Source organism: Microtus oregoni, unplaced genomic scaffold (genome assembly GCF_018167655.1).
Source record: "Microtus oregoni isolate MIOR12 unplaced genomic scaffold, Mior012 000005F_ref0000423, whole genome shotgun sequence".
In the NCBI taxonomy this organism is placed as follows: Eukaryota; Metazoa; Chordata; class Mammalia; order Rodentia; family Cricetidae; genus Microtus; species Microtus oregoni.
In genome coordinates, this window is record NW_024543064.1 from 9,861,390 (window position 1) to 9,932,526 (window position 71,137).

General features: G+C 44.2%; 4 protein-coding genes across 5 annotated transcripts in view; 1 reads left to right on the forward strand and 3 right to left on the reverse strand.

The window, feature by feature from the left end:
- Window positions 1-7,279, reverse strand: part of LOC121447991 (vomeronasal type-2 receptor 116-like) — a 25,168-nt gene extending 17,889 nt beyond the window's left edge. The window contains 2 exon segments of the mRNA XM_041651488.1: window positions 5,913-6,710; window positions 6,989-7,279. Of these exon segments, the coding sequence (XP_041507422.1) occupies window positions 5,913-6,710; window positions 6,989-7,210 (1,020 nt within the window). The 5' untranslated portion in view covers window positions 7,211-7,279.
- A 19,143-nt stretch (window positions 7,280-26,422) lies between these two features.
- Window positions 26,423-29,153, reverse strand: LOC121448480 (oogenesin-1-like). Its single transcript, XM_041652541.1, has 4 exons — window positions 28,867-29,153; window positions 28,080-28,209; window positions 27,631-27,776; window positions 26,423-27,062 (listed from the first exon to the last, which is right to left on the reverse strand). The coding sequence occupies exons 1-4, from the start codon at window positions 29,151-29,153 to the stop codon at window positions 26,423-26,425; spliced, it is 1,203 nt and encodes a 400-aa protein (XP_041508475.1).
- A 9,821-nt stretch (window positions 29,154-38,974) lies between these two features.
- LOC121448486 (oogenesin-1-like) lies at window positions 38,975-41,862 on the forward strand. The gene is made up of 4 exons (XM_041652546.1): window positions 38,975-38,984; window positions 39,101-39,413; window positions 40,076-40,654; window positions 41,223-41,862. Exons 1-4 carry the CDS (start codon window positions 38,975-38,977, stop codon window positions 41,860-41,862), a joined length of 1,542 nt encoding a protein of 513 aa, XP_041508480.1.
- A 9,318-nt stretch (window positions 41,863-51,180) lies between these two features.
- On the reverse strand, window positions 51,181-54,819 carry LOC121448653 (oogenesin-1-like). Of its 2 annotated transcripts, XM_041652818.1 has the most exons (3): window positions 54,533-54,819; window positions 53,306-53,893; window positions 51,181-52,182 (listed from the first exon to the last, which is right to left on the reverse strand). In XM_041652818.1, exons 1-3 carry the CDS (start codon window positions 54,817-54,819, stop codon window positions 51,615-51,617), a joined length of 1,443 nt encoding a protein of 480 aa, XP_041508752.1. In that variant the 3' UTR covers window positions 51,181-51,614. The 2 variants fall into 2 exon arrangements, with proteins under 2 accessions (XP_041508752.1, XP_041508753.1); XM_041652819.1 differs by lacking the exon at window positions 53,306-53,893.
- Window positions 54,820-71,137: the final 16,318 nt, after the last annotated feature.

The window sequence follows — 71,137 nt, forward strand, 5'->3', positions numbered from 1 at the left end:
TCCAATCAATAATTGATCAATCTCAGTGTTGCCTTGTGCTAGAGGACCAGGCAGACTTGTATGGGACCGGACATGTGATATGTACATCGGAAAAAGCCTGTTCCTGATTATGTCTTGTACCTGGATAAATAATGAAGTCAACTCTGTGTCATCTGGTATAAATTCAGCGGTTTCAATATGCAAGATAACTCTTTCTGCATATTGTGAATCTGTAACTATATTAAGAGGTTCTTTAAAATCCCTTAGCACCATAAGAATGGCATATAATTCTGCATTCCGGACAGAATTATAAGGGCTTTGTTCCACCTTACTCAATTCATCTGACTTGTAACCTGCTTTCCCTGATTTATTTGCATCAGTATAGAATGTATGGCCTCCAGTTATTGGAGCATCACATATAATTCTAGGAAGAATCCAAGAAGTTCTCTCTCTCTTCTTTTTTTTTTTTTTTTTTTTTTTTTTTTTTTTTTTTTTTTTTGGTTTTTCGAGACAGGGTTTCTCTGTGGCTTTGAAGCCTGTCCTGGAACAAGCTCTGTAGACCAGGCTGGTCTTGAACTCACAGAGATCTGCCTGCCACTGCCTCCCGAGTGCTGGGATTAAAGGCGTGCACCACCATCGCCTGGCTAAGAAGTTCTCTTTATGAGGTTAAGTCTACCACTTTTGGGATAGTTGCTATTAATTTCTCCCAAAAAATTAGCACAAGCTCGTTGCCATGATTCATTGTCTTCCCATAACTTTTTTATTTCTTTTTTTTATATTTATTTATTTATTTATTATATATACAATATTCTGTCTGTGTGTATGTCTGCAGGCCAGAAGAGGTCACCAGACCTCACTACAGATGGTTGTGAGCCACCATGTGGTTGCCGGGAATTGAACTCAGGACCTTTGGAAGAGCAGGCAGTGCTCTTAACCTCTGAGCCATCTCTCCAGCCCCCCAACTTTTTTATTTCTTTAGTAGTAAAAGGCACTATAATTTCTGCTGAGTCTATACCTGCTAGTTGACGAAGTCTCAGCTTACCTTTTATAATTAATTCAGAGACTTTTTCCACATAAGTTTTTAATTTTTTACTTGGCTTATTAGGTATAAATATCCACTCTAAAATAATATCTTCCCTCTGCATTAGAATCCCTGTAGGAGAAATTCTGGAAGGCAATATGACTAGGATGCAGCTAAGATTTGGGTTCACCCTATCCACATGTGCCTCCTGTAATTTTTCCTCAATCATTGTCAGTTCCTTTTCTGCTTTGGCTGTCAGTTTTCTTGGACTATTCAAATCTTTATCACCATCTAAGGTTTTATTTAAATGAACTATTAGATCAGGTGTTATCCTAATAGCTGGTTGTAAACTGGAAATGTCTCCTAACAATCTTTGGAAGTCATTAAGAGTCTTTAACCAGTCTCTTCTAATTTGTGCCTTTTGCGTTTTAATTTTCTCTAACCCTATTCTGAAACCTAGGTAATTAATAGAGTTTCCTCTTTGAATCTTTTCAGGGGCAATTTGTAATCCCCACCTAGGCAAGACTTTCTTTACTTCTTCAAACATCCTTTCTAAACTATCTTTATTTGAATCAGATAACAAGATGTCATCCATGTAATGATAAATGATGGACTTGGGGAATTGTTTATGAATTATTTCCAATGGCTTACTTACAAAATATTGGCACAATGTAGGACTATTGAGCATACCCTGTGGGAGGATAGTCCATTGATATTATTAGGCTGAGAATTATTATAAGTAGGCACTGTGAAGGCAATTTTTTCTCTATCATTTTCTTGTAACGGTATAGTGAAAAAACAATCTTTCAAATCAATAACTATAAGAGGCCATCCTTCTGGTAATAGAGAAGACAAAGGAATTCCAGATTGTAGTGGGCCCATAGGTTGAATTACCTTGTTGACAGCTCTTAAATCTGTCACCATTCTCCATTTACCAGATTTCTTTTTTACCACAAACACAGGAGAATTCCAAGGGCTGGTTGATTCTTCAATATGGTGAGCATCTAGTTGCTCTTGCACCAGCTGTTCCAATGCCTGTAATTTATCTTTAGCTAGAGGCCACTGTTTGATCCATATTGGCTTCTCAGTTAGCCATTTTAAAGGTAGGGCTGTTGGTACCTCTAAAGGTTTGGTATTTGCTGTATTTTCTTGTACAGCCTGAATGATTGGTGACCTTTTTTCATAATACCTCATCATATCTTTCCCAGAATTATGAGTTCCTGGAACTACAGGAATGTTAATCTGGGTATTCCATTGCTGTAGCAGGTCACGGCCCCATAAATTTATTGCAATATTGGCTATATATGGCCTTAGTTTTCCTATTTGCCCTTCAGGCCCTATGCATTCAACCCATCTTGTGCTTTGTTTTACACAAGATAGGGTTCCAATTCCCAGGAACTGAATGTCTACCTCTTGAAGAGGCCAATTCAGATGCCAAGATTCTGGAGTGATGATACTTACATCCACACCTGTGTCTAATAAGCCTTCAATAAAAGTGCCATTTATACAGCCTCTTAGCTTTGGACTTTGATCGTTAATAGAAGTCTGCCAAAATATACGTTTACTCTGTCCTACTGGGTTTTTTGTCTCATCCTCCACGTGTAGTTCATCATTTAGACCAGTATTACTTTTTACAGCAGAAATTGGAGCTTTTAATTTTCTTGGTGAGGCATATTCTCCACTGTGACTGGGAATGACTGGGCCACTGTTGGCTTTGGGGGCCTGCAAGTGGCCCCTCAAGGAGTTTCCTGACGATATCAGGTTGCCCTGTCTGTCTGTTGTTGACCTGCATTCGTTGGACCAATGCTGGCCTTCAAAGCATCTTCTACATATACTTGAAGGCCGAGGTCTCCTATTTTTGTCATTCCCAGTGGAGATATTATTCCTCGAAATTCTTTGCCTGCAATCCCTTTTCAGATGTCCTATTTTACCACAATTAAAACACCTGGCAGTTTGATGTCTCCTCATTGCTTTGGAAATCGCTTCTCTTACCCAAGATTCATCATTATAGCTAAACATCTCAACATTCATCATATGCTGAATCCATTCATCCATAGTTGCCGATCTAGACTTTAAAGGCCCAATTATCTTTTGCAATCTATGTTTGCATTCTCAAAAGCTAGAGATTCAAGGAGTATTCATCTAGCTTCTGGGTCTGTTACCCCTATGTCCAGAGCCTTAATTAATCTTTGCAAAAACTCAATAAAGGGTTCTCTCTGTCCCTGCCTAATCCTGATATATGATTCAACCCTTTTTGCTGGATCTTGTATCCTATTCCAAGCATTTAAAGCTGCTTGGTGACATAGACACAGTACTTCTTCATCATAAAGAGCTTGGACCTGTGGATCAGCATATTCTCCTGCACCAAGAATTTGATCTTGGGAAACCTCCACACCTTTTGCTCTTCCTTGCTGTTCCATATGTTTGGATTCTTCTCTGAAATAGATTCCAAACATCAAGGAACGTACATTTTCTAAAACTGCAGACACTAACTGATGTAAATCATGGGGGTTTAGCTCTAGCATTAGAAGCCCAAGTCCTTATCATTTCCCTAACATATGCAGAGTGCAAGCCAAAATTAACAATAGCTTGCTTAATTTCTTTCAAATCATTCATTGCTATTGGCGTCCATCTACCTTTTTTGACTCCCTTTGAGCCTTTAGAAGTTGACGCTTTGTCAGAATTAAGCATAGGGTATGTCGCTAAGACCCTGGATAAGCCAGTTCTAATAGCTGGTGGCGGCATTGTATCCTGTCCTTGTGCCTCCTTACTCTGTTCACCAGCTCCAACAATTTCTTCAATCTTTTAAAATCTTTTTATCATTGTCTCTCTTATATCCTGAATCTCCTGACCTGTATATGTTACTAGTGATTTCACTGAGGTATCAATTTTTTGGTCCCCATTCTGCACCTGTGATTCCAAAGCTTTAATTTTTTCCTTCAAAGATGACATGTCCTCCTTAAACTTTTCTTGTATATCATGTAGATTCCCATCTTGGAGGTACATTCTGTCTGTTACCTTATCAAAACTTTGTGATAACGTCTGAACGTCAAATTCAACAGCCTGAATCCTTTCAGGTAACTTTCTAGTACCCTTGGATATGGAGGCAATTTTGTCTATTATAGTATCCACTTGTTCAGCTAACCTCTGATTTTCAATAATTTTAATCCTGTCAATTAGTTGTTCATTATTAGTTTGTAAAGATTCTATCGTTCTTAGGAGTGCCATATTCTTCTGTTCATTATTAGTCTGTAAAGATTCTATCATTCTTAAGAGTACCATATTCTTCCTTAATGATAGAATATGCAAAAGAAAACTGAAACCTAGTAACAAGCAAATTATGTTATCCCCATAATCATATAAACCTTGTATGATGTAATCCGTTGTATTAGTAAACAAAGCAGTAAAATTTGCATTAGAAACAAAAACTGCCATATTACCTATTATCCAGCAGGTGGCGCTGTTGCCGAGTCACGACGAAAACGGGGTCCTGTTTCAGTGTCTGCCTTAGTTGATGTTAAAAACTAGAAAAATGCGAGTTTCTTAACAAAGTAAATGTAATTAAATCAATTCCATAGACGGAACCAGAAACCCAGAATCGAGGGGTAGAGAAGAGCAACCTGAAAGCCGCTTATGCCTCCACATGACAGAGTCGCCCCGAGGGGTTGCAGCTTTTGGCAACTGCTTGTGCTCTGGTTCGCGCCACTCAAGCGCTGCGCTTGCAAGGGAGATTTAACAACGACTCAGAAAAGAGCAAACTACACGGGCCTGTGGAGTTTAAATCCACGTGGAGAGGCAAACGATAGGGTACGTGGGGACTTGAAGTCAATCTGAGGTGTCTAAAGGGAAAATATAAAGAACTGCAGCAAGAAAAGACACTGCTTGATAATTTATGTTAAACTGCTGGCTCCACACACAAGGCACAGGCTGCAAGGCACAGGCCACGGCTGAGGGAGGGAGGGCTCACACCAAGCTGAGCTGGCGGCAGGCAGCTGAGAAGGGGAAGGAGGGGTCCTAAAACCAAACGTTGGGCGCCAGAGGAAGGTGAAGGCATAAGTCACAAACAATCCCACACCAGTTTGGAATTATGATTAATAGAATGGTTATTTATTTAAAGGGGAAAAAACTTACAGAACACCATCCCAGACAACAGCCCTCTGCGCAATCAGGAAGGGAGTCTAGTCACCAGAAGCGGAGCAGGAAGTAAGAGAGAGAAAGGAGGGACGTGGCCGCTTTTTTAAAGAGAAAGACCATGCCCCAATGGGCTGGTATCTCAGCGGCTATTGGCTGGAGGAGTGGAAGGACCTACCGCAACAGAGAGAGACACACAGAAACCCACCCATAGAGAAACACAAAACCAATTTATTCTCACTTATCAAGACAGGCTGATATGCAGATAGATATAAATACATATTTAACATCCAATCAACATACCCAGAAAGAACAGAGAAACCTACAATCATCCACCCATCCACTATAAGAAGCATCCATTCACATACACTTGAGTTTTCCAGAGCCCCGAGTTGGGACAGAATCAGTTTAGAACACCTGTGCAAATGATGCCCTACACTAATTACAACATATCTGACAATTAAAGAACAAAAGCTCATCTTTTTATCATGGACAGGATTAATGAAGAAGATTCCTATGCTTCCAGTATTACAACAGGGGTGAAGATAGTCAGGTGCTCTATAACAGAATCATTGATTTTCATTGAGAAATTGTGTCTCCCACCCCACAACGTTTGCATTTGAGATTTTCCAAACCTCTAAATTTACTTCCTCAAGAGGAAAAAATGTTCAAAAATCTTTCCAAATGGGGAAATATATCCTAACCCACTAGAATGGGACAGCTGAGACTGTAATAAAGACTGATATAGAAAACAATGAATACTATCAAATAGAAATATCACCTTCAGGCAGTTAGGCAAGTGTACTTCCTGATTGCCCATTGGCTGAAGTAGCATCTCATGGTAGACATGGGCCATAGTATACACAGCATTGTATATGTCATAGCTGTCATCACTAAAAGCCATGTCGAATGTCTGTGCAATCAGCCATTCCAGTGAACTGTTGGATGAGCAGTTCCTCAGTGTCTTACACATAGAAGCCGAGATCCCACAGTTAAAGTTCATCCACTCCAGCCCTGCCAGGTATTCATCTGAGTATTTGAGAGGGTTCACTGTCTGGATAAAATTTTTAAAACCAGAAATCTCAGCATGGTGGTGTGCAAATGCTAGAGTCCCATGGAACAATTCAGGCAAGGAGTCACTCTTACTTGTAGTGACATCAAACTGCGAGGTGGTGACCCAGATTCTCTGTAAACCTTGAGATGTCCATATTCTAAAGCTGACAGATAGAGTACTATCTGTTTCACCATAAATGATAACAACATTTGAGGATGACGTCAAGATTTGGTTATAATACACTTCAGCTCTTGACATGTACAAATGAATGTTGAGCGGAATCATGTTCACAAAGGCAAAGCAGAGTATATTTTTTTCCATCTCTTTTCTCAAATATGAGAAAAATTGGATACCCTGATCATTGTCTGAGATGGTCAGCCCAATCCAGTTCCAGCTGAAGTGAAGTATGAGGGAGACCATGGCCAGAGGTAGAGATGTGTCCTCAGGGGCCATTTGATACAGAAAAGGAAATTGTACATGATCACTCAGGATAGGATGGAAGGGTCCGTAGGTAAGCTGAAGGAACTAGGAAACAGAGTAGCATGAGGTAGCATGCACTGCTAAAGACTTGTTAAACACACTTTTCGGCAAAGAGTTCTAAAACACCCTCTTTCTGTTACATCTTCCCTCATCTAAATTATAAACTGTAAATACAGAAGTCCCCTAAAGTGTCTGAATAGTACCCAAGGACTAAACAGTTTGAAATAAGTGTAGGCCTCTCCTTCTCACATTTTTCTTAGCACCTGAGAATGGCAACAAGGGAGACAGGATTTCTTGCAAACTCACACCACACAAAAGCTTACCTGCTGAGGAAGGAAGCTGTCCATGACTTTCCCATCCATAGAAGATACTACCGAGTTTGGTCCTGTAATCATAACTATACAGGTCTTCAATTTCTTACAGTGATAATTAGGATACATATAATCAGTATCTTGAATATGGTGAGTATGATAATATTGAAGGCAACTGCGATACTGTTGTATAGTCTTACACCCCCTTGACAAAATTTCAAATTGTAAAGACATATTTGGTAAAAGATCAGGGTCCCTGTTGACTTCATCCACGGAAAAAATTAAAGCCAATACAAACTGATAATTTTCCTTTGGTGTTCTGTAAAACGATACAGTGTTTAATGGGACAAAGACCTACAGAAAATCATGTGCAAAGAATACAAGGACTATCTGTACTGAACGATATTCCCAACCACCCCCAATGTTTGAAATCAATCTTCTGTGTTGTGATGTTCAGATGACATAAGAAACTGGAAGCTTGAAAAACTTTAAAATTTTATGAGAATGCATCTCCAGTAAAGAAAATGTGCCATCGTCATCTTTCACAGAAAACCTTGTCCATCTCTGTTTTTTGAGTGCGTGCTCAAAAGGTAAAGATAAGGCCACAGACTTTGACCAAAGAGTAAACCTGGTCATGATTTAATATTTAAATTATTGAACAAGAAAGATGCACATGATGTGTGAACCATTGAATTTACTGTATTTTCTGTGAAATTAACTGAATTGGCTAAGGCAGTCAAAATGTCTGATGAGTGTAAAGTAGTATGAACAATATTTGGCTCTTCTGCTTACAATTAGTTATAATCAGTGGGCGATATACTTAACATATTCCATCCTACCCATCTTCATCTTTTTGTTTCTTGTTTATCTTTTTCAGAAATAAAATCTTTTTTAAGATATATTTTTAAATGTATTCAAATACCAGAGATGTATTTTGTAAAGATGTATGTCTGTATGCATCTGTGTATATGGACAGTATTAATGTACATTTAGGCCATAAATAATGAATGGATTCCATGGTTTTGAATGATGTTTTGTTGTAGACTAGACTCGCCTCAAAGGCATTGGGCTATACCTGCTCCAGATACTGAGTGAAGAAATTAAGGGCATGTACTTCTTTCCCAATATTGTTCACCTATTTTATGTTTACACCACTATGCCATATCCTCAGTCTGGGTGTATCTGACCAACATAAATATTCTTCTAGGAAATATCTTTCCAGATATCTTTCCAATTGTTATAAAAGGAGCAGCAGGTCGCTTCCAACCACTCAGCTCCCCACTAGCTTTACCAGAAATAATTACACGGAAATTGTATTCATTTAAAAATTGCCTGGCCCATTAATTTAACCTCTTACTGGCTAGCTCTTACATGTTGATTCAACCCATTTCTAATAATCTGTATCGCCACTTGACTATGGCTTACCAGTATGAGTATAGCCAGCGTTCTTCTCAGAGAGAAAATGCATGGCGTCTTCCACACTGCCTTCTTCCCAACATTCTGTTCTGCCTACTCTGCCCACCTAATTTTCTGCCCTATCAAAAGGCCAAGGCAGTCTTTTTATTCAACCAATGAAAGTAACACATAGACAGAAGACCCTCGTACATCATCCAATTACAATAACAATAGCATCCTACTGGGATTTATATATGCCAGCATTACATGTTTCCAAAATAGAAGACCTTAGTTGTAAAGTGTATGGAAATTATTTATGGAGTTTCATGTAATAACAATGGGTAAGTAGTCAGTTGGAAGAGATTGATACCAATTTGTGTTTCTGTATATAGGAAGAATAGTTGTTGTTTCTTCCTAACTCATTGTATATAATCTAACCATTAAATATCAAACATGCATTATCATTTTGAATAATTAATTCAAGTTAAATACAATCACTTTACCACTTAGAAATTGTAGCATTGTAGTGATTGTATGTATGAAAATAGGTATTTATCTATATTTTTATAAAATAATAAATTTAGAATATTCTTTATTACCTCACAGAAAATATAACATTGAAAATTTCGGTAACTTGCAACAGGAATCTGAGATTAGAACTTGTGAAACTCAAACACTAAGTCCTGTAAATAAGTATCAAAAAACATCTATGATTTGAGACAATAAAGTGACGTAGTGGATTAAAGTTCTGTGTTTGAAACCAGGACTGAACAATTGATAAAACTGAAATATGTATATTTCAAAAGTTGGTAAAATGGGCAGAAATAATTAATAAAGTGACTTGCAGAAAAACAAGAGAGGTCAATGCGATATGAGGGTTAGAGAATAAACAACTTAGACATGGAAGGGAAAGACACATGCCTCTTATATAAGGACAGAGGTGAACCTGGTAGGTACCTCCTCTATCCCTGTTATCAGGTAGTGACAACTATCAAATGCCACAGCTGTCACTAAAGCAAGTGACAGCATGAGTGAGCAGTCACCACTATTAGTGTCAGCTTCGCTTTTCAAAGAATGCAAACCTATCATTTACATTCTATACATTCCTTCTTTACGCTAATGTTTGAGTGAAGAAATGGACTTTGAAATTGAAGCCCAGTGGTTGTGCAGGTATATATGTGAACTATGGAGAAATAGGCTCTAAGGAAGTTCAGAGTGGACTGGTTTCCTACTTCTTGTCTTGATGCATTTTAAAAGTTTTAGTGTGACCACATGCAGAATATCTGAGAGAGCAACTGAAACTCTATGTGAAAGCTCGCCACAGCTAGCAGTACCACAAATGTTAGTTGTCCTAGCAATGAACATAGGACCCACACATTGATGGAATGTCCATCAGGTGAGTATGTGGCCATTACCTCTACCCACTTAGGATGACATTCATTGAAACAGAATGGGCTTTCTTTTGATGAGGCATCACCTGCTACTGTACTGTGGAACCTGCAAAGAGTCAGGCTATATGTGATGGAAAAGGTACAGAGTCCTTCTTCACACAGCACCCAGTCTGGTAATTTGGAGAGTGTCTGGGAGAAAAATAGAACATTCTCTGGAAACTTAAACGTAGAAAAATAACATGTAGTCTCTAAAAGAATGTGGTGTTTTTTTACTTGGGTGCAGGTTAGGAGAAGAAGGCAGCAGATTCAAGGCGTTGTTCAGATGTTCGTCCTTTTGGCCCCTTGGAATTTCCATGATGACATTTACATAGAAAATACAAAGGCACTTACTTTTCATGCAAATGTCCTTCCAAATACTCCACAGCATCTGTTCTATTTATCGGGTCAATAATGAAGGTATAATATGTCAATAAGTTGCCATCATACTCTTCATTCTGCTTCATTCTCCAGAAGCACCTGGAATGAATGAAACTGGGCTCCTGAGGTAAAATGTTCTGGAGCAAGAAGAACAAAACCAAAGTAAGCATGTTTGTCTGCTCTAAGCCTGGGCAGTTGAATTATGAACTTCCATGCAGATCAGCACATCCAGTCGGCACCTGGTTATCATCACCTGCTTTTATTTCTGTGGCCATATGAGAAGCTACTTATGCATTCACGAATCCTTTCTGTTTGTGTGAGTGCAGTTGTTTTCTTATCCATTGAGAAAACATTGGCACTCTTTTCCCTGAGGCTCTGCATCTGATTTCCAAAACACATGTGATGAAATTTGGTTTATAAAAAGATACAAGGACAGTTATGCTAGTTTCATGACATCACTCACTCATTTTTGTGGAAATTATGCCCCTGGGAAGATGCCAGTTTGAAAAAATTTGTTCCCGTGGCTACAATATCAACTTGTTTATGTTAACACCTTTAGAAATGATGTCAGTGGATTTTGTTGGATGATCCACAGTGAGACATGCATCATTGGTTCAGTAGGACTCACAAAGTCAGAATTCATGGCTCTGCCCTGGGAATTGTTTCACCGAGTCCATGTCAGGGAAAAGCAATTGTTTAGAGCAATTGAGCACCACACAGCACACACAGTGGGGCCTATTCTATACAAGTGACAGGTTCAAAATAGCTAACCAAAGACTATGCTTACATTGTCTTGAAATCCATTATTCAGGCCTAACCCAGAAATTTTCTGAATCCTACTGCTCCAACACCACCCAGCTCATCATAGAACCACAGTTCATTTCCATGTTGAATGCTGATTTTAAGTATTCAAAAGACTCAGAGAGAAAACCAGATCTCTGTGCCTCATTACTAATTCTACACAAGACCTGTCGCTCCTCCTCCCAGACAATCATTATTAATGAAAAGCCGAGTATTAGATTTCTAAACATGATCTCCCTCCCTGCTCCGTTCAAGCAGATCAATACTGTGTTTCGACCCATTTCTTCTGGTTTATCTCTGATTTCCTACATTATTTTACTCATTTTATAATCCCATAGAGCCTATAAAGAAGTCTTGTTTATTATCTTTGAAGCAAAGAGAAACTGGGAAGTGATGCTGTGTTTATGTGTAAATTCTTTTACCATTTTCCTAGTATTCTATTTAGTTTACACAGGAACCCTGTAGTGTCAGTGTGGGAGTGCTCTGCTGAGTGCGTGCTGGAAAGCATCTTTTAGAGGAAATGAACTACAGAGAAATAAGACAAACCTGGGGCGAGTGTTTTGCTGTGGGTGATGACATGGCTAATTTCGTATTTGAGACAAGGCAAACAGAACCAGTGTTCTCCTCAGATCTCAATGTATATTTCAACATAAACACGGACTGGGCAGTAGAGGCGCACGCCTTTAATCCCAGCAATGGGGAGGCAGAGGCAGGCAGATCTCTGTGAGTTTGAGGCCAGTCTGGTCTACAGAGTTAGTTCCAGGACAGCTAGGGCTGTTACACAGAGAAACTCTGTCTCACCCTTCCCCCACAAAATCCCCCCAAACCAAAACAACAACAACAAAAGAAAAAATAGAAAGGCTAGAAGCAAGGAATAGTGGTACATACCTTTAAGGCTAACACTGGGGTGTCAGAGGCAGGTCAATCTCTTTGAGTTCCAGGCTAACCAGGGCTACATAGTGAGTCCCTGTGAAAATCAATTTAAAATAAAAATAATCGTAAAAATGAACACACTAGAGATGCAGTCTAGTTTTAAGGTGATAGTCTATACTGATAGGTTCAATCCCCAGCACTAAGAAAACCAATAATAGAGAAACTTCTCATTAGCCACTTTAGGAGCCTGGTGAGCCTAACTCACTGCACCTGGAAAATGGTCTCTGCAATGGAGACCCTAACAAGAGGCTCTTTCAGCTTTATTGTCAGAAGGACTCCTGTACCAGAATTGGCCCCTTTAGGGGAAGAAAAGCATGAGAAGCAGGGACCACTTTCACCACTGTTCAGTGGGTGAGCATAGATCAGGGACACAGTTTTGTAGAACCCTAGAGACCCTGCCTTGAATAGTCGGAAAACAGAACTAAAGAGTACATCGAAAAGGCAGAGGCAGGCAGATATCTGTGAGTTCAAGGCAAGCCTGGTCTACAGAGTGAGTTCCAGGATAGGCTCCAAAGCTACACAGAGAGACCCTGACTCAGAAAACCAACAAACAAAATGTAGAAGTTGGGTGGGGCATCGTGCTGCCATAGTCTTAACACTGAGGGTTGAGTGTGCTACACAAAAAGGCCCTGTGTCCAAAAAATAAATATACTTGAACAGTACTCCGGGGTTCTTTGCTTTAATCCTAGTACTCAGGTAACAGGGTCTTGGGGATCTTTATGAGATACCGGTCACCTACAAACCAAAAATCTAGTGACCAACCACCCATTAGAATTGCTTCATAAATAAGAAAAACAAAAGCTGGCATGTGAAATACTGTGCAGAAAGCATTTGCTTGTCTTTGACAGGCTTTCCTGTAGCTGGGAGGAGACTTAGCAGATCCAGGTGCATGAAACCTGGGCTCCCACATCCAGTTTTATGCTGTGTTGAGAATCCGACATGCCTCCTAGGCAGGCATTCTCCAAAGTGAAAAACCAGGCCCAGCCCAGGAAGCTTGTATTTTTCACACTGTAGACATCTATTGTCAAGTCACTTTATGACTTCAAGTCCTGTGTGTCTCTTGAGACAGATTTATGTATCAAGATGGGATTCCATCATGTATCTTTTGACCTCAAATCATGCCATGATTGTCAATGTTTATCACAGTGCGCAGTCGTTATTCAGCTTTTAAGCTTTGACTAGAAAGAAAGTCATAAGGCAATATAATAAGGCCTGTGTTCCCAGCACTTCAGAGGCAGTGCCAAGGGGATCAGGAGTTCAAGGCCAGCCATGACAGCCCATTGAGTTTGAGGCTAGTGGGTTTCACTAGGCCTTTCCTCAAAACACCAGACCAAAACAATGTCAGGCACCAAAAGGCTAAGTGAACATCTCTGGGTTGAACATGAAGCTGAATTTGAGTAAAATTGAGTGTGAGAGGCAGAAGGTCTCTCCCCCGTTCCAGATGCGTCAGACAGTAGCCAACTCCCAGCAGATCATGGCAGTGCCTCTTGGCCCCAAAGACCCCAGCTCTCAGCTGGGGTCCCTGGCAACTTTTAGTGACCTTCACTGCTCCCCATGTCAAATCCAGAAGCAGGAACCAGTAACATTTTGGAATCCCACCCACTTTATCATGATTGAGCTTTAGCTTTCTCATGTTTGATGGAATTGGACATCTGATTTGGAAGGAAAGAAATGAGAGTGTGAAGATCAAGCTGCAGAACTGTGAGTTTCCCTCAGGAGGGACTGTCAGAGATCTGTGTATAAGATGAGCAAGGTTTAACATGATGCCAACGTTAGTAAAGCCATCCCTGAAGATGTAAGGGGCATATTTCAACACATCGAGATATGAAGAATGCTGGGTGAATGCAACTGTGATCTCAACACTGAAGGCAGAGGCAGGGGCATCAATACAAGTTTGCTGCCAGCCTGGTCTGCATAGTGAGTTCTAGGCCAACTGGACTATAATTAGTCCCTGTTTACGAAAATGCTTAGTTTTTTTTTTTTATCTTTTGAGTCTTGCTTGTCCAATTTGGACAGCATACTGTCAGCAGTTGACAATTAAAGCAAACTCCATATGGAATATCTTCGATGCCCATTATCCTTTTTTGAAATAATTTGGTGCTGCCATGAGTAGACCTGTCTCGCTTTTATGAAATGTCTCATGTGACTTAAACATCTTAAATGCCATATTTTGTAAGTCTCTGAAGTGTTTGTATACCAACCATTTAAAATATATCTCAGTCTGATCTTAAGAAACAAAGCTAACAAGGCCACACATTTGTCTGTTACATGACTAACTACTAACCTGTGTATTTTAATTATACAAAATAGTTTTACTAATAACTTTCAAGGACTAGAAATTTACATCACATTAAATGAGCTGCATAAGTATAATACCTTAAACATGAGTAGAAACATATATACAATATAATAAAAATAAACTATAATTTGTGTCAATATACAAAAATACCTTAGACAAGAGTAGAAGCATAATAGAGTATGACGAAATAAACCTAAATTTGTATCCATAAACAAAAAACCATACCAATGTAAAACATTTAATACTAATAGTTGCTTTTTTAGTTTAACGGCAGATTTAATAATCTACCCTTTTCTACGATTCTCCCTATATACCTCTGTTTTCTTTTCAGAATGAGTTCCGTGAATTTAATCCCCTTTTCTTAGTTTCTTTCTTGCCCATGACAAATAAGAACTTATAACCAGCCCCGCTAAGCAATCACTAACATACATAATCCACCAAAAGACTACTCGCTGCACCTCTTGGGAGCGTGGGCATCCTCTTCCTAAAATTACTTGCTATTGTCTGGGGGTGATGGAATCTTTAGGGTACTGAGAAAATCAAGATAATGGTCAAGCCCTGGGAGAACTAGCTGTAGTCTAGTCTCAGTGTGATGGGGAGGAGGGCGTATCTTAAGTCCTGACTGGAGCAGTCTAGGAGGTTGAACCTTCTTTGATAACCATTTTGAAGTCATGAGCAGTTTGTCATCTAAAGTGATCTTTGGGTGATGTTTGGCAGCTTATTGTCATTGCCACAATCCAGGTGGAATCATCATTGTGGGGCCCCTTCATCTTCTTAGAGACTTCAAAGGTCATTGCCAGGAATGGTCATGGGTCACTCACTGCAGAAAACTCAAACATTTTAAATATCATATGCAATAGATCGCAGAGACATTAAAGGACCATAATTTACTAAATACATCTGGGGTACACAAGCTTAATTCCCAGTTATCTGCTTCAGAATCAGCCCAAAATCATGCACAGGAAGCTAGATGAAGCCTATTTCTAAAATTAGTACCCAGCCACTAAGACCAGCTGGCCTGGGTCTGAAGAAGCATGGGATAAATCCGGACTTGCTGAACATAGCGGACAATGAGGACTACTGAGAACTCAAGAACAATGGCAATGGGTTTTTGATCCTACTGCACGTACTGGCTTTGGGGAAGCCTAGGCAGTTTGGATGCTCACCTTACTAGACCTGGATGGAGGTGGGTGGTCCTTGGACTTCCCACAGGTCAGGGAACCCTGATTGCTCTTCAAGCTGATGAGGGAGGGGGACTTGATCGGGGGAAGGGGAGGGAAATGGGAGTCGGTGGCGAGGAGGAGGCAGAAATCTTTAATAAATAAATTAATTAATTTAAAAAAACAAACAAACAAAGTTGGAAAAAAACAAACAAAGTCGGAAAAAATAAAAAAAAATAAATAAAATTAGTACCCAGGTCAGGCAGTGGTGGCACACACCTTTAATCCCAGCACTTGGGAGGCAGAGGCAGGCAGATCTCTGAGTTCGAGGCCAGCCTGGTTTATAAGAGCTAGTTCCAGAGCAGGTTTGAAAGCTACAGAGACACCCTGTCTTGAAAAAACAAATTAAATAAATAAATAGATAAAACCAGGCTGACTTATTGTTGCCTTCCAACTGTACAGGCTGAATGACATCAGCCAGGCCCACCAAGCTCCTGTGTGGATGGATTCCACCTACCTGAGTCAAATAGGATCAGTCTGGACTAGAGATATCATCCCTGCAGCACCAGACTTGAGGACCAATGCTGGCATGGGGGTGGCATCCACCCATATGATAGTAATGACATCAGGCAGGCAGTAGTTGTCTTCTTGCAAACACAGGTTTTGATGCCCCTGGCTGGCCTTCATGTGGCTAAAAACTGCCTGAGCCAAATGGCATCACGAAGGCCTATAGATGTCTATATGCTTGCCAAGGTCTTGTGGACCTGGCATGGCCTCTTATTGGCTAGCCACCATCTGAGGGGAATGACATAAGGTGGGCACATGAATGTCTTTCTGCCAGTCAAGGCCTCGAGGACCAAGGCTGGCAAGTGGGTGATTGACAGCTGCCTAAGTCAAATGGCATCAGATGTGTTGTGAATGTCTTCCTGCCAATCCAGGTCTCAAGGACCCATGTGGGCACGTTGCACACTTCCACTCACTTGAACTGAAGGGGATCAGGTAGTCCAATGGATGTCCTCATACCAGCATGGGTATTGAGGTCCCAGGATGGCCTGTGGGTAGCTAGCACCAACCTTAGCTAAATGGCATCAGGTGAGTAAAAGATGTCTTTCCATCAGTCCATGCCGTGAGGACCCAGCCTCTCCTAGTGGTATCTTCCAAATCGTGTGATCTGAATGGCATCAGGCAGGCCAGTGTTTGTGTTCATGACAGTTTAGGATTGAGTGGAATGGTCCAAAGGGGGTTCATGGATATCTTCCTGCTAGCCTAGGCCTTGAGGAACCCAGCTGCACTCTGAGTGACTTCCACCCCCTTAGCAGAATGGCTTCAGGTGGCTGGAGAATGTTTTTCTCATCATCCCAGACTGTAAAGACCTAAACTGACCTTTCAGTGACTTTAACCTACATGAATGGAATCTTCTGAGCGGGCCTGTGGATGTCTTCTCATATACCAGGGACCTGAGGTCTCTAGCTGGCCAACAGATGGTTAGCACCCACCTTAAATGAATAAAATCAAGTGGGCTGTGAGTGTCTTCCTGCTTTCCCTGATCTTGAGGACCCAGCCTGACCTGTGATTTGCTATCACCATCATGAGGAGAATGGGAGCAGCAGACCCACGTATGTGTTCCAGTCAGTCTTGGGTTTGGAGAAACTAGCTGACTAGTGGGTACCTATCACTAGGTTGAGTCAAATAGCTTCAGGTGGGCCATGGATGCCTTCCTACTAGTCCAGGACTTGAGAACTCATGCTACTCTGTGGGTGACTTCCAACCCCATGAAATGAATGGCATCAGGCATGCCTTTGGATATCTTCCAGGCTGCTCAGGCCTTGAGGACCCAGGCTGGCCAATGTGTAGCTAGCACCTATCTGACCAAGATGGTGTCAGGTAGTCTGTGAATGTCTTTGTGTCAGTGCAGCCCTTGAGGATTCATGCAGGCATGTTGCAGGCTTCCAGCCACCTGAGCTGAATGAGATCAGGCAGACCCGTGGATGTCTTAGTGCCAGCCCAGACCCTGAAATCCCAGTCTGCTGTAGAAAGTCCCCTAAGTTACCTGCCCACTTGGGCATGGCCTCTTAGAGTATAAATGCCAATGTAAAGCACCTATTATCTCTCTTCTAGCTACTGGATTTGGTTCCTGTTCCCTGTTTGTACAGAGGACTGTAATCTGTGAGTCTGCCCCTTACTAAATAACCCTTTATTATACTCAATTCTGAGCTGATGTGGGATTTTGTTTTAGTGTCCATCTTCATCTGGTGTCCATTCTGCAGGACACAGAAGACAGTGACCGACAAACTGCCAATATACCTGGAATTGTCTTTGAAATTTTCTGCTTCATGGAAAAGTATTCTGGACATTATAGGCCTGTAGGCTGAAGATGGATGCTCCAATGTTACAGAACTTTGGGTGACTGTCCAGGCAGTGAAATGGCTCTGTCAATTCTAGAGTTGTAGAAGTTGCTTACAATGAACTTCCTGTTTACATAGGTAATATTATATCCTTCTGGAGTCTTTGATGGAGTTCAAGAACATATAGTTTTAATTATAGTTTTCCTTAGTTATGATTAAACATAAAGTAGATATGAACAATGTAATTGTAATTTTGCTTGATATCTGTTTTGTTATATGTAATTTTACTATGTTAATGTTAAAAACTTCCTTTTTATTTAAACAGAAAAGAGGAGGTAATGTGCGATTCTTCTCCATATGCTGTGAATACGACTGAGTAATAAAGAAAACTGGCTTGGCCTGAAAGAGTACAGTAGAGCTAGGTGGGGAAAACTTAACTGAATGCTGGGAGAAAGGAGGTGGAGTCAGAGAGCAGCCTTGTAGCACCACTGGAGATGCCAGAACTTTACCTGGTAAACCACAGCCTTGTGGAGATACACAGATTAATAGGAATAAGTTAAATTAATATGTAAGAGTTAGCCACGAAGAAGCTAAAGCTAATGGGCCATGTGGTGATTTAATTAATACAGTTCCAGCCTGTGGGTGGCTTGCTGTGATGTGAGCTAGAATGCAGGTGACTTATGGATACCTTCCCACATATCTAAAGCTTAAGAACTCCTGCTGGCCTGTTGGTGGCTTCTGTCCACCGAAGGGAAATGGCCTCAGGTGTGCCCATGGATGTTTTCAGCACCAGATGGGCTGTTGATGTCTTCTCACCAGCCTAGGCTTTAGTACACAAGCTGGCCTAGGGAGGCTTCTAACAGCCAGAAAGAAATGACATCAGGTGGTGGCATGGATGTCTTCCTGCCAGTCCAGGCCCTGAGAACATATGCTGTCCTGTTAGAGACATATGCCAAATAAGGTTAGGCAGGGAGGGGGAGTCCTACTGAGAAAAGGAGTTCTTCATTTTGGGCCAAGTCTAGAGATGTTTGTGGACATAATGAACTAAAATCTTAAATGCAGGCTTCTTCAACATCTTCCTGTCTTATTTTCTGATGGAGAGGTGTGATCCTAGGCTTTGAGAGTCTTATAACCTGTATCAGAGGGGTCCAAGGTCTAATCCTGGACCATGACTTGGTAGGTAGTAATTCTAGTAATGGTGGTAATCTTTCATTGGAGAAAGTGTATCAGGCAGGTAGCAAGTATCAGAATAAAACATACCACAACTAGGGGGTTAATAAGTGGCAGGAGCCAGGAAAACAAAATACCATTGAGCTAACTTAAATGTACAATGGGTTAAAATTTTGAAAGAAAGTTTTTATGAAGTTTTTTTTTTTGAGGGTTTAAACATTGTTTTCAACAACGTTTGATTCATTTATATAAAAGCAGGTTTCTTCTCTCAATACTATGCAAGCTCCCCCATGTCCAGCAGTTATTGAGTCTGCTACTCTTCTGTTTTGGAACATGACTCCAACAAAAGAACTCATCGGTTGCTAGAAGGATTCAAGGCTGTCAGTTGTGGATGCATTGCCTGATTGAGGTCGTTTCTAAAGTCTCCAGACAGGCGTTGTGTCTGGGTGACAGCAGCTGTCGCGGTCCCTGGAGGCCCAAGGGAGATGGGAAGCCCTACTAGTAAAGGGTGGATCATCTCTTGTCATTTTCTGGTTTGCAGCCGTAGTGTTGGATCCTGTTTCTCACAGAGATAGACCTGTGGAATAATCCCAACAGGGTATAAAACCCTGTCAGGGTCATGTCTATGCAAGGGGATCTTTCCCTTGTCTCTTCCTGACATGAGAAGAAGACGGGGTAATGCACAAGTTAGGCTAGAAACAGTGTCATTGGCAACACATCGCTGGTCCGTTCTTATAGGCCTAGGAAAAAGACAAAGGGGTACGGTAGACATTTGACTACAAAGGAAAATGTCATGAAGGTTGAGGCAGGTGTCATTTCTTTTTGTTTGTTTGTTTTTTCGAGACAGGTTTTCTCTGTAGCTTTGGAGCCTGTCCTGGAACTAGCTCTTGTAGACCAGGCTGGCCTCGAACTCACAGAGGTCCACCTGCCTCTGCCTCCGAGTCCTGAGATTAAAGGTGTGCGCCACCACTGCCCAGCTGCAGGTGTCATTTCTTTTGGTCATCTTTATTACAGACGTGTTTGTGGCACTGAAGCAAGCACTGGATGTGTGCTAGAGAAACGGAAGAAATAGGGAAACTGTGGTGCCTAGAAAGAAAATGGCCCCCAAAGGGAGTGGAAATATTAGGAGGAGAGGCCTTGTTAGAGGTGGTGTGGCCTTCCTGGAGGAATTGTATCACTGCTGAGTGGGGCTTTGAGGTTGCCTATGCTCAAGCTCCTCCCATTGTCATAGACCACTTCCTATTGCATGTAAGATGTAGGACCCTCAACTACCTCTCTAGCATTATGTCTGCCTGTACAGCACCATGTTCCACCATGGAGACAATGCACTGAACCTCTGAATTGTAAATGAGCCACTCCAATTAAATATTTTCCTTTATGAAAGTTGTCACAGCAAAGGCACAGCCTTATAAACCAGTTGGAAGAACAGATGTGTGACTGGCCTTCCAGCTGAACTGCCCCAACCTCTAGACCTCAAGACCCAGAAAAATATCCCTGCCCCTCCCACTCCTGTCTCAGAAGGAACAAAGCAGCTTGGTCTTGTTCCCAACTCAGGTGGAACTCCACTGCCCTCGTGCAATCCCCAAAAGCCAATCCGCAGGTGAGAGACCTGCCTTCAGGCTGCTGGACCCACTGGATTCAGTTTCCTCAAGACCCTCTCCACTACCCAATCCTACCTACCGCATCATCCTCCCTATAACCAGCCCTCCCTGCGACTCCATCAGACTACACAGGCACAGGCGCAACCCACAACATTCGGAAGAACAAACTCCACAGGCAAAGGTACAACTCACAGCAGGCAGAAAAACAGGATGATATGCAAGATCCCGGCATCCAAACCCTCACAAAGCTCAGCTGAGAAAACCGTACTGGACATGAAGACTTGCCAATCACCAGAACCCCTGGCAATTCAGGTCAGAAGTCAATAAAGAAAACATATAATAAAGGAACAAAGCATCCATCCAAAAAGGCAACATGAGAATCAACAGCCATAACTATAATCATCCCAAAACCACATGCATAAACACCAGAGCAAGAACACACTCAACAACAGAAATGATCGTATGGCACCAGCAGAAGCCAGGGATTCTACAGCAAGACCTGTACATTCTGATGGAGTTGAACACAGGACAATGATCTTAAAAAACTTTATGAAGACTATAGAAGCCCTTTAAAATGAAGAATTCCGTTAAAGAAATCTGGGAAAAATAAAAATCACAAGAAATCTCTAAATCCTTTAAAGAAAGCCAAGACAAAAGCAATCAAACTGGTAAAAGAGACAGCTTAAGACGTGAAAACTGAAGTAGAAGTAATAAAGGAAATACAAACCAAGGGAATTCTGGAAAAGGAAAATCTGGGTAAGCGAACAGGAACTATAGATGCCAGCAACAACAACAGAATGCAAGAGATGGAAGAAATAATCTCAAGCACTGAAGATATGATAGCAGAAATAAATTCATTGGTCAAAGAAAATGTTAAGTACAAAAAAATTCCTAACACAAAACATCCAGGAGATGTTGGACACCATGAAAATGCCAAACAAAGAATAATAGGGACAGAAGAATGAGAAGAATCCCAGCTCAAGGGCACAGAAGATATATCCAACAAAATTATAGAGGAAAACTTTCCCAACCTAAAGAAGGACACACCTATAAATGTTCAAGAAGTTTACAGAAAACCGAATAGACTGCACCAAAAAGGAAATCCCATTGCCACAAAATAATAAAAACACTAAACATGTGGAATAAAAGAATACTGAGGGCTGGAGAGATGGCTCAGCGGTTAAGAGCATTGCCTGCTCATCCAAAGGTCCTGAGTTCAATTCCCAGCCACCACATGGCGGCTCACAACCATCTGTAATGAGGTCTGGTGCCCTCTTCTGGCCTGCAGGCATACGTGTAGACAGAATATTGTGTACATAATAAATAAATATTTTTTAAAAAGTTGAATTCTTTCCATAAAAAAAGAATACTGAGAGCTGTAAAGGAAAATGCCAAGTAAGCAAAGACAGACTTAATGGAATCATACCTGACTTCACAAAGGGGACCCTCAAAACCCAGAAGGTCTCGAACAGAAGTTTTGCGGACACTAAGAGACCACAGCTGTCAGCCCACACTCCTTTAACCAGTAAAACTTTCACTCACCACAGATGGAGAAAACAAGATATTTCCTTACAAAACCAGATTTAAACAGAAAGTACTAGTAGAAAAACTCCAACCCAAGGAAGTTAACTGTTCCCAAAAAAACACAGGCATTAGATGATCTCACATCAGCAGAAACCAGAGTAGGGACACACACATGCTATCACCACCACCACGACCAAAACCCAAACAAAACAGGAATTAACAATCACTGGACTTTAATATCTCTTAATATCAATGGACTTGATTTGCCTATAGAAAGACACAGGCTAGCAAAATGTATAATATAACAGTATTTGGAGCTAGAGAGATGGCTCAGTGGTTAAGAGCACTGGATGATATTCCAGAGTTCCTGAGATTAATTCCCAAAACCCATATGGTATCTCACAATCATCCGTAATAAAATCTGGACCCCTCTTCTGGCATGTAGGCAGATATAGAGGCAGAACACTGTATAAAATATAAATGAATAAATCTTTTAAAAAAGAAGAGAGCCAGGCAGTGGTGGCGCACACCTTTAATCCCAGTACTCGGAGGCAGAAGCAAGTGGATCTCTGTGAGTTCGAGGCCAGCCTGGTCTACAAGAGCTAGCTCCAGGACAGGAACCAAAAAGCTAAGGAGAAACTCTGTCTTGAAACAAAATAAAAAAGAAAAGTGTATACATCCTTCTACTGCTAACAAGAAACACACCTCAACTTTAAAACAGAATTACCACAAAATAAATGGTTGGGAAAAGATTTTCTAATCAAATGGACCTAAGAAGTAAGCAGGTGTAGCTATCCTAATATTTTACAAATTAAACTTCAAACTAAAATTAATAAAAAAGATAAAAGGGACATTTCATATTCATCAAAGAGAAAATCCTTCAAGATGAAGGCTCAATTCTTCATCTATGCCCCCAATACAAGGGCACTCACATTTGTAAAAGAAATCTTGAATCTAATACAAATCTCATACATTAATAGTGGGAGACTTCATTTATACCAGTGGACAGGTCTGCCAAACAGAAAATTAATGGAGAAATAAGGGAACTAACAATGTGAGGAATCAAATGAACATAACAGATTTCTACAGAACATTTCAACTGAACACAAAAGTATATACCTTCTTCTCAGCACCCGATGGAACCTTCTCTAAAACAGACCACGTACTTGGTTACAAAGCAAATCTCAACAGATTCAAAAGTATGGAATAAAAATCTGGACACTCAAGAAACTAGGCATCAAGACACAAAATAATCTCATAAAAATTGGGGTACAGATTTAAATAGACAATTCTCAACAGAAGAGTCTCAAATGGCCAAGATACATTTAAAGAACTGTTCAACATCCTTAGCTACCAGAGAAATGAAGATCAAAACGACTCTGAGATATCATCTTATACTTGTCAGACTGGCTAAGATAAAGCTTGTTAATGACAGCCTATGTTGGAGAGGATGAGGGGTAAGAGAGACAATCCTCCACTGCTGGTAGTAGTGCAAACTTGTACAGGCACTTTGCAAATCAGTATGGCAGTTTCTCTGAAAACTGGGAATCAATCTACCTCAAGACCAAGCAATTCCACTCTTGGGCATATACCCCAAAGGATGCTCAACCATACCACAGGTCACTTGCTCAACTGTATTCATAGCAGCATTATTTGTAATAGCCAGGACCTGAAAACAACCTAGATAACCCTCTATTGAAGAATGGATAAAAAAAATGTGATATATCTACACAATGGTGTATTATTCAGCAGAAAAACATTTATATCATGAAATTTGCAGGCAAATGAATGGAACTAAAAAAAATTTATCCTGAGTGAGGTAACCCAGACTCAGAAAGACAGATATGGCATGTACTGAATCCTAAGTGGACAGTAGATGTAAAACAAAGGATAACCACACTACAATCCTCAGCTCCAGAGAAGTTACATAGCAAGGAGGACCATAATTGGGACACATGTATCTCCCTGGGAAGAGGAAATAGATGAGATATCCTGGGAAACGGGAGGAGAGAAAAGAGAGAGAACGAGGGGCTTGAAACATGAGGGATTAAATGGCTAAGATGGGGGCAGGATGGAGGGGCAGAGTAAGGAGAGAGATATTTTGATAGAAGAGACTGTTATGGAATAGGGAGGATCCTGGTGCTAGGGAAATTCCCAAGGATCCACAAGTCTCCTAGAAATTCTGGAGAGGGTGCCTGAACTGGCCTTCCCCTGTAATCAGATTGGTGACTACCCTATTTGTTATCATAGAACCTTCATCCAGTACCCAATGGAAGTAGATGCAGAGATCCACAGCCAACCACTGGGCCGAGCTCTGGGAGACCAGTTGAAGAGAGGTTAGGATATTATATGAGCGGGGGGGAGGGGGCAAGATCATGATGGGAAAACCCACAGAGACAGGTGACCTGAGCCTGTTGGAGGTCATGGACTTTCGATGGACCGCTAATGAGCAGGCAGAGGACCGGCCTAGGTCCTGTGCATGTGAGTGACAATTGTGTGGCTTGGTCTGTTTGTGGGGATATATGAAAGGAAAAGGGGGGAGGTGCAGGTAAGTTCTTGTTATGTAGCCTTGTCTTCTCCAGTACTGGAAGGTGTTTTAGATACTTAGATATATTCAGCTCAGCACATGCTTGAAGATGTAAAATATGAATTTAGTTTGAATTCCAGTGAGTGTAGGTATGCAGGTTGGCTGTTGGGTAGAGGGAGTCTTCTTGATTGGGACTTTTATATGTGTAAGTGCAAAACCAATAGGGGCGTGAATAATGAAGCTTTCAGCATTGTAGGAGGACAAGAAAGAAACAGAGAGAGGAGAATGAGGGAAGTCAACGAATAAGAACAAAGTAAATTATGTGTATGTGTGAGAATGCCATAGTGAAATTTCAACAGTTCAATTGTTAAATGAGGTTGTTCTAGTTCATGTAGGTTATTTGTGTGTGTGTGTGTGTCTGTGTGTGTGCGGTTGTTCTAGTTCATGTAGGTTATTTGTGTTTGTGTATGTGTGTTAGGATTCACTTGTTTTTATTTTATGAGTGTTTGCCTTGGTGGCAGGTGAGAGCCCAAGACAAGTGAGGGACAGACAAAAGGGTTATGCAGAAAGAGTTTAACTGATAAGTTTACTGACAGAAGGGGAGAGGGCAGGGAAGGGACCACTCTCTGGGGACAGCATCTGCAGAAACAGGAGAGGGAGAGAGAAAGTGAAATGGGTGGAGATGCATCTTTTACAGGGACGTATTACTGTCTGCCATGCATACAGGCAGGAAACAGGGTGTGACTCTGTCGAGAACCTAAAAAGCTGCAACAACTGAGAGTGGCTTCAGATCTCAGCAGATGGATTGATGTAAGACTCCTATTGGATGGCATTTGACATCTCTCTACCAGGGGATATGCAAAGAAAGTGCTCTTCCTAGCCAGTATACAAACCCTTCTGGGTGTATGAAGAAATACATATCTTGGGGTTCCACTGTGCCCATTCCACTGTGAGATTAGGTCTCTGAATGTTGGTGTATTGTAAATAATGTCAACTTGAAATTCTAGCAAGGGTCAAATACAAGGACATTGTCCCTCTTGGTTATCACTTGATACCCAATATAACTTGGGAGTGTAGTATCCTTGAACATTCCTTCAGTCATGGTTTAGGGAAATAAGCACAAAATACCTGTGATGAATGAGTGGAGGATTCTATTCATCATTTTCTAACAACAATAAGCCTGATTAAGAAAAATGTGGCACCAAATTATACAAAGGGAATAGGGTAGCATCAGGGACAGCAACACCAAAATACAGAAAATACAGTTGCAGGGCTAAAGTACACTTCTTGGAGACCAAGAAAATGAAACATGCCCAAGTAATGAATATTTTTCAAGGATTATGATTACTATTATATATATTATTATGATGCAGTGTTCTGCCTGTCCCACAAGAAGAGGAGACCAGATCAGAGGATTGAGCTATCATGTGGCTGCTAGGAATTGAACTCAGGTCCTCTCAAAGAGCAGTCAGTGCTCTTAACCACTGAGCCATCTCCTCAGCCCCTCTAAAAGATGTTTTTATGTGAAGGTCACCAGCCACAACCACAGGGTAGGAGCTTGGAAGAATAAGGCCCCACTGCTATTAGGCTTACAAGCCAGGCCTCCTGGTAATGGTTAGCAATCTTAGAACTCAGACGACTAGACTGAAGGGTCTGAGGTCATGTGCCCTGGGTCCCAAAGAATTTCATGGCCCATACAGCTTTGAGACTTACAGGTGAGTAGGATGAAGAAAGAAAAAACGGAAACAGAGAATTCTGGGAATGAGTGGACTGTGTGCTGTGAAGCTGACACCAGCAAACCAGAATCACAGCACATTTATTTGGTGCAGTGGACAGAAGGGCACTGCTACTCATGGTAGGGGTGGGTCTCTGTGGGGAGCAGTCTAACGGTTCAATAATCCAAAGGATTTCAACCATAGCTCATAAGAGTATTCCCTCGGCATCACGGGGCAATGTGCCGCAGCAGGATTTCCCCAGCAATGGCTGCCCTTCAGGTCATAGGCATAGCGCACACAACATTTACGGCAAACGGCTGCGTTAAAACAGACTGCCTTGAGTTGTCTTTCAGACCTCAGTATATCCAGAAGCTCAGGACCAAGTTCATCAAATCTGCGTACAAGCACACGGCATCCATCATAGCACTCCAGAGGGACAGGGTATGTCTCTTCGGTTAGCTTGTTCAGCTTGGCTGTGTGGTGAAGCACTTGCTTCAGCACGGGTAGAGACAGTTCATTCATATACAAATTGATCATGAAAAGCTGGGAGCATTGACTCAGGGCAGGCATCAAAGCACTAAATTGAGAATCCTTCAGCCGACATCCGGCCAGGTAAAGGGTTTGCAAGGTGTCTTTTACTCTCTCAAGGAGATAGCCAAGTGGCTTAACACTCCTGTCCAACATTGTGTAAGACAGGTCGAGATGTTTAAGTGCAAAAAGGTTCAGGCATTGGGACAGGTAATCCAAGTCTCTCTGTATGATGTAACAGAGAGTGATGGACAGGGTCTCCAAGGGCTTCTTCAGGCACCTAGAGAGAGAATGAGATTTCTGTCAGATGGAGTTGAAGAGGATGGTTAGAACTGACAATGTAGCAGATGGTACTTCTCCCTCATCCATTCTGAAGGAGGTCAACGCCCATGACTCTCCCTTTTGTGGTCAGCTCACAAAAATCACAGAAATCTAGCATGGGCCAGGCTCAGGCCACAGGAGAAAAACCAGCGATTTTCCTATCAGGAGGATTGAATATGGAGACTGTAAGGAATACCTACCCCCAAGCGAGCTTCAGTGACGCCATAGCGGTTTCCCTGTAGGATCCCCTGACGTCCTTTCCTCACCACTGCCATGTCCTGGTCCCACAACTTCAATGCAAGTGTCACCCATTTCCCACTAACTCAGTCCCTTTCTATGCACCCATCAACCTTTCTCTAATGAGCAATTATCGGCACCCTTGGGGCTGGTCACAGGTGTCTTAGCACAGAGCTCATCTCCTTGGGTGTACAAGGTTGATAGTGCTTAGCCTGACGTTCAAGGACCTCCTAACCTATAAGCCAAAGGTGGGTTATTTGTCTGGAGAAGCTCTCTTTATCCTTCCTTACCTGAGACAATCAGCCAGGCTGCCAACTAGAGCAGGAGAATAGTTGATATAGAGATGCTGGAGACAGTGGAATTTGGGTAATTGTGATACCAATTTGTTCATGCACTCCTCTTCCAGCTCTTCAGATCCACTGATGCTTGAATCCTTCTGAATGTACAGCAAATGGAGTGTGTGAAGGTTTCTCATCTGTCTCAGGTACGGTCCAAAAGGACCCATGGCTTTTATCGATATATATCTCAACTGCAGCTCCCTTACACAGTGGAGATCTGCAGACTTTAAAAAGTCTATGGCAGTGGGAAAGTATCCTGATGTCAAAATATCAATCTTTGGACAGCACAAATGAACAGAACTTTGTCTCTGCTGGGCCCATCGCCACAAGTATGTGGTACATTCATTGCACCCACTCTTCGTGATTTTTAGGTCAGTTATGACATTTAAATATTTCTTTACTCGCGAGTAAGGACACGTCTCCATTGTCTTCTCTCTCGTGAACTGATAAAAGATTTCCCTTTCATAGGATTGATTTCGATTGACACAGGAATCCCTATTTGTCAAATCCAGCACTCTGATTTTCCCGTGGCTGTGGGAGAAACAGGTAGCAATCTCAGCAAATAACATACATATTACAGTCTTCTTTTTTTTTCTTTTTTTTAAATATTTATTTATTTACTTATTATATATACAATATTCTGTCTGTGTGTATGTCTACAGGCCAGAAGAGGGCACCAGACCTCATTACAGATGGTTGTGAACCACCATGTGGTTGCTGGGAATTGAACTCAGGACCTTTGGAAGAGCAGGCAATGCTCTTAACCACTGAGCCATCTCTCCAGCCCTACAGTCTTCTTCTCATCCACATCTCACATCAGCTCTCCCTTCCAAAAGTTTGCTTTCTCCTATGCATCGAATCAAGGCCAGGACCTCATGCTCAGTATAAAGAGAACTTTACCAGGGAGGCATCCTCAGCCCTGTCCCACGTCCTCCCATTCCCCTTAATCCCAGCCTCATTCCACCCGGAACTTTGAGTGACAGACACCCTTGAGGGATCCTCAGTGGCTGTTCTCGTCTTCTCCACATTATTATTGCCAAGATGACTGAGACCAGGCCAAAGCCTCGAGAATCCTCTAAGCAGATGCTATTAGAATTCTCAACCCTCTTTGACCAAATAGTCCTTGGCCCCACATGGTCTTGCTTTGTACACACAGAGCCTCCTCCAACCGAGCTGAATCTTGCTTACCGGGGGCAAGGCTCCTCTGTAATCAGCACATCTGATCCATCAAGCAGAGTTTTCAAAGTCTCCAGGTGTGGGGTCTTCATCAGGACTCCTACAGGAAGGCATGTGAATGGCCAGGCAGGCACCATGGCCCACAGGATGTTGGTCTGATTGTTCCTGAAGGCCCTCTCAAATGCTGCTGGGAACAGGATCCAGGGCCAGTCTGCCAGACCAGAAATGGCCAAGGCCTCATTCTTCAGTAGGGTCTCGAATGCTAGCTGCTGAAGTGTTGGTGGGGCGAGATCTCTCATTGTGAATGGTTTCAGGAATAATGATCCTGGGGAAGCAGGCAAAGAAAAAGACCATTAATGACTGTAAATTTAGGAAGTCCTTCTGCACACACAGGGAGCTGTCAGGGCAGTCAGTGCTGAGGGATTGTTGAGATCTGTTTACCCATTCTCATCACCTTCTGCTGGAGTTAAAGCCACGATTCACCTCTCTGTGGTGTGCAGTCTCTCCAAAGAAAGAGGAGGACAACAGGCAAAAAAGAAAAGTAAAACTAAAAAGGAGAGGACTAGAGATGGAAACGATTATTCACATTCTGGAGGAAGGAAACTCCCTAAAACACTGCCACAACTGTTAACTTCTAGAACACCAGAATGGCTTCCTGAGTTCTTCTGAAACTAGTAAGACTGAAGGGGGTAGGATTTCTAATTTAATGTCAGCTGGACACTGAATGGAAGCAGGCTGCTTTCTGCAAATTCGAGGACACTATAGGCTCCATGCATCAATCGACAGATGCAAAGACTTTTTTTTTCATTTTCAATTTCAAAACAAGATATTAACCCTGGCTGTTTGGAATTAACTGTGAACCCTGGCTGTCCTGGAAATCTCTGTAGACCAGGGTGGTCTCCATCTCAGACATCCACCTCCCTGTGTCTGCTACATGCTGGGATGAAATAGCATTCCAATACCTCCTGGCTTGGAACTCACTGTGAAGCCCAGACTGATCTCAAACTCACAAGTAAGTATCAGCCTTCCTCTGCTTCCCTACCGCTGGGATTTAAGGCATGCTCAAGAATATGTAGTTTGGTTCTCTCTCTCTCTCTCTCTCTCTCTCTCTCTCTCTCTCTCTGTCTCTCTCTCTCTCTCTCTCTCTCCCAGCCTCCCTTCAGAAAATTGGCTCCTGCCTCTCTCTCCTTTCCCCTCTCTCCCTCTCCCTTCGTCTTTTTCCTTACATCACCCGCTACTAAGCTCTATATCCCCCACAAAGAAAAATACCAATCTTAAACTGACAAAAAGATCAGCATTGTCACTGGGAGGTTGGGGGTGGCACGCACCTTTAATCCAACATTCAGGAGGCAGAGGCAGGCAGATCTCTCAGATCAGGGCCAGCTTTGTCTACAGAGCTACTGCCAGGACAGCCCACAAAGCTATGTAGAGAAACCTCGTCTCACAAAAACATTGAATCTAATTTCCTTTGTTTAGTTGTTTTCCTGACCATTATCCATAACTTGTAACCAACACACTAAACAAAGACAGACCATCCATAATCCAATTTTGGGAAATGGGGGCATAGTTTTCCAGTGTGTTTCCTGCTGATTGGAGGAACTGATAATCTTATGGGGGACACAAAGAACGTTTAGGATTATGGTCAAGTCCTGATTGGATTATTCGGTGAGGCTGGATCATCTCAGCAGCAGTCTTGAAACTACTGCGGAGGTGGAACTCAGACGAAACAGCAACAGAGGTGCTCTAAAGCGTTGGATCATCTGGGCCATCTGTCCCTATGAGATATTTCAGGGGGTCTCTCTTGAAGAATTCTTATTTTTTTTAAACACTGAATGAACCTACAGCCTCTCGCTTCATGTGGAACCAAAAGCAAAACTTCTCCAAAGTAAAATATCCTTTGGATTAAAAATTTTGACCTCACGGCCTTTTTCAAATATCTAGGTTGGACTAATTCCAGCAGACTTCTATCTACTCAAATGTCTTTTAGCGCTGATTTTGGCTTTTTGAGATAGGTTTTCTGTGTTTCTTTGGCTGTCCTGGATCTAACTCTAGACCAGGCTGGTCTTGAACTCAGTTCTCCCTATCTCTGCTTCCCAAGTGCTAGGATTAAAGGCGTGTGCCACACCCATCTCCTTTATTTTAAGGGCTTCATCCTTTTTCTCTCACAAGCCTACATGTATTTTTGAACCCATTGTAAATCATTTATAGCCTTCTTGCCCCACCTGAATCTGTCTTTCCTGCATCTCTATCTTGTTCTGACCACAGAGTCTCTAATCTGCTAAACAGCATGGCTAGGATTAGAGCTGCAGCTTTGGCAGCTGGTTCTGCTCCATTCCTTGGCTTCCTAATAATAATAGTCTAGCTTCATGGTGACACTAGCGGTAGCCATGTTTTTGTTACAAGTCTGGCGTTAAGGTCCTAGCCACTACCAAGAAGCCCGTGTACTGCTCATTAACATCATTTAAGTGTAGGTGAAAGAGAATCTCAAAAGAGCTGGGAGGAAACCAGGCATAGTGGCACAAGCCTTAAATCCCAGCACTAGGGAGGCATAGACAGGCAGATCTCTGAGTTCGAAGCAGAGTGTCATTGAGTTTGTGGACAGCCAAAAATACAGAGAAACCCTCTGGGAGTTTATTGCTGCTAAGGCTTAGTCAGGAGGCTCCTTTAAAAAAAAAAAAAGTAAACCCAGCCTTCCTGAAAAAAAAAAGATGGTTATGAAAAGGCTGCACTTGACCATGTGGCCAGCGCTTTAGGTTCTGCCTCTTCCTGGGGCTGGAAGATGGCCCCCTCACTCAATTACCTCTTCTGGTTTACCAGCTTTCTGTTATTGTTGGTTTCCTCATGTGGGTGCCAGTCAGGGTTGCAGCAAGGATAAGCACAGCAGGAGAGGAAGCTAAACCAGGGAGGATGGGAGCTGGGATCACAAATGCTTCTCCTGAACCCAGGTGGGTAGGTTTGGGCTCAAATTCCTGGAGCTAGAATTCCGGTCCCAAGCCTCCCTGAAATGGTGGCCAAAAAGACTCAGGCAAAAAAACTTTTTTATAAACTCGCATAAAAAACAATTGGGTGCTATATGAAGCAGGATTAGTAAAAACTCAGAGAAATTGGGTTCAACCTAAAGATCTGAATTGCAATGCAGCCAGTCTCTGTCTCTTACCTAAAGCTCAAGCTGAAAATGGTGATCGTGCCTCCAGGAATCTCAGAATGAGACTGTGAGAGCTGTCTCCTTCCATTTTATAATCCTCTCTAGAGCTGGGATTGAAGTCATGCACTGCTGGTTTCTATGGCAACTAGTGATGCTATTGGGATTAACGGGCTGTGTTATCAATGCTTGGCTGTAAGACTGACCAATGTGGCAATTTTACTCTCCAGAGGCAAGCTTTATTTATTAAAATACAATCAAAGCTGGTCTGTGTTGGCACACGCCTTTAATCCAAGCACTTGGGAGGCAGAGGCAGGCGAATCTGTGAGTTCGAGGCCAGCCTGGTCTACAAGAGCTAGTTCCAGGACAGGATCCAACGCCAGAGAAAAAAACAAAAAATACAACTAAAATGCCACAACAGAGAAGACTAGAGATGGGAAGGAAAATTCACATTCTCGAGGAAGGAAACTCACTAGAACAATAAATACCACAACTGTTAATACTTCTAGAGCACCAGAACAGCTTCCTGAGTTCTTCTGAAACTAGGAAGACTGAAAGGGGCAGGATTTCTAATCAAATGTCAGCGGATAGCTCAGCCTTTTCATTTGGACACTGAGTAGATGGAAGCAGGCTGCTTTCCTCAAGTTTGAGGACAGTATAGGCTCCAGAAAGAGGAGTCCCTGCATCAATCAGCAGGTGCAAATTACTTTGTTTCATTTTCTATTTAGATACAAGGTAGTAACCCTGCCATTGTGGAACTCACTGTGAACCCTGGCTCTCCTGGAGATCCCTCTGGAGACCAGGTTAGCCTCCACCTCCCTCTGTCTGTTCCATGCTGGGCTCAAATAGCATGCCAACACCTGCTGGAATGGAACTCACTGTGTTGACTATGCTGACCTCAAACTCAGTGACCACCCTCCCTCTGACTCCCTTGTGCTGGGATTTAAGGCATGCATAAGAATGCATGGCTTTAGGGCCAAAGTGGCCGAAGCCTTTAATCCCGCAGGCCTTTCGATAGCCGGGCGGTTTGGCACATGCCTTTAATCCAAGCACTTGGGAGGCAGAGGCAGAGGCAGGCAGATCTGTGAGTTTGAGGCTAGTCTGGTCTACAAGAGCTAGTTCCAGGACAGAAGCCAGAGAAACCCTGTCTCAAAAAGACAAAAAAGAAAAAGGAAAAAGATAAAGTGGGAAGTACACTTGGAAGCTTTGGCACAGGAGACCACTTCCTAAATAAATATAATCCCAGCAGCACAGGCAGGACCTCCTTCAACTGAACACTTCTGAAAAGCAGGAACAAGACAAAGGTCAACAAGACAAAACTACAGCCTACAGAATGGGAAAAGATCTTCACTAACCACACAGACAAGTCTGATCTTCAAGAAATACAAAGAACTCAAGAAACTGGTCACCCAAAGAACACATAATCCAATAAAAAAAATAGAGTACAGACCTAAACAGACAACTTTCAGAGGAATCTAAAATGGCTGGAAGACACTTAAGGAAATGTTTAACACCCTTAGTCAACAGAGAGGTGCAAATCAAAACTCTGATATACTATCTTACACCTGAAACAGTGGCCAAGATCAAAAACATCAATGGCAACTTATGCTGGAGAGCTTGTGGGGAAAAAAGAACACTTCTGCATTGCTGGCAGGAACGCAAGCTGGTACAACCCCTTTGGATGTCAGTGTGGTGATTTCTCAGGAAATTAGGAACAACCTTCCTCACGACCAAATAATACCATTTTGGGGTATATATTCAAAAAATGCTCCATCATGCCAAAAGGACGTGTGCTCAACTCTGTTCATAGCAGCTTTGTTTATCATAGCCAGAACCAGGAAAAAACATAACTGCCCCTCGATAGAAGAATGGATAATGTGGTACATTTACACAACGGAGTACTACACAGCAAAAAAGAAAAAATAGCGACAGTTTGAATTTTGCAGGCAAATGGATAGAACTAGAAAACATTATTTCGAGTGAGGTAACCCAGAAACAGAAAGACAATTATCACATGTACTCACTCATAGGTGGTTTTTAAGCATAAAGCAAAGAAAGCCAGCCTACAAACCACAATCCCAGAGAACCTTGACAACAATGAGGACACCAAGAGAGTCTTACATAGATCTAATCTACTACATGGGAAGTAGAAAGTAGAAAAAGACAATATCTCCTGAGTAAATTGGGAACATGAGGACCTTGTGGGAGAATTAAAGGGTGGAGGGGAAAGGCAGGGAGGGGAGCAGAGAAAAATGTAGAGCTCAATATATATCAATAAATAAACCTCCAAAAGCAAAAGAAACAGAATTCCCTACAAACTAAAAGAATACACACATTATTGAAGCAAGACAAGGCTAGACTGGGCTGCATAGATGGTGGAGCTAAGGGACTTACCTGAGTTGGATACTGGTGATAGGCCTCCAAATCCAGGCGGGGAAACGTCGTGTCTCCAGGTTTCAGAGACTCTGAGGGTTTCTCTGGCCACTCTGACTCTTTATAACCCTTCCCACTGAACCCGCCCCTTTGTAGTCACACCCTCCCAGACTAATTCCATATTCTGATTCTAAAACTGAGTCTAATCTTACTCCATCTGGGATTTTGTTGATGTTGGATCAGATCTAAACACAGGAAAAAACTTAGACTATAACTATGATTAACTTATTCATTGAAAACAGCCAGAAGTGGTACACACCTTTAATCTCAACCATTAGGTGGCAGAGGCAGGCAGTTTGGAGTTCAAGGCCAGCCTAGACTAGAGTCTAGGATACACAGAGAATCTTTCTTTCTTTCTTTCTTTCTTTCGTTCTTTCTTTCTATATATTCTTTCCTTTTTTTTTCTGATACAGTGTTTTTCTTGTAGATTTGGAGCCTGTCCTGAAACTAGCTCTTGTAGACCATACTGGCTTCAAACTCACAGAGATCTGTCTGCCTTTTGGCATGATGGAGCATTCTTTGAATATATACCCCAAAATGGTATTATTTGGTCGTGAGGAAGGTTGTTCCTAATTTCCTGAGAAATCACCACACTGACATCCAAAGGGGTTGTACCAGCTTGCGTTCCTGCCAGCAATGCAGAAGTGTTCTTTTTTCCCCACAAGCTCTCCAGCATAAGTTGCCATTGATGTTTTTGATCTTGGCCACTGTTTCAGGTGTAAGATAGTATATCAGAGTTTTGATTTGCACCTCTCTGTTGACTAAGGGTGTTAAACATTTCCTTAAGTGTCTTCCAGCCATTTTAGATTCCTCTGAAAGTTGTCTGTTTAGGTCTGTACTCTATTTTTTTTATTGGATTATGTGTTCTTTGGGTGACCAGTTTCTTGAGTTCTTTGTATTTCTTGAAGATCAGACTTGTCTGTGTGGTTAGTGAAGATCTTTTCCCATTCTGTAGGCTGTAGTTTTGTCCTGTTGATCTTTGTCTTGTTCCTGCTTTTCAGAAGTTTTCAGTTTCAGGAGGTCCTGTCTGTTCTGCTGGGATAATATTTAGGAAGTAGTCTCCTGTGCCAAAGCTTCCAAGTGTACTTCCCACTTTCTCTTTTTTCTTTTTTTTTCCATTTTTTTTATTGAGAAAAGGAGAAAAAAAAACAAGTTTCCACCTCCTCCCAGCCTCCCATTTTCCTCCCCCTCCTCCCACCTTTCTCCCCCTCCCTCCACTCCTCTCCCCCTCCTGTGACTGAAAAAGCATGGGATAAAACTGGACTCTCTGAGCATGGCGAACAATGAGGGCTGATGAGAAGCCAAGGACAATGTCACGGGGTTTTGAACCTACGTAATGTGCTGGCTTTGTGGGAGCCTAGCCAGTTTGGATGTTCACCTTCCTCGGAATGGACGGAGAGGGGAGGACCTAGGACTTACCACAGGGCAGGGAACCCTGACCACTTTCTCTTTTTTCTTTTTCTTTTTTGTCTTTTCGAGACAGGGTTTCTCTGGCTTTGGAGCCTGTCCTGGTTCTAGCTCTTGTAGACCAGGCTAGCCTCGAACTCACAGATTCGCCTGCCTCTGCCTCCCAAGTGCTTGGATTAAAGGCGTGTGCCACCACAGACCAGCTTTGATTGTATTTTAATAAATAAAGCTTGCCTCTGGAGAGTAAAATTGCCATTTCGGTCAGTCTTACAGCCAAGCAGTGGTAACACAGTCCTTTAATCCCAGTAGCATCACTAATTGCCATAGAAACCAGCAGTGCATGACTTTAATCATAGCTCTAGAGAGGATTATAAAATGGAAGGAGACAGCTCTCACAGCCTCATACTGAGATTCCTGGAGGCACGATCACCATTTTCAGTTTGAGCTTTAGGTAAGAGACAGAGACCGGCTGCATTGCTATTTAGATCTCCAGGGTGAACCCCAATTTCTCCTAGATTTTACTAGTCCTACTTCATTTAGCACCCAATTGTTTTGTATGCGAGTTTATGAAATAGCGGTTTGCCTGAGTCTTTTTGGCCACCATTTCAGGGAGACTTGGGACTGGAATTCTAGCTCCAGGAATTTGAACCCAAACCTACCCACCTGGGTTCAGGAGAAGCATTTGTGATCCCAGCTCCCATCCTCCCTGGTTTAGCTTCCTCTCCTGCTGTGCCTATCCTTGCTGCAACCCTGACTGGCACCCACACGAGGAAACCAACAATAACAGAAAGCTGGTAAACCAGAAGAGGTAATTGAGTGAGGGGGCCATCTTCCAGCCCCAGGAAGAGGCAGAACCTAAAGCGCTGGCCACGTGGTCAAGTGCAGCTTTTTCATAACCATCTTTTTTTTTTTCAGGAAGGCTGGGTTTACTTTTTTTTTTTTTTAAAGGAGCCTCCTGACTAAGCCTTAGCAGCAATAAACTCCCAGAGGGTTTCTCTGTATTTTTGGCTGTCCACAAACTCAATGACACTCTGCTTCGAACTCAGAGATCTGCCTGTCTATGCCTCCCTAGTGCTGGGATTTAAGGCTTGTGCCACTATGCCTGGTTTCCTCCCAGCTCTTTTGAGATTCTCTTTCACCTACACTTAAATGGAGTTAATGAGCAGTACACGGGCTTCTTGGTAGTGGCTAGGACCTTAACGCCAGACTTGTAACAAAAACATGGCTACCGCTAGTGTCACCATGAAGCTAGACTATTAATATTAGGAAGCCAAGGAATGGAGCAGAACCAGCTGCCAAAGCTGCAGCTCTAATCCTAGCCCTGCTGTTTAGCAGATTAGAGACTCTGTGGTCAGAACAAGATAGAGATGCAGGAAAGACAGATTCAGATGGGGCAAGAAGGCTATAAATGTTTTACAATGGGTTCAAAAATACATGTAGGCTTGTGAGAGAAAAAGGATGAAGCCCTTAAAATAAAGGAGATGGGTGTGGCACATGCCTTTAATCCTAGCACTTGGGAAGCAGAGATAGGGAGAACTGAGTTCAAGACCAGCCTGGTCTAGAGTTAGATCCAGGACAGCCAAAGAAACACAGAAAACCTATCTCAAAAAGCCAAAATCAGCGCTAAAAGACATTTGAGTAGATAGAAGTCTGCTGGAATTAGTCCAACCTAGATATTTGAAAAAGGCCGTGAGGTCAAAATTTTTAATCCAAAGGATATTTTACTTTGGAGAAGTTTTGCTTTTGGTTCCACATGAAGCGAGAGGCTGTAGGTTCATTCAGTGTTTAAAAAAAATAAGAATTCTTCAAGAGAGACCCCCTGAAATATCTCATAGGGACAGATGGCCCAGATGATCCAACGCTTTAGAGCACCTCTGTTGCTGTTTCGTCTGAGTTCCACCTCCGCAGTAGTTTCAAGACTGCTGCTGAGATGATCCAGCCTCACCGAATAATCCAATCAGGACTTGACCATAATCCTAAACGTTCTTTGTGTCCCCCATAAGATTATCAGTTCCTCCAATCAGCAGGAAACACACTGGAAAACTATGCCCCCATTTCCCAAAATTGGATTATGGATGGTCTGTCTTTGTTTAGTGTGTTGGTTACAAGTTATGGATAATGGTCAGGAAAACAACTAAACAAAGGCAATTAGATTCAATGTTTTTGTGAGACGAGGTTTCTCTACATAGCTTTGTGGGCTGTCCTGGCAGTAGCTCTGTAGACCAAGCTGGCCCTGATCTGAGAGATCTGCCTGCCTCTGCCTCCTGAATGTTGGATTAAAGGTGCGTGCCACCCCCAACCTCCCAGTGACAATGCTGATCTTTTTGTCAGTTTAAGATTGGTATTTTTCTTTGTGGGGGATATAGAGCTTAGTAGCGGGTGATGTAAGGAAAAAGACGAAGGGAGAGGGAGAGAGGGGAAAGGAGAGAGAGGCAGGAGCCAATTTTCTGAAGGGAGGCTGGGAGAGAGAGAGAGAGAGAGAGAGAGAGAGAGAGAGAGAGAGAGCGCCAAACTACATATTGTTGAGCATGCCTTAAATCCCAGCGGTAGGGAAGCAGAGGAAGGCTGATACTTACTTGTGAGTTTGAGATCAGCCTGGGCTTCACAGTGAGTTCCAAGCCAGGAGGTTTTGGAATGCTATTTCATCCCAGCATGTAGCAGACACAGGGAGGTGGATGTCTGAGATGGAGACCACCCTGGTCTACAGAGATTTCCAGGACAGCCAGGGTTCACAGTGAACTCCAAACAGCCAGGGTTAATATCTTGTTTTGAAATTGAAAATGAAAAAAAAAAGTCTTTGCATCTGTCTATTGATGCATGGAGCCAATAGTGTCCTCAAATTTGAAGAAAGCAGCCTGCTTCCATTCAGTGTCCAGCTGACATTAAATTAGAAATCCTACCCCCTTCAGTCTTACTAGTTTCAGAAGGACTCAGGAAGCCATTCTGGTGCTCTAGAAGTAAACAGTTGTGGCAGTGTTTTAGGGAGTTTCCTTCCTCCAGAATGTGAATAATCGTTTCCATCTCTAGTCCTCTCCTTTTTAGTTTTATTTTTCTTTTTTGCCTGTTGTCCTCCTCTTTCTTTGGAGAGACTGCACACCACAGAGAGGTGAATCGTGGCTTTAACTCCAGCAGAAGGTGATGAGAATTGGTAAACAGATCTCAACAATCCCTCAGCACTGACTGCCCTGACAGCTCCCTGTGTGTGCAGAAGGACTTCCTAAGTTTACAGTCATTAATGGTCTCTTTCTTTGCCTGCTTCCCCAGGATCATTGTTCCTGAAACCAGTCACATTGAGAGATCTAGCCCCACCAACACTTCAGCAGCTAGCGCTCGGGACCCTACTGAAGAATGAGGCCTTGGCCATTTCTGGTCTGGCAGACTGGCCCTGGATCCTGTTCCCAGCAGCATTTGAGAGGGCCTTCAGGAACAATCAGACCAACATCCTGCAGGCCATGGTGCCTGCCTGGCCATTCACATGCCTTCCTGTAGGAGTCCTGATGAAGACCCCACACCTGGAGACTTTGAAAACTCTGCTTGGTGGATCAGATGTGCTGATTACAGAGGAGCCTTGCCCCCGGTAAGCAAGATTCAGCTCGGTTGGAGGAGGCTCTGTGTGTACAAAGCAAGACCATGTGGGGCCTAGGACTATTTGGTCAAAGAGGGTTGAGAATTCTAATAGCATCTGCTTAGAGGATTCTCGAGGCTTTGGCCTGGTCTCAGCCATCTTGGCAATAATAATGTGGAGAAGACGAGAACAGCCACTGAGGATCCCTCAAGGCTGTCTGTCACTCAAAGTTCCAGGTGGAATGAGGCTGGGATTAAGGGGACTGGGAGGACGTGGGACAGGGCTGAGGATGCCTCCCTGGTAAAGTTCTCTTTATACTGAGCATGAGGTCCTGGCCTTGATTCGATGCATAGGAGAAAGCAAACTTTTGGAAGGGAGAGCTGATGTGAGATGTGGATGAGAAGAAGACTGTAGGGCTGGAGAGATGGCTCAGTGGTTAAGAGCATTGCCAGCTCTTCCAAAGGTCCTGAGTTCAATTCCCAGCAACCACATGGTGGCTCACAACCATCTGTAATGAGGTCTGCTGCCCTCTTCTGGCCTGTAGACATACACACAGACAGAATATTGTATATATAATAAGTAAGTAAATAAATAAATATTTAAAAAAAAAAGAAAAAAAAGAAGACTGTAATATGTATGTTATTTGCTGAGATTGCTACCTGTTTCTCTCACAGCCGCGGGAAAATCAGAGTGCTGGATTTGACAAATAGGGATTCCTGTGTCAATCGAAGTCAATCCTGTGAAAGGGAAATCTTTTATCAGTTCACGAGAGAGAAGACAGTGGAGACGTGTCCTTACTTGCGAGTAAAGAAATATTTAAATGTCATAACTGACCTAAAAATCACGAAGAGTGGGTGCAATGAATGTACCACATACTTGTGGCGATGGGCCCAGCAGAGACAAAGTTCTGTTCATTTGTGCTGTCCAAAGATTGATATTTTGACATCAGGATACTTTCCCACTGCCATAGACTTTTTAAAGTCCGCAGATCTCCACTGTGTAAGGGAGCTGAAGTTGAAATTGATATGGATACACGACTTGGGTCTTTATGGACCGTACCTGAGACGGATGAGAAACCTTCACACACTCCATTTGCTGTACATTCAGAAGGATTCAAACATCAGTGGATCTGAAGTGCTGGAAGAGGAGTGCATGAACAAATTGGTATCACAATTACCCAAATTCCACTGTCTCCAGCATCTCTATATCAAATATTCTCCTGCTCTAGTTGGCAGCCTGGCTGATTGTCTCAGGTAAGGAAGGATAAAGAGAGCTTCTCCAGACAAATAACCCACCTTTGGCTTATAGGTTAGGAGGTCCTTGAACGTCAGGCTAAGCACTATCAACCTTGTACACCCAAGGAGATGAGCTCTGTGCTAAGACACCTGTGACCAGCCCCAAGGGTGCCGATAATTGCTCATTAGAGAAAGGTTGATGGGTGCATAGAAAGGGACTGAGTTAGTGGGAAATGGGTGACACTTGCATTGAAGTTGTGGGACCAGGACATGGCAGTGGTGAGGAAAGGACGTCAGGGGACCCTACAGGGAAACCGCTATGGCGTCACTGAAGCTCGCTTGGGGGTAGGTAGTCCTTACAGTCTCCATATTCAATCCTCCTGATAGGAAAATCGCTGGTTTTTCTCCTGTGGCCTGAGCCTGGCCCATGCTAGACTTCTGTGATTTTTGTGAGCTGACCACAAAAGGGAGAGTCATGGGCGTTGACCTCCTTCAGAATGGATGCGGGAGAAGTACCATCTGCTACATTGTCAGTTCTAACCATCCTCTTCAACTCCATCTGACAGAAATCTCATTCTCTCTCTAGGTGCCTGAAGAAACCCTTGGAGACCCTGTCCATCACTCTCTGTTACATCATACAGAGAGACTTGGATTACCTGCCCCAATGCCTGAACCTTTTTGCACTTAAACATCTCGACCTGTCTTACACAAGGTTGGACAGGAGTATTAAGCCACTTGGCTATCTCCTTGAGAGAGTAAAAGACACCTTGCAAACCCTTGACCTGGCCGGATGTCGGCTGAAGGATTCTCAATTTAGTGCTTTGATGCCTGCCCTGAGTCAATGCTCCCAGCTTTTCATGATCAATTTGTATATGAATGAACTGTCTCTACCCGTGCTGAAGCAAGTGCTTCACCACACAGCCAAGCTGAACAAGCTAACCGAAGAGACATACCCTGTCCCTCTGGAGTGCTATGATGGATGCCGTGTGCTTGTACGCAGATTTGATGAACTTGGTCCTGAGCTTCTGGATATACTGAGGTCCGAAAGACAGCTCAAGGCAGTCTGTTTTAACGCAGCCGTTTGCCGTAAATGTTGTGTGCGCTATGCCTATGACCTGAAGGGCAGCCATTGCTGGGGAAATCCTGCTGCGGCACATTGCCCCGTGATGCCGAGGGAATACTCTTATGAGCTATGGTTGAAATCCTTTGGATTATTGAACCGTTAGACTGCTCCCCACAGAGACCCACCCCTACCATGAGTAGCAGTGCCCTTCTGTCCACTGCACCAAATAAATGTGCTGTGATTCTGGTTTGCTGGTGTAAGCTTCACAGCACACAGTCCACTCATTCCCAGAATTCTGTTTCTGTTTTTTTCTTTCTTCATCCTACTCACCTGTAAGTCTCAAAGCTGTATGGGCCATGAAATTCTTTGGGACCCAGGGCACATGACCTCAGACCCTTCAGTCTAGTCGTCTGAGTTCTAAGATTGCTAACCATTACCAGGAGGCCCGGCTTGTAAGCCTCATAGCAGTGGGGCCTTATTCTTCAAAGCTCCTACCCTGTGGTTGTGGCTGGTGACCTTCACATAAAAACATCTTTTAGAGGGGCTCAGTAGATGGCTCAGTGGTTAAGAGCACTGACTGCTCTTCGAGAGGACCTGAGTTCAATTCCTAGCAGCCACATGATAGCTCAATCCTCTGATCGGGTCTCCTCTTCTTGTGTGACAGGCAGAACCCTGCATCATAATAATATACATAATAGTAATCATAATCATTGAAAAATATTCATTACTTGGGCATGTTTCATTTTCTTGGTCTCTAAGAAGTGTACTTTAGCCCTGCAACTGTATTTTCTGTATTTTGGTGTTGCTGTCCCTGAAGCTACCCTATTCCCTTTGTGTAATTTGGTGCCACATTTTTCTTAATCAGGCTTTTTGTTGTTAGAAAATGATGAATAGAATCCTCCACTCATTCATCACAGGTATTTTGTGCTTATTTCCCTAAACCATGACTGAAGGAATGTTCAAGGATACTACAGGGGCTGGAGATATGGCTCAGTGGTTAAGAGCAGTGACTGCTCTTCCAGAGGACTCGGGTTCAATTCCCAGCACTTCCCAGCACCCACATGGCAGCTCACAACTGTCTGACGATCCAGTTGCAGGGGATCTGACACCTTCACACCAATGCACATAAAATAAAGTTAAATAAAGCATGAAAATATTTTTAAAAAAAAAAGGATACTACACACCCAAGTAATATTGGGTACCAAGTGATAACCAAGAGGGACAATGTCCTTGTATTTGACCCTTGCTAGAATTTCAAGTTGACATTATTTACAATACACCAACATTCAGAGACCTAATCTCACAGTGGGATGGGCACAGTGGAACCCCAAGATATGTATTTCTTCATACACCCAGAAGGGTTTGTATACTGGCTAGGAAGAGCACTTTCTTTAGCATATCCCCTGGTAGAGAGATGTCAAATGCCATCCCATAGGAGTCTTACATCAATCCATCTGCTGAGATCTGAAGCCACTCTCAGTTGTTGCAGCCTTTTAGGTTCTCGACAGCGTCACACCCTGTTTCCTGCCTGTATGCATGGCAGACAGTAATACGTCCCTGTAAAAGATGCATCTCCACCCATTTCACTTTCTCTCTCCCTCTCCTGTTTCTGCAGATGTTGTCCCCAGAGAGTGGTCCCTTCCCTGCCCTCTCCCCTTCTGTCAGTAAACTTATCAGTTAAACTCTTTCTGCATAACCCCTTTGTCTGTCCCTCACTTGCCTTGGGCTCTCACCTGCCACCAAGGCAAACACTTGTAAAATAAAAAAGTAAATCCTAACACATACATACACAAACACAAATAACCTACATGAACTAGAACAACCACACACACACACACACACACAACCTACATGAACTATAACAACCTCATTTAACAATTGAACTGTTGAATTTCACTATGGCATTCTCACACATACACATAATTTACTTTGTTCTTATTCATTGACTTCCCCCATTCTCCTCTCTCTGTTTCTTTCTTGTCCTCCTACAATGCTGAAAGCTTCATTATTCACGCCCCTATTGATTTTGCACTTACACATATAAATAGTCCCAATCAAGAAGACTCCCTCTACCCAACAGCCAACCTGCCTACCTACACTCACTGGAATTCAAACTAAATTCACATTTTATATCTTCAAGCATGTGCTGAGCTGAATATATCTAAGTATCTAAAACACCTTCCAGTAATGGAGAAGTCAAGGCTATATAACAAGAACTTACCTGCACCTCCCCCCTTTTCCTTTCGTATATCCCCACAAACAGACCAAGCCACACAATTGTCACCCACATGCACAGGACCTAGGCCGGTCCTCTGCCTGCTCATTAGCGGTCCATCGAAAGTCCATGACCTCCAACCAGCTCAGGTCACCTGTCTCTGTGGGTTTTCCCATCATGATCTTGCCCACCCCATCCCTTGCTCATATAATCCCCTAACCTCTCTTCAACTGGTCTCCCAGAGCTCGGCCCAGTGGTTGGCTGTGGATCTCTGCATCTACTTCCATTGGGAACTGGATGAAGGTTCTATGATAACAAATAGGGTAGTCACCAATCTGATTACAGGGGAAGGCCAGTTCAGGCACCCTCTCCAGAATTTCTAGGAGACTTGTGGATCCTTGGGAATTTCCCTAGCACCAGGATCCTCCCTATTCCATAACAGTCTCTTCTATCAAAATATCTCTCTCCTTACTCTGCCCCTCCATCCTGCCCCCATCTCAGCCATTTAATCCCTCATGTTTCAAGCCCCTCGTTCTCTCTCTTTTCTCTCCCCCCGTTTCCCAGGATATCTCATCTATTTCCTCTTCCCAGGGAGATACATGTGTCCCAGTTATGATCCTCCTTGCTATGTAACTTCTCTGGAGCTGAGGATTGTAGTGTGGTCATCCTTTGTTTTACATCTACTGTCCACTTAGGATTCAGTACATGCCATATCTGTCTTTCTGAGTCTGGGTTACCTCACTCAGGATAAATTTTTTTTAGTTCCATTCATTTGCCTGCAAATTTCATGATATAAATGTTTTTCTGCTGAATAATACACCATTGTGTAGATATATCTCATTTTTTTATCCATTCTTCAATAGAGGGTTATCTAGGTTGTTTTCAGGTCCTGGCTATTACAAATAATGCTGCTATGAATACAGTTGAGCAAGTGACCTGTGGTATGGTTGAGCATCCTTTGGGGTATATGCCCAAGAGTGGAATTGCTTGGTCTTGAGGTAGATTGATTTCCAGTTTTCAGAGAAACTGCCATACTGATTTGCAAAGTGCCTGTACAAGTTTGCACTACCACCAGCAGTGGAGGATTGTCTCTCTTACCCCTCATCCTCTCCAACATAGGCTGTCATTAACATGCTTTATCTTAGCCAGTCTGACAAGTATAAGATGATATCTCAGAGTCGTTTTGATCTTCATTTCTCTGGTAGCTAAGGATGTTGAACAGTTCTTTTTTTGTTTGTTTGTTTGTTTGTTTTTCGAGACAGGGTTTCTCTCTGGCTTTGGAGCCTGTCCTGGAACTCTCTCTGTATACCAGGCTGGTCTCGAACTCACAGAGATCCACCTGCCTCTGCCTCCCGAGTGCTGGAATTAAAGGCATGCGCCACCATCACCCAGCTGAACAGTTCTTTAAATGAATCCTGGCCATTCAAGGCTCTTCTGTTAGAATTTGCTGTTAAATCTGTACCCCAATTTCTATGAGATTATTTTGTGTTTTGATGCTTAGTTTCTTGAGTTTCCAGCTTTTTATTCCATACTTTTGTATTTGTTAAGATTTGCTTTGTGACTGAGTACTTGGTCAGTTTTAGAGAAGGTTCCACTGGGTGCAGAAAAGAAGGTATATACTTTTGTTTTCAGTTGAGATCCAGGAGGGTGGGCTCCCAGGCCCCAGTTACACTGCTGGATCTTATAGTGCAGGTGCTACTAAGGGATGAAAACCTTGGCCATCTATGTCCTGAGTACCTGCCACAAGCTCTTTCCATCAATGCTCAAGGGGGACTTCATTAACACACAAACTAACACCCAGGAGGCAATGTCACAACTTGGCCCATTCCCTGCCTCACTGTGGGGTCTTCAATGAAGACGTCCCACCTAGAGACTCCCAAGGCTGTGCTGGGTGGAGTGGATGTGCTCCTAACCTGGAAGATTCATCCCAGGTAAGCAATGATAATGAGTTTCTGGAACAGACTTTGTAGTTCAGGTTCACCTCAATCCCAGAGATCCACCTGCTGCTGTCTCTTAGAGTGCTGGGACTAAAGGTGTGTGCCACCACTGCCTAGTGCCTAGAGCCACTTTTTTTTTTCTGAGACAGGGTTTCTCTGCAGCTATGGAGCCTGTCCTGGAAACTAGCTCTTGTAGACCAGGCTGGTCTAAACTCACAGAGATCCACCTGCCTCTGCCTCCCGAGTGCTGGGATTAAAGGCTTGCACCGCCTCAGCCTGGCTTCCTACAGCCATATTTCATAGAGACATTTTCTCAATTTAGGCCCCTCCTCTCTGACGACCCTAACTTGTATCATGTTGACATAAAACTCTCCAGTAGACACAGAGGCGGAGCGGCGGCGGCGCCAGACGCACAGAGGCGGAGCGGCGGCGGCGCCAGACGCACAGAGGCGGAGCGGCGGCGGCGCCAGATGCGGCGGAGCAACAACGCATACAGGAAGAAGCTTTCGGGGACCGGCACAGCGGCAGACCCAAGCGGCGGGGACAGGCGTGCAATAAGGAGAGCAGATCGCCCTACTACAATTGAATCAAAGAGGAAATTCGGGATCAACCTACCCCTGGACCCAGCAATACCACTCTTGGGAATATACCCAAGAGATGCCCTATCATACAACAAAAGTATATGCTCAACTATGTTCATGGCAGCATTGTTTGTAATAGCCAGAACCTGGAAACAACCTAGATGCCCTTCAACGGAAGAATGGATGAAGAAAGTATGGAATATATACATATTAGAGTATTACTCAGCAGTAAAAAACAAGGACTTCTTGAATTTTGCATACAAATGGATGGAAATAGAAAACACTATCCTGAGTGAGGTAAGCCAGACCCAAAAAGAGGAACATGGGATGTACTCACTCATATTTGGTTTCTAGCCATAAATAAAGGACATTGAGCCTATAATTCATGTCCCTAGAGAAGCTAAATAAGGTGAATCCAAAGACAAACACATAGGCATCCTCATGAATATTAACCTTCATCAGGCGATGAAAGGAGACAGAGACAGAGACCCACACGGGAGCACCGGACAGAAATCTCAAGGTCCAAATCAGGAGCAGAAGGAGACGGAGCACGAGCAAGGAACTCAGGACCACGAGGGGTGCACCCACACACTAAGACAATGGGGATGTTCTATTGGGATCTCACCAAGGCCAGCTGGCCTAGGTCTGAAAAAGCATGGGATAAATCCGGACTAGCTGAACATAGCGGACAATGAGGAATACTGAGAATTCAAGAACAATTGCAGTGGGTTTTTGATCCTACTGCACGTACTGGCTTTGTGGGAGCCTAGGCAGTTTGAATGCTCACCTTACGAGACCTGGATAGAGGTGGGCAGTCCTTGGGCTTCCCACAGGTCAGGGAACCCTGATTGTTCTTCGAGCAGATGGGGGGGGGGGGACTTGATCGGGGGAGGGGGAGGGAAATGGGAAGCGGTTGTGGGGACGAGGCAGAAATCCTTAATAAATAAATAAATTTAAAAAATAAAAAAAAAAGACTGGAGAGGGAGGGGGAGGGGGGGAAAGGAAGGTAAATAGGAGGAAGGGAGGAGGTGAAAATTTTTATTAATAATAATAATAATAAAATAAAAATAAATAAATTGCTTATCTTACTAGTAAAAAAAAAAACTCTCCAGTACACCACCTAACACAGTTATCCCAGGGATAAGCTGTTTTTTTTTAAATCTACTAATTTATTATGTATACAGTATTCTTCATATTCTGTCTGCATGTATGCCTGCAGGCCAGAAGAGGGCACCAGATCTCATTACAGATGGTTGTGAGCCACCACGTGGTTGCTGGGAACTTAACTCAGGACCTTTGGAAGGGCATGCAGTGCTCTTTATCACTGAGCCATCTCTCCAGCCCAATAAAGCTGAATTTTGTTTGTTTGTTTTTGTTTTTATTTTTGGGACAGGGTTTCTCTATAGTTTTGGTGCCTGTTTTGGAACTAGCTCTTGTAGACCAGTCTGGCCTCAAACTCATGGAGATCCACCTGCCTCTGCCTCCCTAGTACTCTGATTAAAGGTGTGGGCCACCACCGCCTGGCCCGATAAGCTGTTTTTGCTACCACACCAAACCATTCTCTTTTACATTAGGGAGCAGTGGGCACCTGAGGTGTGGTCAGCCACTAGATTTAACAGTGAGGGGGGCATGTCTGAGCATGGTCTTAATTCCACTCTCCCTAAATTGAGGTCTCAGAGGACCACCCAGGGATCAGAGGACTGAACTGAGGTAGGAGACGTATAGAGGGCTATCACGCTAACTGGGTGGGTAAGAGCTACAGAGTGGGCTGTGAGCTAAGGGGATGGGAACAGGCATAAGAGACACTGAAGGAGATGAGGACTCACAACTGCATGGTCCCCTGAGTGAGCATTTTGCTCAGATCTGTGTTAACAGGAAGGAATTCCTGCTGTGGGTGAAGGCCTATTCTGAGGAGTGAGGTAAACCGGAAGTGCATGACTCTGGCCTGGAAGGTGAGGGTAGGAAGAATATTATGAACAGAGAAACATAGGTTCTGTTGATACAGGGGTCAGTTTTGTTTTTTTTGTTGTTGTTGTTGTTTTTTTTTTTTTTTTTTGATTTTTCGAGATAGGGTTTCTCCGTAGCTTTTGGTTCCTGTCCTGGAACTAGCTCTTCTAGACCAGGCTGGCCTCGAACTCACAGAGATCCGCCTGCCTCTGCCTCCCGAGTGCTGGGATTAAAGGCGTGCGCCACCACCACCCGGCTTATACAGGGGTCAGTGAGTTAGGTCAGAGATCAGCAGTCGCCCACCCCTCCCCCCTCCAACCCGCAGGAGGTCGCTAAGGCTTGGTATTTAGCCAGTCTGGCCTCTCTTACCCTGTAACCCCAGTTTGATTCTGTAACCTCCAGAGGCACACAAATGGTACAAACTGCCCCCTCCCTGTGTGGGTGTGTGCATGTGTGTGAGAGAGTGCTTTCATTTGGTTACAGTTTGGTGGGTTTGTGGGAGGGATATTTTCTTTGCTTGGGTTTTAGAGTTTTGTTGTATTGGGTTTTGTTTTTTGAAACAGAGACACGGTTTCTCTGTAGCCTTGGAGCCCTCCTGAAACTCACTCTGTAGGCCAGGCTGATGTCAAACTCAGATCTGCCTCTCTGCCTCCTGAGTGCTGGGATTAAACATGTGTGCCATCACCATACCCTGGTGCTTCTGTTTTTTGAGAAAGAATTTAAAGTTGGATGGGTGGAGGGAAGAAGATCTGGAAAGACTTGTGGGAGAGGAAGAATATGATTTAAAGTTTTTGAAGTTAAAAAACTGGGGGGAGAAACCCTGTCTCAAAAAAACAAAAAAATAAAAAAATAAACAATAAATAAATGGGGGGAATGGACAGAAAAAAAATCTATCACCTCAGACTGCATACCAACCTTCAAGACTGCCTGAAGCTGGGTTGGTTGTGTTCTCATTGAGTCCCTGTAGAGATGGGAACCAGCTTAGCAGAACAGACTCCAGCAGGTCAGGCAGCAGCCTCCAGGCTGGCACTCCACACTTTTCCACTGGCTCCTCTGAGGCCTTTTGTTTTTCCTGCAAACTCTCCCGCCTCTACTTCCCAAGTACAGGAATCTGAGGAGTGCCTTGTCCCTCGCCCAGCCTTCACAGAAGCTTGAAGGACCTTTGGAATCCTACTTGCACTGGGCTGTGGTTTGCACATTCCTTTAATACCAGCACTGAGACAGCAAAGAAACAATTTCCTGAGTTCCAGGTCAACTTGAGATAAAGAGACCATTGTTATAAGTATTTTTTAATATTTAGTGTTGGGAATATGTATGCATGACACAGCACTTGTCTTGGCCAGTGTATTTATCTCAGCACTTTCAGGAGAAGCCTCTAGATTACACGTTAGGATTGGTAGTGGGAGGAGGGACTATAAGTAGCTGAGAGCTGGAGAGATGGCTCAGTGGATAAGAGCACACTGGTTGCTCTTCCAGAGGCAGAATGTTACATACACGACATGATCTTAACTTCTAAGCCATCTCTCCAGTTCTCCACATATATGTATATATACATATATATGTATATATACATATACATATACATATATGTTTTTGAGACAATTTCTTTTTTTTTGTTTTTTTTTTTGTTTGTTTTGTTTTTTTTTTGAGACAGGGTTTCTCTGTGGCTTTGGAGCCTGTCCTGGAACTCGCTCTGTAGACCAGGCTGGTCTCGAACTCACAGAGATCCGCCTGCCTCTGCCTCCCGAGTGCTGGGATTAAAGGCGTGCGCCACCAGAGACAATTTCTTTATGCAGTCCTGGATATCCTGGAACTGGCTCTTAGATGAGGCTGGCTTCAAACCCTGATTTACCAGTCTCTCCGACTGCAAGGATTATAGGCCTGCACCACTACCTTCCGGGCCTCCCTTATATATTAACACATATAGAAATGAAAACAAGAGGGCATGAAACAAAAATCTTTATTGCTACAATATACAAATACAGGGGGAGTGCAATGGGTAGACTTAGGCACTCATTAACAAAACAGGTTTACTCCAGACATCTACAATACAGTTCTTAAGGTCTATCAATCCTTCAAAACAAGACAGGGACATTTGTCCATATACTGGAGACCTTTATGTTTAGGGACAGCCAGAGGGATAGAAGCATCAAATAGTGCCCCACAGACATGCGATTTACCATGGTGACATACTTCAGAAATCTCTGCGTGTAGGTTAAGGCAGGAAGATTTCAAGGCCAGCCTGCGCAATATACCACTATGAAAGAGACGGAGAGGGAGCAAGCTCTGTGGCTTATCTGTGACCTCCCAGTACAAATGGACTAGATAGAATGCCTCGACCATTCCATTCCCCAAACCTCATAGGAGTGCAGTGCTCGTTTTAGGCTGGAAACTTTGTACACAGAGGTACTAAGCAGACACACAGTGGGACATAACCGACACCCAGGCAGAAGACAAGCTCTCCTGCCTTTACTTTCATTAATCAGGATTCTCTCAAGGTTAAAGGAACAGAACTGATAGAACTATATATAGTAGAAATAGATGAACTTTAGTAGACCAAGGATGTAGGAGTCGTCCATCCACAAGGGTGGAAGTCTCTTACAGTTCCCTTCTTCCATATCTTTTTATATATGCTGCCAAGAGAAGGCATGGTTTCAACACAGGATGGGTGTGTTTCCTCAAATAATGTGATGAAGAATCTCACCTCACAGGAATGCTCAGCAGCATGGGTTCTAGTTGATTACAGGCATAGCCATGTTGACAAACCAGGTTAGCCATCAGAGACGTCTAGAGATCTTGGACAAGGGGTCAGAGAACACAGGGTCTTTCGAGCTCAAGAATCAAAAGAAAACCATGGCACTGAATCCAGGTTAATGGCATGGAAGGACACCAGAACACCCAGTCAAAAAAATCAGACCCTTCCTCTAAACCGCCATGTAGGAGAAAGTCACTTACGATCATGTCCTGGCAAAACCCTTTTAGAAAATGCAAAACTGGGGCTAGAGAGACAGCTCTGCAGCTCAGAGTGCCTGTTCCTACAGAGGACCCAGGTTAGATTCCCAGCCCCACACGGTAGTTCACAGCCACCTGTAACTCCAATTCCAGGAAATCCAATCCTTCATCTGACCTCCACAAGCACCAAGCATGCATATGTGCAAGGAAATCACTCACACCCTTGATGAAATACCTATTGCTAGGTTTTCAATTCTCAGTATCAAGAAGCAACCTTCCCCACTTACTGCCAACAATGACAAAGTCTGGCCTCCAGGTCATAGATACAGCGCTGACAACATTTGTGACACATGTGTGTAGCAAAGGAGACTCTCTTGGGCTGCCTGACAGTAATCAGTGTATCCATGAGCTCAGGACAAAGTTTAGCAAATCTTCCCACATGGACATCACCCCTGTCATCATAGCATTCTAGAGGGGCGGGGTACAGCTCTTGGATCAGCTGGTTGAGGTTGGCTGTGTGATATAGAAGGTCTTTCAGGACAGCCATGGAGATATCATTGTCATAGAAATTGACCCTAGTGAGTTGGGAGCACTGGCTCAGGGCAGGCAGGAGGGTAATGAGCTGAGAGTCCACCATCCAGCAGCCCTCCAACTCTAGGGTCTGCAGAGTGCCCGCAACACTGTTTAGGAGATCACGGAAAGGTGTAGGATATAGGTCAATTAATTTCACAAGCCTCAGATTCAGGTGTTTCAGCTGATGGAGACTCTGACTCTGGGACAAGGAATTCAAGTCTAACTGTGAAAGCTTGCACACAGTGATGGATAGGGTCTCCAAAGGGGTCTTCAGGTACCTAGGGAGAGACCAAGATATTAGTTCTGGCACAATGAGATGGAGAGAGCTGCTGTTAGATGTAGCATAGAGGTAAAGGTGACCACTTGTTTAGAAGTCCTGCAACTATATAATGGAGATCAATATCCAGGATCGAGGATGCTGCTTATTGGGGAGTCTCACTATTCTTGGCAGAGAGAGAGGCATGAAGTACCAGTAATGGGACTTCTTTAGTCCATGGGTAGCAGCTTCCATTACTATGAAGAAGAGAACCTGTGCTGGCCACATTAGCCCAGGGCGCACACTGGAAAAACTAACCCATGAAAGATCTGGAAGTCTTGAATCATCTTTTGCCTCCCCTGGAACAGTCTCTGCCCTTATTCGGTTTCTCTTTTTTTTCTTTTTTTTTTTTTAAGATTTATTTATTTATTTATTATGTATACAATATTCTGTGTGTATCCCTACAGGCCAGAAGAGGGCACCAGACCCCATTACAGATGGTTGTGAGCCACCATGTGGTTGCTGGGAATTGAACTCAGGACCTCTGGAAGAGCAGTCAGGGCTCTTAACCTCTGAGCCATCTCTCCAGCCCCCTTATTCAGTTTTTCATCCCTGCCTCTCACCCACACAATTGGTATCACTCATTTCTACCCATCTCTATTCAGACCCTACATGTGGGAAGTTAGAAGGCACACAAATGCCAAGCACCAAGTTCCCCCGTGGATCTGTGGAGGTAAGGATCCTCTCTAGTTCTGGGCCCACTGTTCTGACCGATTCCCTGCCCCTTAGACAGAATCCCAAGGAAGAACACAGAGCACATACTTCCTACATCTGATGCCCTCCCCAGTTGGTCTTGTAGCAGGACTGCTCAACCCATCTCCTACTTGGCTCAGGGAAGAACACAGAGTGCATCCTTCCTACTCTGATGCCCTCCCTAGCTGGTCTTGTAGCAGGACTGCTCAACACATCGCCTACTCGGCTCAGCCTCTGCTTAGTGAGTGGCCACTGAACAAACTGAGCTCCCAAATCAGTTAAGATAGAAACAAAACCCAACTTAGACGCTGCAGTGACTCCATGATTGTGAACTCCAGTGGCTGGCTGGCTTCACTCAGGTACCCACTACTCTCTTTGCCACCCCACCTTACCTGAACAACTGTTTCATGTGCTCACTGGAAAAGTAGACGCCATTCATGGAGAGATGCTGCAGACAGTTGAGTTTAGAGAACTGAGAAACAAACTTAGTGATACACTTCTGTATGTCTGAGGGGGTATTTAGAACCTTAAAGGTGTTCTTGTGGATCCGTGTTAAAAGGAGTTTTTGAAGATTTCTCATCTGGTCCAGGTAAGATACAAAATGCACCAGAGTGGACAGACTCCAACCTGTATTCAGTTCCAACTCCTGGATGCTGTCAGGCTGGAAAACCATCAGGACTTTCCTGACAGTGTACACGGGCAATGCCCATATCTGCATCTTCACACAGCACAGCCTGATGAAACTTCTTCTCTGCTGGGCCCACTGTAACAAGTATGTTTGCTGTTCATTCAGATGGAACCTGAGGCAAAGGTCTGCGACCACCTTCAAACGCTGCCTCAGGGCGTATCTAGGAGAGCGCTTCACCGCTTGCTTCTTACCCACAGCCTCTGCAGAGCACTCTCCATCCTCTGTGCCAGCCCAAACATCCCAGAAGTTGTGCTGCACATTCCTCAAGTCGAGCACCTGGAGCTTCCCCCTCCTGTGAGTAAGACAGGCAGAAACAGTGGAAGATATAAAAGACCAAACCCAGCCCGGCGGTGGCGGTGCACATCTTTAATCCCAGCATTCCTGAGGCAGAAGCAGGAAGATCTCTGTGAGTTTGAGGCCAGTCTGGTCTACAGAGGCAGCCAGGGCAGTCAGAGAAACCCTGTCTCGAAAACAGCAACAAACAAACAAACAAAGACCACACCCAGGCCAGGTTTTCCTCTCCATCTCTACTGCCACCTGTTCCCAGCTGTTCCGTGTGTTTATGATTCTCCGTCCTGGGTCTCCCAGAGCAGCTCCTGGCAAGGGCTCTTTACCAGAACTGCATATAAAGACCTACCTGTCCAGCTTCCTCCCTGCAGTGACTCTTGACTCAGTCTTCCACTTCTAGAACCTGGGAGAGCCAGGGTAAGGCTTGTTTCACTGTGGCCACAACTGCTTTAAGCTGGACTCCATACCCAACTGTCCTTTTATACTAGGGCTCAACAGGGGTCAAGGCTTCTGCAATCTTCCAAGATAATTTAGATAATACCATCAAAATCCTCTCGTCTACCTTTGACCTCATTCTCCCTTACCCCAGATGTCCTTCCCCTGTACCATGCCCACCATTCTTCCCTACCTGGATCTTGCTTACCTGGGGAGCACCTTCTGTGTTCGCAGCATGTCTACTCCATCCAGGACTGCCTGCAAGGTCTCCAGGTGGGAAGTCTTCATGAGGGTCCCCACGGGAAGGAAGCTGAACGGCCAAACTGCTACCATAGCCCTCAGAATGTTACTTTGTCCGTGGTTGAAGGCTTCCTTGAACAGTGGTGGGAACAGCACCCTGGGCAGGAACTGCAGAGCAGAGATGGCCAGGGCTTCGTCCCTCAGCAGGCTCTGCACTGCCAGATGCAGGAGTGTGGGTGGGTCCCGACCACTCATTCTTCAGATCTTCAATCTGAAGCAATCTGGTGAAATATAAAGGAGGCTATGTCTTAGGAAACCCCACTTCTCACCTGTCTTAGTTACTGTTCTATTGCTGTGATGAGACACCATGACCAAGGCACCTCATAAAAGCATTTAGTTGGGGCTTGACTACAATTTCAGAATGCTAATTCAAGACCATCATGGTAGGTAGGCATGGCACAAGAACAGTAGCTTACAACCCATCTGCAAACAAACTGCAAAAGGAGGGCCTGGCATGGGCTTTTGAAACCTTCAAAGTCCATCCCTAGTGACATACCTTCTCAAAAAGACCACATCTCCTAGTCCTTCCAAAACATTGCAGCAACTGGGAACCAAACATTAAAATATAGAAACAGCATATGACCACACCTTTGTAACTGTGCTATCTAAATCCAGCCACTGTTCCTCCAAATTCAATTCCCTCTGGGACAGGGTATCCAGAAACCTAAGATTTAAACCCCATCCTTTTATGGCAACAGGGACACTAATCACCTCTCAAGATGCTCATGGCAAAGCCAAGGAATTATTTCATGTTGGGAGCTATAGATCCCTGGCCCCTTGACTTTCTTCGCCTGCAGCTGCTATGAGCAGCTTGATAGCAGACTGGTGGGCCTGCAGCTGATAGATCCCAAGAGCTGGGCGTGGCTAAGGATTCCTATATAAGCTGTCCCTGAGCACAATAAAGTGGGACATTTGGCATTCTTCTATCGAGGGTAGCCCGTGTCCCTCCACCTGTCTCTCTCCGCGTGTCTCCGTGCTTGTACGTGTTTAAGTCTCGGCTGAGTCTGGTTTGCGTACTGGTCCTGTAGTGGCATGGGCACTACATGACCATTTTCGTTTCCGGGTTTTTATAATTTCATGCCTAACCTTCCCAGATTAGACTTGTTTTATTTCTTTATTATTTTGGATATTTGAGACAGGGTTTCTTTGTAGTTTTGGAGCCACCACTACCCAGCAACTTAACTGCTCTTGTACAGGACCCAGATTCAATTCCTAGGACCTGCATGATGGCTCACAACTACCTGTAACATAGCACCAGTTCCAGGGGATTCAACAGGCACACGTGTGGCACACATACATGCATGTAGGCATAAAGTAAAATAAATAAATCTAAAAAAAAAAATTTAAACCTGGGTGGCGGCAGCACGCATCTTTAATCCTAATATTCGGGAAGCAGAGACAGGTGGATCTATGTGAGTTCGAAGCCAGCCTGGTCTACAGCATAAGTTCCAGTAAAGTCAGGACTGTCCTAACAAAAAACCTTGTCTTGGGGGAAAAAAAAAAAAGGAGCAAGCCTGGCAATGGTGGCAAACACCTTTAATCCCACACTTGGGAGACAGAGGCAGGCAGATCTAAGCCTGGTCTACAAGAGCTAGTTCCAGGACAGGCTCCAAAGCTAGAGAAACCCTGTCTCGAAAAAAGAAAAAAAAAAGGAGTACTGGCTGCTCTTCCGGATGACCTGAGTTTGGTTCCCAGCATCCACATGTTGGCTCACAACCGCCTGTAACTTCAGCACCAGGGGCTCTGCCCTCTTCTAGCCTTCATGAGCACCAGGCAAAAACACCCATTCACAAATAAAATTTAAAAATAAGAACAAAATAATTTTTTAGGTACTGGGGACTCATCCTAGGGCCTGGCCCATGCTAGACAAGTGCTCAACAGTAAGCTACATTTCCAACATTTATTTTACTTCATGCAGAGACAAGGTCACTTTGTGTACCCCATGACAGCCTGGAACTGGGCTTTCTTTCCCCATTGTGTCCCTAGTGCTATGATTCCAGGAGTGCTAGCAGCCCACCTAGCTTTGTTTTCATTTGAAAGGCAGTCTTGTTAAATTGACCAGGCTGAACGAACCACATTCCTACAGCTTCAGTCCCCAGAAGGGATGAGATGTCTTGTGTTACCAAAGCTCATTCCCAGTACTGTTGTAAAGAAACTTCAAGGTGGGTGGTGGTAGTGCACACCTTTAATCCCAGCACTCGGGAGGCAGAGGCAGGCGGATCTCTGTGAGTTCGAGACCAGCCTGGTCTACAAGAGCTAGTTCCAGGACAGGGTCCAAAACCACAGAGAAACCCTGTCTCGAAAAACAAAGAAAAAGAAACTTCAAGTTATAAAGCCACACAACAACTTAATAAGTATAATTTAAGGGACTGCAAACTAATTAACCAAATATAGAGCCGGAAAGTCAGGAGTTCAAGACCAGTCTGGAATTAATGAGACTTTGAGACTCAAAAGTCTGTTTGTTTCGTTTTGTTTTGCTTTTTCAAGATGGGGTTCCTCTGTGTAGCTTTGGAGTTTGTCCTGGAACTCACTCTGTATGACCAGGTTAGGCTCAAGCTCACAGAGATCCACCTGCCTCTGGCTTCCAAGTGCTTGGGATTAAATGTGTGCATCACTAGAGTTTGGCAAGACTCAGTCTTAAACTTAACATAACCAAATAACAACAACAACAAAAATTCCATTCAATGGGCATTTCTCATTACAGCCTGGTCTACAGAGCAAGTTCCAGGATAGCTAAGGATACACAGAGAAACCTTGTCATGAAAAAAAATAAAATCCAAACACTAATGAGGTAGAATTAAGAAGATCAGCTACTTAAGGTCAGACAAGACTACATAAGACCATGTCTACAAAATAAAATAAAAGTTTTTGGTTTTTTGTTTGTTTGTTTTTCGAGACAGGGTTTCTCTGTGGCTTTGGAGCCTGTCCTGGAACTAGCTCTGTAGACCAGGCTGGTCTCGAACTCACAGAGATCCGCCTGCCTCTGCCTCCCGAGTGCTGGGATTAAAGGCGTGCGCCACCATGGCCCAGCTAAAATAAAAGTTTTAAGTCGCATATGATGGGACAGTCTAGTAACCTGTGTCCCAGTTCTAGGGAGGAATATCAAGAGCTCAAGGTCAATCAGACAGTGGTGGTTTTAGCTTTTAAGCCTTTAATCTCAGGACTCAGAGAGGCAGAGGCAGGAGTCCAGCCTGGTATGCTAAGCATTCAGGACAGTCGGAGATTTAACAGGGAAACCTTGGTGGGACAAACACACACACACACACACACACACACCATGAAAAGCAAACAAACAAATAAATACCAAACAACAAAGAAGAGCCCCAGTTATATAAGTGAGCTAAAGATCATCTTTGGCTACACAAGACTCTATTTCAAACAAAAATTGTGGGTTCCACTTCAATCTGTTCTGCATGTGACTATCTCTAAAATGAAAGGGAATTTAAAAATAAGCCTGCAACTCACCATGTAAACCAGGCCGGCCTCAAACTCCTCCTGCCTCTGCCTCCCGAGTGCTGAGATTAGCCAAGAGGTGGTGACGCATGCCTTTAATCCCAGCACTCGGGAGGCAGAGGCAGGCGGATCTCTGTGAGTTCGAGGCCAGCCTGGTCTACAAGAGCTAGTTCCAGGACAGGAACCAAAGCTACAGAGAAACCCTGTCTCGAAAAACTAAATAAATAAATAAATAAATAAATAAATAAATAGAGTGCTGAGATTAAAGGCGAGCGCCGCCACCGCCAGGCTGTTTACAATTCTAACAGGAGGATGAGGCAGTCTGAGGCCTTCCTAGAGACTGAGACCCTATGTGAATAACCAAAGAACATAAATTTTAAACGGATACAAGTGAAAGCATAATTCATATTCGATTAACTCACTATTCGAGTTTCAGCATGGGGAGGAGGAAGCAGAACTGCCAGGAGTTTAAACACACTGGCAAACACACAACAGTACGGAGGCTGAGGCGGGGGCTGAGGCAGGAACTGCGAGTGGGGGCTGGAAGTGGAATGTTTGATTGCTGGACCAACATGAGCTACATTCTAGGCAAGCCTGGGCAGCACAGGCTGCCGCCCCCGCCTCAAAAAAAATTAATAAAAATGAAACCAACAGATTAAGACATTTAATATGTTGGCAAACTTATTAGTAAGGGCAATTGACAACTTGAGTCAAATGGAGGTCACTAACTTACCAGAAACAAGCACTAATTACAGAACTCAGAACCCCAGAAGAGTCAGGCAGCCACTTTAAGCTTGCGCTCCAAGGCTGTGAGAATCTTTCCCGGCTCTTCTGAAGACTTTTCGGCCATCTTCACTTCACACTTCCGTCCTGAAGCTTTCGCATCCGGTGTTCCGCCTTACACTTCCGGGCTGAAGCTTCTCCTCACCCCTACCCCCACTCCACCCCCGCCCCTCCGTATTCCGTCTCATACTTCCGGTTTGTAGCCCCGCCTGCCAACCACAAGCTGTTACCCGATTGGATGACTGAGTCTCCGCCCTGTCTGGGTTTTTTCTGGCTCTGGATTTCGTTGCGAATGCTCTGTGAGCTGGAGAGAAAAAAAAAAAAAAAAGGGAAGGTTCGCGAAAGGACGCCCGCCTTTGATTCCAGCCCTCTTAGAGGCAGAGACAGGCCTATCTCTGTGTGTTCAATGCCAAGTTCTCTAGGGCTGCGAGGGAAAAACAAAGAACCTGAAAGCCGCGGGAAATGGTGACTGGTGCGCGCCTTTAATCTCAGCCCTCCGGTGGCCGATTCAGGCAGATCACTGTGAGTTCAAACCCAGTCTGCTCTACATAGAGACCGTCAATATAGCCAGATCACGATAGTGGAACATTGTCTACGAAACAAAAAACACCATTAAAAATTTTAAAAACACTGGGCGGTGGTGGTGCACGCTTGTAATCCTAGCACTAGGGAGGCAGAGGCAAGAGGATCACTGTGAGTTCGAGCAGCCTGGTCTACAAGAGCTAGTTCCAAAGCTACAGAGAAACCCTGTCTCGAAAAACCAAAAGAACAAAAAGACAAAAAACCTTGGATCTGTGAAAGTCAAAAACCCAATCTCTATCACTTATTTGATTGTTTGATTTATATTGTTTTACTTGTTTACTTATGCCCTTCATTTTGGATTTGTTCCTTAAATGAAAAAAAGTAAATATGAAAGGACGGTAGTGTTCCTAGGTATGATGGAGTTTGGTTAATGTATTTGTTTTACTTATTTATGCACTACATTTTTGGTTTCCTGAATGAACAAAAAAAAAAGGTATGACTGTTCCTAGACCTGGTGGAGGAGAAATCAAACTGTAGACAAAAGGGAGAGCACAGCCGGAGGTAGAGACATCTGGGAGAATCCAGAGTGGACGCGACCCTGAGCCAGGTGAGGAACCAGAGACAGAAAGGAAACCAGATGCTGCTGCAGTCAGGAGGGCAAAAGGTCCAATAAATAAATAAAAGGGGGTGTGGGGCAGGTAATCAAAATAGCTGGATTATACTGAAAAGAACCTCTGGGAGAAGGGCACCCTAAACACTGGGGTAGAGGGTACAATCAGGAACTGAGGGATGCTGGAGAACCCAGTGGCCAGGTCCGTTCTGATGTGTTAAACAGGCACCTCAGCCATTAGTCCCAAGGTTTAAGACTTAACATTTCCCAGATGGGGTCTTGCCCATCTTGGTTTAAAACTCCAACTCTTAGCAATTCTCCTGCCTCGGCCTTCTTCCTGGAGTGGTTACGGCTATTACGGCTGTGAACCAACAGACCTGGCTGAACTATATTCATTTGTGGCCCCCCTAGTTCTAACTGTAAGTCGGTGGGGCGGGGGGATGTTACTCTGTGCCTGGCAATAGACATAGAAAGTATAAATCTGGAATTGTTGAGAATAATTATGAACATGTCCTGGAATTAGGGATTGAGCTGGATGCTTTACAAGTCACCTGCTGTGACAGCCACTGGGAAGGCTGAGGCAGGAGGATGGCTTGTATCCATTAATATTGTGACAAGGGACCCGGAAAGGGAACTGAGTTTATAGAGTACTTGCTGCCCAGCAGCCTCAAAATTCTCTGTCCAGCAAGCACTGTGCTTACCAAACAGGACACTGTAGGGCATACCTGTAATCCCACAACTCAAAGAGTTGGAATCAAAGGGATCAGGGTTTTTTGTTGTTGTTGTTGTTTTTCGGGTTTTTTTGTTTGTTTGTTTTTTCAAGACAATGTTTCTCTGTAACTTTTGGTGCCTGTCCTGGAACTAGCTCTTGTAGACCAGGCTGGTCTCGAACTCAGAGATCCACCCAAGTGCTGGGATTAAAGGCGTGAGCCACCAATGCCCAGCTGTTCTTGTTTTTTTGAGATAGGGCCTTGCTCTGGAGCTTGCTATAGCTCAATAAGTAGACCAGGTGGATCTTGAACTCAGAGAGCAACTTGCTTCTGCCCCCTGAGGCTAGGATTAAAGGTGTGCACCACCACACCCCAAGAGATTTTCTTTCCTTTGAGATAGGCTCACCCCCTGTAATTCAGGTGGGGCTCCTACTCACAGTGATTGGTCTGCTTCTTTTGTCCTTGCCACTAGGCAGAAGTGACAGGAGGCCTGCAAATTCAAATTCTGCCTGAGCCACAGAGTAAATCTGCTTCCGAGACCGGGCAGGGTGGTCTCAAACTCAAGGAGACATGCCTGCCCCCCCCACCTCCTGCAGGGTAGGATTAGAACAGTTTCTGTTTGTTGAGAGAAGATTTGCCTGCCTCTGCCTCCCAGGTGCTGGGCTTAAAGGTGTAGGCCACCACTGCCCAGCTTGACCTGACAATTTCTTAAAAACAAAAATTTTGTGTTGCTGTCAAATGAGAAAGTCCTCTTGGATTGAAATTTATTTTTACTTTGGGATCTTATGTGAAAAAAACACTGCATCCACACACCCTGTGCTGAAGATTAGAGGTCCAAGCCTCTAATGCGAAGGGATCTGTTTTCATGTTTTTGAGTGGTTTTTTGTTTGGTTAGTTTGGTTTTTGTTTTTTGAGACAGGGAACAGTCCTGGCTGTCCTGGAGCTAGCTCCTGTAGACCAGGCTGACCTTGAATTCACAGAGGTCTACCTGCCTCTGCCTTCTGAGTGCTGGGATTAAAGGCCTGTGCCACCACCGCCCGGCAGGCCCAGCAGGATTTGTTTTCTTAAAATATGTTCACCAGGCACAATGCCTTGTAACCTTGGGGGTCAGAAAAGGGCATCAGATCCTCTGCAACCAGAGTTACACACATGATTGTGGTCTGCCATGTGGGCGTTGAACACAGCTCAGACCATCTGCCAAAGCAGCAGTGCTTTTAGCCATTCAACCATTCAACCATCTCCTCCTGCTGTATCCAGGCAATTCTGAAGAGAAACCCAGTCTCAAAAACAACAACAACCAAGAAACACCCTTCCACAGCTGCCTCATCCTGGAACTCAAGAGATCCACCAGCCTCCACCTACCTTATGCTGGGATTAAAGGCGTGGACCGCCTTCTCCCGGCCACAGCTGCATTTTTAAAGACTTGATAAAGGCACTGACTGACCACCTGAATCCCATTCTGTGCATCTGAATAGTAGGATTGCCCTTCTTTTGTTTGTTTTTTGGTTTTCTTCCTCTTTTGCTTTTTTTGAGTTGTTTTGTTTTGATCGAGACCAGGTTTCTCTGGAGGTTTGGAGACTGTCCTGGAACTAGTTCTTGTAGAACAAGCTGGCCTCAAACTCACAGAGATCCGCCTGCCTCTGCCTCCCAAGTGTTGGGATTAAAGGTGTGTGCCACCACCGCCAGGCTGAAAACGCCTTTTTAAAAAGATTATTATGTATACAGTATTTTTTCTGCACGTATTTCTGCAGGCCAGAAGAGGGCACCAGATCTCATTAAAGATGGTTGTGAGCCACTATGTGGTTGCTGGGAATTGAACTCAGAACTTCTGGGCCTTCTCTCCTGCACCAAAAATGCCTTTCTTTCTTTCTTACATTAAATGCACACACACATAAAATAAGTGATAATGTAAAACCATTAAACTGCCATTCAGTTGTAGTTCCGTTCCTTTGTTTGGGTTAGATGACTGTCTTGCTGTGTACCCAGACTGGCATCAAATTTACAATCCTCCTGCCTCATTCTCTCAAATGCTAAGCATGGCCACGGCAAGTTCCAAAGCTTTTGAAAGTAAAAGTGGGCACCGGGAGCTGGAGAGATGATGGCTCAACAATTTACAGCTTGTTTGTGCTTCTCTTCCAGGTGACCAGAGTTGAGTTCCCAGCACTCACACCGTACAGCTCACACTCCCACACGCAACTCCAGCTTCAGGGGATCTTACCACTCCCTCTTCTAGCCTCTGTAGGCACCTGTACCCATATGTGTGCACGTGTTTGTGTGTGTGCGCGCACACACACACACAAACACAATTTTATTAGTAACTTCGCCCATTTCAGATTCTCAGCTGTTCTCAGCCAGGTCCCGTTAGATGAATAAAGAGGACAAGTCAGCTGACATTTGCCTTCTGTTGAGGGGGTGAGTGGTGATCAGGGCTCAGCATTCAGTCTCGTGTACCCCCACAGAACAAGATTTGGAGGAGCAGAGGTTGGGACTGGGATTGGAATAATGGTGGAAGTGATTGTGAGTCCACCATGCTGCCAGGGAGGGTACCGCAGCTGACACTGTCAGAGACTGAGTGGAATGAGGTCTCCTCCACTGTCCCAGCACGGACTCTCAGCCTGCTGTGTGAGAGAGAAGGGCTCCAAATCTTTTTTTTTTAAATAAATATTTATTTATTTATTATGTATACAATATTCTGTCTGTGTGTATGTCTGCAGGCCAGAAGAGGACACCAGACCTCATTACAGATGGTTGTGAGCCACCATGTGGTTGCTGGGAATTGAACTCAGGACCTTTGGAAGAGCAGGCAGTGCTCTTAACCACTGAGCCATCTCTCCAGCCCAGGGCTCCAAATCTTAACCTGAAAGGATGGCAGAAAACAACTTGCAACAGTTAGAGAAAAATTCTACCATTCAGATCACAACAATAGACACAAATCTAAGACACACCGTTATGTCTGGAGTCTCCTGAATATTTCTAAGTTATATCCAGGAATTAGAAGTGAACACAATGTAGAAGCTGCATTCCCTGGCAAGGTTCCCCTCTAACATAGGCCAGGAGGTAACTATTAAAAGCTTTTTCTCTAGGGCTTCACAGAGACCATAAACTGAACAGAATAAATGTGTACAAACCTGGAAGAGGGGTGCTGTAGTGTGAGGTTTTTTGCTCTTTTACACTTTGGCATTTTGGACTTTTGGGGAGCCCACCACCCAGCTCTCAAATCACACATGGAGGCTTGTTCTTAGATATGAATGCCCTGCCTTACTTGGCTTGTTTCTAGCCAGTTGTTCTCATCTTAAATTATCCCAGCTACCTTTTGCCTCTGGGCTTTTAGCTTGTCTATTTTGGTATATCTTACTTTTATGATGTGGCCCCCCTTCTTCTCTTGTTGCTCCTCCTCTTCCTTGTTTCTCCTTTTTTTTTTTTTGAGACAGGGTTTCTCTGTAGCTTTGGAGCCTGGAACTTCCTCTGTAAACCAGGCTGGCTTTGAACTCACAGAGATCTGCCTGTCTCTGTCTCCTGAGTGCTGGGATTAAAGGCGTGTATCATCACTACCTGGCCTCTCTTTCTATTTATACTCTCTGCCTGCCAGCCCTGCCTATCTTTGCTCTGGCCTTGCTATTGGCTGTTCAGTGCTTTATTAGACCATTAGGTGTTTTAGACAGGCCATGAACCACAGCCTCACAAAGTTAAGCAAATGCAGCATAAACAAAGGCAACACATCTTTACACCGTCAAACAAATGTTCCAAGGCCTGAACAAAAACAACACACCTTAAAATAATATTTCCCAACAGGGTGCATTGCCACAATCATAGTCCAATCACCCAAATCCATCGTTCTCTGACATCTCTCTATGAATGGTGTGCATTTCCTCAATTTTGTTTGTTGGGGAAACAAAGTCAGTGAGGGTGAGTTGTCCTTTCTTTCTTAGGAAGCCTGTCTACACTAAGGGGACAAGCAAGAGAGGACAGCACTGGGGGAGGGGAGGGCTCACCTTCACAGCTTCCAGGAGCTCTGGCTCAGCAGCTCTGACTAGGTACCAGCCTGCCTCAGTCTCCCATCTCTGAAAGGCTGAACGTAGGTAGGGGCTGACGAGAAGAACAACGAGGGACACTGGGAGTGAGGCTGAGCTCTAAGGGAAGCCTTGTGAACAGGAGCAGAGGCTGTTCTGGGGAGCCCAAGGTTGGCACACCCAGGGATGGTGCCAGCTGTCTCCTTGTTGGTCCTTCTGAGTTTTTCGGCTGACATCATCTGTCCACTGATGTGGTTTTGTGCTAGACAGCAGAAAGGAACTGCAGAGCTGGGGACTGAGCCAGTCGTGATGATGTACATCTTCTGTCTAGCGTGAGCTGACTAGATGACCAGAGTAAGCAGAAGCTCCAGCAGGGAGTGTCCTGGGCTTGACCCTCCCTGCTGTGCTCAGAATGACCTTGAGCCAAGCCTTCCTCTTTTTGTTTGAGGTTGTAACCCAACCCACTCTCCACTACTGTCCTAGCCTAGCCCGCTTTGTCTCTCTTTTCTCAAAACCACTCCCTGGGATATTCACAGTAAAAATTTGTCATTATCAGGCCCCAAGTATCCATCAGCTCAAATGCCTGAACTTGAGTGCCATCAAAAAAATTCCAGCCAGGCGGTGGTGGCTCCAAAACCACAGAGAAACCCTGTCTTGAAAAACAAAAACAAAAAACAAAAAAATTCCAATTAGATTTTGGACCCCTCTAAGTTCTGCTAGAAAGAATCACAGCCATTCTGTAGACCCTGGAATAGGAGGAGTATTATATGTAGGACTCCAAGCCAGCCCTGAACCAATACTCCCAGCTCACTGAGGTCAATTTCCATGGAAACTATATCTGCATGCCTGCCCTGAAGAACCTGATACACCACACATTGTCAGCCAAGCCAACTGACCCTGGAGTTGTACTCCGACCTTTTCAAATGGTGGCTTGGGTGGTTTCCTTGTGGAGAGATTTACTCAGCTTGGTCCTGAGCTCACAGATACACTTAGGGCCATAAGATAGCCCCAAACAGTCTGGTTTTCTACGAGTACCTGCCTTCAATGTAATGACCATTCCATCTATCACCTGTGTTTATCTTCCTGTTGGCAGTAACTAGAGGAAGGTTACTTCTGGACACTGAGAAAAGAAATTCTAGTGTCTCATTTAGGGGGCACAGAGAGTGTTCCTTTACAGGCTGTAGCACAATTAGTAAAAACCCAGAGACAGATATTGGGGTTCAACCTAGAGATCAGAAAAGCAAAGCAGCCAGCCACTGGCTCTTACCTTTACCTAGGTATGAAATGGCAATCCTGCCTCCAGGAATGTGGGCTGTTGAGTCTTCAGGATTTGTGGAGAGGAGATAGTGTAATGGATTAAGTAAAGATGCTGCAGCTGGTCCTGGGCAGGGAGCTATGGGACGAGCAAGAGACAGAGACATGGATAGGCGCACCCTGCTCTCTCCTGAAGAGGCAGCTTCAGCCTCGCATACCATTCTCCCCACTTCTCCCTTTCCTCCCTCTCCCCCCCCCCTCTCTGTTCTTCCCTCTTCTTCCCTTAAACCCTCTCCCCTTCCCTTCCATAACCCACTGAATAAAATTCAACCTCACTCTGCATGGTATGCCTATCCATGTCTCTGTCTCTCGCCTCCCCCTCCCCCCCCCCCCCCCCCGCATGGCTCCCTGCCCGGGACCAGCTGCCTTCTAAGAGCTGTGGCATGGTCTCATGGCCCACTGCCCACTGTAGCCACTCAGGAACCCGCAGCATTTTTACTTAATCCATTACGACTGGTAAATGAGACACTTGCAAACACAACCCATACAACAAGTGTGCAGGTCATAGGATAACTTGACAGGGTCTGTTCTAGTAAATCTCAGGTCACTAGGCTTGTCCCTATGTGCCTTTATCCTCTGAGCCATCTCCCAGTCCCAAGATGTCACTTTAGACATCGTTCTTTTAGGTCTTAAAGAAGACAACCGCATGCTGTACAGTGGTGATGTACATCATTCATCCCAGCACTCTGCAGGCAGAGGCAGGTCTTCGGAGTCTCTGCCCCCCAAGTGCTGGGATGAAATGCGTGCAACACCACCACCTGGTGGAATAGCTGAGATCTTGAAAACCCACAAGTTCAGAGATCCAGTTAATAATTTAGGAAGACCATGAGAGAAATCTGCCCATGTATTTGGAGGCCTTTGTGCGCAGGTGGCCAGCTACAGGTTAGGAGCAACACAGTCCCACAGAAATATGGCTTATAGTCTCGGTATGGTAGGACCTCCCTGTGATGCCATAGAGGAAGCAGAGGCAGTATTATATTTGCGTTACAGCTTATCTCTTCCCCAGACCTCTTTGATATGTGGGCTTATTTATTTATTTATGTTTGGGCTTTCAAGACAGGGTTTCCCTGTATAACAGTCCTAGCTGCCCTGGAACTAGCTCTTGTAGACTAGGCTGGCCTCGAACTCACAAGGATTCACCTGCCTCTGCCTCCTGAGTGCTGGGATTTAAGGTGTGTGCCACCACCGCCTGGCCTATAATACGTAAGTTTATTTGGGTCACAGTTGGAGAGGATACAGTTCACGGAGAGAAAGGTAGTATCAAGAGTCTGAGCAGGTGGGGACAGGTCCAGTCAGGGAAAAGGGATGTGAATGTACATGTTTTTTTTTTTTATTGTTGTTTGGTTGGTTTTGGTTTTGGTTTGGGTTTTTTTTTTTAATTTTATTTATTTATTTTTTATTTTCGAGACAGGGTTTCTCCATAGCTTTTGGTTCCTGTCCTGGAACTAGCTCTTGTAGACCAGGCTGGCCTTGAAGACACAGAGATCTGCCTGCCTCTTCCTCCCGAGTGCTGGGATTAAAGGTGTATGCCACCACTGCCTGGCATGTTCTACTCACTTTTCTGTTTTTAATTCACTCCAGGACCACAGCCTATAGGATGGTGCCACCCACGCTAGGTGAGTCCTCGTCAGCTAAATTTCTCTGGAAGCAGTCTCCGGGTACAAAAACCAAGTCCGACTCCTGATGATCCCGGGTCTTACCTTGATAAGGTCTTGGCAACGTTGACCATTACAGTGAGCAGAGGGTCCCTCACAGTGTCCTGGACTGCCAGCTTCTGCTACTCCTCCATACTGGTCCATTGGACAGTGTGTCTGCCTTACTACCCAGTCTGCATGTCTGTATATATTACCCTGATATGACAGCCTGGTTGTATATTTTGATGCTAAGGGCTCTTGGACTTCGGTTTCATTAGTCAAACAACATGGTGCCTTTATCTTCCCTATGTCCCTATGGTCACAGAATATCCTCCTATGGACATTGTTTGGGGTCAACATGACCTCTTTTTCTTTCTTTCTCTTTCTTCTTTTTTCACTAGGTAGTCTTGTCTGGCCTGGAACTCACACAGATCCACTTGCTTCTGCCTCCCAAGGACTAGGATTAAAGGTGTGTGTCACCATGTCCAGCTTATACCATGACTACTTCTAATAAAAAAAAATCCCTGTGTTAATTTTATTTCAGAGAAATTAACCAGTGCCTGAAACCTACTTCTCTGTGCTCCCTTGAGGACACAACCCACCCTGATCTCATTTCTCAGTGCCCAGGAATAACTTTTCAGATGCCAAGAAGGACATAGTCTGGTCTCCAGGTTACAGGCACAGCGCTCAGCACATTTAGGGCAGACTTCAGTACCAAAGCTCATCTTCTCAGGCTGCCTTATGTCCCTCAGCATATTCATGAATAGAGAACAAAGTTGGGCAAATCTTTAAAATGAGCTGACCATAGTCATGGCACTCCAAAGGGCAGGGTATAGCTTATGGGTCAGCTGGCTCAGGTTGGCTGTGTGGTTGCAGAAGGTCTTTTGGGTTTTTTTTTTTTTTTTGGTTTTTTTCGAGATAGGGTTTCTCTGTGGCTTTGGAGCCTGTCCTGGAACTAGCTCTGTAGACCAGGCTGGTCTCTAACTCACAGAGATCTGCCTACCTCTGCCTCCCGAGTGCTGGGATTAAAGGTGTGCGCCATCACCGCCCGGCCCAGAAGGTCTTTTGGGATGAGCATAAATATGTCACTGTCCTAGAAACTGACCTTGGTGAGCTGGGAGCACTGGTTCAGGACAGGCAAAAGGGCACTAATGTGGCAGTCCTCCAGCCTACTGTCTTCTTATTCAAGGCTCTGCACAGTGGCTGTAAGGCTCTCTAGGAGAACTTGGATGGGCTTCAAACATAAATGATATAATGGAGCATCACTGAGGTTCAGGTGTTTGAGCTGCCAGAGGCTGACATTGGGATACGTGGTTCAAGTCTGACTGTGTGAACAGGCAGAGAGTGATGGACCGAGTCCCCAAGGGGCTCTTTAGGCACCTAGAGAGAGACCAAGAGGTTAGGTGTGGCAAATGGTATAGGAATGTGTTCTTGGCAATGTTTATCTTGAGTAGAGGGGACCACTTGACCCAAGGTCAATGGGTCATATTGGAAGTCATATACCACATATTGGAGGTCAGTACCACAGATCCTGCCTATGAAAATCAGCAGATGCAAGCTACCCCTCTGGGCTGAGGTGTCTGCCTATCACTTGATACTGGTACAGCCCATCACTCTACAACTTCCTTTCATATGCAGAAAGCCAGAGTGCTGTCTGCATCAGGCCAAAAAGGCACACATGATGGACCAACCCAGCCAAGACCTATCACTGTGTACCAACTGCGGGACTCACCTACTCCCTACATCTAAGAACAGCACTACTGTCCCTGTTCACAGTACTTCCTCTCTGCCCCTTACCCTCAACTCCAGAGTCATTTTTCACCTGTTCAGTCCTTATCTGGGCTCAAAAAAAGCTTTTCACACAAGGGGAATTAGAGGCAGACCTAGCTGCTGGCCTGGAAACTGGGGTAGGGGGGAGTATTAGCTTCTTTCTGGGCTCCCTGTTCTCATCCCCTTAGCTGAGACAAGCTTCCTATGGCCATCTAGCATGGTAGTTCTCCACTCCTCCCCTACCCCAGTTCAGTCTTCTGCTTCCTGAGTGGTCCTCTGAGACCCTGATGCAGGGAGAGCAGAAATAAGATCGTGAATAAGGGTGCGGATGCCTCCCTCACTGTTAAATCCTCAGTAGCTGGCCAACATCACGCGCCCACTAACCTCCAGTGTAAAAGAGCAAGGTTTGCTGCAGTCGCACAACCAGCTCTCTGTCCTTCCTTACCAGACCAAGTGTTCCATCTGGCCAGTGACAAAGTAGACCTGGCTCATGCAGAGGTGCTGGAGACAGTGGAGTCTGGAGAACTGAGGGAGAAACCGGCTGGCATACTTCATCTCTGGAAAGGCTCTCTCATCACAGCTGGTATTCGCACAGACTCCTATAACAAGGATTTCGAAGATTTCTCATCCGGCACAGCTAAGGTGAAAACTATGCCAGAACTCCCGGCTGCCACCATAATTCACTTCCAGCTCCTGGATACCGTCTGGCTCAAACACTTTCAGGAGTTCTGTGATACGATGGGCAAGCAACACCTAACTCTGCAACTTTCCGTGGCTTGGCCCACTACAGCAAGTAGGTATGATAGCCATCAAGTTTGTGGAAATTGATGCAAAGGTCTATTATTATCTTCAAGGGCTGTCTCACCTCCGATCCTGAAAGATCCTCCAGTTGTTGGTCCTTCCTTGTGACCTGTGGTAAGCAGGCATGATCTTCAGCTCCAGCCCATACATGCCAAACGTTGTGAGGCTTGGCCCCCAAATCCACCACTTTTAGCTTACATGTCCTGTAGTTACAACAGGTATCCATTTCACTAGACAGGCCAGCATGGTTCTCAGCCTCTGGTTTAGTCTACATCTCAAAGTCAGCTGTTCCCTTTGTGCACTGCTGGGGATACATGAAGGTTTTCATGCATGGGCTCTTATAACCCTCTATTTTATTCTCTCTATTTGATTACCCTTGAACCCAGTCTGGTCCTACTTCTGGTTCGATTGTAGGAGGAGGCATGGATAAGGTCTAATACTTTGGTTGTGTCTCCGTTCTAAGCTGTGCCCCATATCCAAGAGTTCCGTACCAGATTGCTCAGCAACAGTCAACAAACACCGAAACAGTGCCATCAGGTATCTGATTCCATTTTACTCTACACTATCTGACCCCAGTTGTCTCTTCCTTCCACTGCCAGAGTCCCTCATCCTCACTACCTGGGCCAAACCTGTGTGAGCAGCATATTCAGGCCATCCAGCACAGCCTTCAAGGTCTCCAGATCAGGGGTGTTCATCTGCAATCCCACAGGGAGGCAGGGGAAGGGCCAGGTGCTACCATTACCTTCGCAATCTTCGTGAATCCGCCAGTGAAAGCCTCCTTGAACAGTGATGGAAACAGCACCCTGGGCAGGTCCTGCAGAGCAGAGATGGCCAAGGACTCATCCCTCAGCAGGCTCTGCACTGCCAACTGCAGGAGTGTAGGTAGGGCCTAGAAGCTCATCTTTT

Coding starts and splice junctions, on each gene's coding strand:
- LOC121448486 (XM_041652546.1), top strand. Junction 39,414..40,075: donor ACAGAGGAGCCTTGCCCCCG/GTAAGCAAGATT, acceptor TTTCTCTCACAG/CCGCGGGAAAATCAGAGTGC. Junction 40,655..41,222: donor AGCCTGGCTGATTGTCTCAG/GTAAGGAAGGAT, acceptor TTCTCTCTCTAG/GTGCCTGAAGAAACCCTTGG.
- LOC121448653 (XM_041652818.1), bottom strand. CDS start 54,819: ATGAGTGGTCGGGACCCACCCACACTCCTGCATCTGGCAGTGCAGAGC. Junction 53,894..54,532: donor ACACAGAAGGTGCTCCCCAG/GTAAGCAAGATC, acceptor TCTTACTCACAG/GAGGGGGAAGCTCCAGGTGC. Junction 52,183..53,305: donor CACATGAAACAGTTGTTCAG/GTAAGGTGGGGT, acceptor GTCTCTCCCTAG/GTACCTGAAGACCCCTTTGG.
- LOC121448480 (XM_041652541.1), bottom strand. CDS start 29,153: ATGAGAGATCTCGCCCCACCAACACTTCAGCAGCTAGCATTCGAGACC. Junction 28,210..28,866: donor ACAGAGGAGCCTTGCCCCCG/GTAAGCAAGATT, acceptor TTTCTCCCACAG/CCACGGGAAAATCAGAGTGC. Junction 27,777..28,079: donor AGACGTGTCCTTACTCGCGA/GTAAAGAAATAT, acceptor CTGTACATTCAG/AAGGATTCAAGCATCAGTGG.